A 72,089-nucleotide genomic window follows, 5' to 3' on the forward strand; every position below is an offset into this window, starting at 1 on the left:
GGCCATTTTTATAGTTGGAAACAAATGCTATTCATGGCAGACGGCAGCCTTTGATATGCCTGTTTTTATCTGACAAAATGTGAGTACCCTGGCTGTTTTTTAGAAATACATTTTGCCTGGTTTTAATACTACACCATGAGGAGTTACCTTTCTTGTATTTTATGTATGCACCTATGATCTTCCATTTGGTGAGACTACCAGACCCAGCCATCTATGATCCAATTGAAGTGGTTTTGTGGCGCTGTGGACATATTCTTGTTTGACCACCTGTAATCCAGTGGTCCGTTTTCTTTGGTAAGAGGCCCGGTGTGTTGATGTTTGGTGGAGGATAATTTCATGCTCACCTGATTGTGTTTTTGTTTACACCGTGGGTGATTCCAGCTTCTTTTCCTGAACAAGGACTTTACTTTAAACACTATGGACTATCTTTTAATTTTATGCTACTATTCCTGCATACACCCATTTTTTATGCAGCTTTGTTTGCCAGGAAAGGGGGGGCAAGTAAAAGAGAACTTGCCCCCTCTCCATACCAGGCAAAATGTCCTCAACATTGGGGGTTTTCATGGGGACAAGGACCTCTTCCTACAACATTGACACTGTGGTTGTGGGGTCTGTGAGTGGGGGGGGGGGGGGTTTATCAGAATCTGAATGTTCCTATTAAAATAAAGGGAACCTCAAGATACTTTGCCCCTATGAATGAGTATGGGCATACTAATCCACAAAAAGTCACCCAAAAATAAAGAAAGTTACCCAAACATTTTACTTAATTGCTTTTTTTTTAAATAAATGAAACCCCCCCCCCAAATAAAAGTATCCCTCATTGTAATGCCAGTGGCCAGTTTTTGAACATTGATGTCACTGATTTCCCAGCACCATTGCTTATGTGGTGAGTGATGTCAGCAGTTCCAAGCACCCACTGCTTCCTTAGGAACCACTGACTGTTGGAAGCTTTGACCCCCCCCCCCTCCCCTCCAAAAAAGACAATTAACCAAAGACAATTGGAAGCTATCATATATACTGTAGAAATATCACTTCTATATATGATGCTTTGCTCTTGGCGAACAGGTTCCTGGATAGGCCAAAGTGCAGGCATTCATCTAACAGACAAAGTTCAGTTCTGAACCTAGGTTCTGACCAAACCATTGGCTCATCCCTAGTCATGACTGACTTTTCATATGCAGTGTATTGATACATGGAGTACTTCCATAATACTTGAAGGGGACCATGATAATATGCATTCAACACAGGGTTGCATGATCTTAATTGGTATTGATCTTTTTTTTATATATATATATATATATATATATATATATATATATATATATATATATATATATATATATATATATATATATATATATATATATATATATATATATATATATATATATATATATATATATATATATATATATATATATATATATTAAAGTGTAGGGGATTATAGCTCCACAGGACCAAGTGCATAAACCATTAAACTTTCAACAAAAGGGATTTTATTTGTAAACAAATCAAAAATAAAGCTTCATTCAGCACACAGCACAAAAATAGAAAACAAAGTCCACTTATCTTCAGCATACAGCACAAAAATATTAAATAAAGTCCGCTTATATTCAGTGCAAAGAAAATTAAAGAAAGGCACACAGTTTGTGGAAGGGTCTTCACCCCAGGGTTTTAAGAGTCCTTATTGAATCTTTTAGCCGCCTCCATCAGATTCACAGCTCACCAAGACAGGTGTGATCACCTACTCCTCCTTAGTACCACCTCTAACACTACTTCCTATCTTTTATGAGCTGCTTCCTGGATGCCTTTAACCGAATGTGTGCTGAATCCCTGTGGTCAGGAGTGGAGGCTCTTTCCCACCCAAATATCACTTCAGAGCCTCCGAAATTGCGGGCGAGTCAGTCCTCTCCTGATTGACTCTACTCCTGGGAATTCCTCACTCATTCTGGGTGACCACCTCAACACTACCACACTTCCCTTAAAATGGACCATACCCCAAATATTGATATACAATTGAGGGTGCTTGTAATATCAACGTGCTAAATTATGCTCAATGGTGCACAATATAATATATAATTAAAGAAAATCACACAAAACCTATAAACATATGTAAAATACAAAAACACAATGAGTCCACATTCCAGTTCAATCACCACAGTGTACTCGATACCATTTGAGTATATAGTCCCAATATTGGTTTGATACTCCCAACACTCCTGTAATCAAACCCTTGAAAAACTGTGATATATGTTGTTTGTACGAAACGTACATCGGCGGCAGACCTGGTGACGTGTTTCTTACGCAAGTTCCGGACATCTGGTTGTTGGTGTCGTCGGGTGGAACGCACGCTACCACGGAGGTGGAAGCCGAGTCTAATTCAGATGAGCAAGCAGCCCTGGTGGCCAGTTGGCCCCTTAATGTAAGCGGCCAACTGGCCGTTTTTATATCTTTATATTTTAAAAAAATCAACAGTATTACGCGATGGAATTCTATATTTATTTTTTAACATATCGCATCTGATACTCTGGGAAAGAGGTGTGCAAGTTCTCCTATCTGATTGATGTGTATGTGGGCACTATCCCACATATGTCTTATCTGACTTTGAAAGAAGTCAGATACATCTGGTAAGCGTTTTAACCTTCTGAGCACTTTGGGTGGTTACAGAGTTTTGTATCTGGTGAAGGATTCAAATATCACTACAAACAAGATATATCACAGTTTTTCAAGGGTTTGATTACTGGAGTGTTTGAAGTATCAAACCAATATTGGGACTATATACTCAAATGGTATCGAGTACACTGTGGTGATTGAACTGGAATGTGGACTCATTGGGCCAAATCTTCAAAGGAGATACGCAGGCGGAACTGCTGTTCAGCCTGCGTATCCCTGTGGCTATCTTTGGAAACGATCCTCAGAAGGATTTTTCCAAAGATAGTCAGAAGATCCGACATCTGTAAGACACTTACACTGTCGGATCTTAGGATGCAGTACCGCATCCGCCGCTGGGGGCATTTCGAGTCGAAATGCCGGCTAGCGTATGCAAATGAGTACTTAAGCAGATCCACAAAGCTTTTAAGCTTTGTGTTTTCTGCGTAAGTTACGATTTGCACGCGTTAAATTAGGGCTGGTTTTACAATGTGTAAAGTTAGTACACCATGTAAAACCAGACCTTTTTTTCGATCGCCGCGATTTTTTTTTAAATTTGAATTTTTTTTCCCGGCGCGTATTTTTTTTTTCACCCGTCGCAACTTTATTGTCCCGTCGCAATCCACAAAGCCCGGCGTAAATTACGTTTGCGCGCTGCACGTCGGGAAAAATGACGTCACACGCATGCGCAGTACGTCCGGCGCGGGAGCGCGCCTCATTTGAATAGGAATCACCCCCTCGAGCAGACGACCACCTTGCGACGGAGGCACTTAGGTTACACGGCGTGTAATTTCTAGGTAAGTGCTTTGTGGATCGGGCACTTAGGTAGAAATTTAACACCTGTGTAACTTAAAGCGGGGGTTCACCCTATGAACGCAAAAAAAAAAAATTTTTTTTCTTCTACCATAAAATCAGGCATTGTAGCGCGAGCTACAGTATGCCTGTCCCGATTTTTTTACCCCCGTACTCACCTTGTACTCGTACATCGAAGATACCGGGGAATGGGCGTGCCTATGGAGACGGAGGATGATTGACGGCCGGCTCTGGCGCGTCACGCTTCTCCGGAAATAGCCGAAATAGGCTTGGCTCTTCACGGTGCCTGCGCATAGCCTGTGCGCAGGCGCCGTGAAGAGCCGAGACCTACTCCGGCTGTCTTCGGGGAGAGTGACGTGCCAGGGCCGGCCGTCAATCATCCTCCCTCTCCATAGGCACGCCCATTCCCCGCGGGAGCCGAAATCTTTATCGTACAGGTACACAGTGAGTACGGGGGTAAAAAAATCGGGATTTCTCGATGGAAAAATGATGTAAGTGAGGGTGAACTACCGCTTTAACTGCTGAAAGTTAAGTTAGGCAGCGTTTGAGAATTTGGCCCATTATGTTTTTGTATTTTACATATGTTTATAGTTATTGTGTGATTTTCTTTAATTATATATTATATTGTGCACCATTGAGCACAATTTAGCACGTTGATATTACAAGCGCCCTCAATTATATATCACTAATCACAACAAGTACCACTTGTTTTGCAGAGGAGCAGCTGAAGTTGTATTTATAATTATTTAGTTATTGAGTTATTAGTTATTGAGTGTTTGGCGCAGAATTTTCACTGTTATACCCCAAATATTGGTGCTATATAGTGCCCATCCAGGACCCAACCTTAGCGTCATACAAACACACACACATTTCTTACACAAACATTTTCAAATAAGTTATATATACTGTTTTATATATTTAAAAAAAAAATCTTATTCTCTATATTTATCACACTGAAAATTATGATCTTGATATTGCAATTTTTTAAATAAAAGAGCAACACATGTTGCAACATATGGCTTTGCATAATTGTCTTTTTTTCAGAAGTCTTTTTACATTTTTATATTCATGTATCAAATTATGTCAGACTATACTATATGTACTGTATACCGTATGTAGTCTCTTAAAACTTTATTATGAGAACCAAAAACGAATAGTGCACAGTAGGTTTATGTACACTAAAACCACACCTTTCATTTTTTTTTCTTCTTCTTAATTCATACACTACCCCCAAAAAATATTTGTACCAAGTGTACTAACCTGGTACTTGAGTATCTTTCTCTTCCAGAAGAATATTATGGGGGTAAAACAGAAGCCTTCTAAACATAACTCTGACATCTGTATGAGAAAGTGACATGGTGACTTTCTTACTATTAAAATAGGGAGCTCAGTAATTAATCCAATAAATATAATCCAGTTCAGTAACTATCCAATAAAGAAGCAGCCAACAACAGTCCATTTAAATTTGATTATTCAAAAGTTGGCATGCATGGAAATGCTGTTTACAATAAAGTATTTTACATTTCACTATCTCTTTATTAAAAAAGACATTTAACAAAATACGGAATACAAGAGATTCACACAGAAGTACTCACAGTACACTAACCCCTGTCTATAAGGGGTGCACGGGTGCCGTCCCCCTTAACCATGCGCCCAGCCCCCTGATCTACATGCAGGGCACCAGACTCATGAATTCCAATGGCAGGGGTGTTTTTTTTTAATCACATGATTGGAGCCAGAGGCTCTAATAGGCTTTAAAAAAAGGGTAGGCTCGGGGTGCAGTTGTGTGACAAAAGCAAATCAATATTCGCTATCGCCACACTGATCCTCCTCGTGGGCCAACAAGGAAGCGGGTCCTGAGACCAGTCAACCGACTGGCTAAAAGGACAGACGATCTTTTTGGACGCCTAGGAGGAGGATTAAACAGACACACGACGGAAGCTGCTGAAGCCAAGGAGGAGAAGGACACAGGAGCCGCTGCCCAAAAATCGCCTGGTGCCCAGGAGGAGAGGACACAGGAGCCGCGCTGCCCACCGTCAAAGCCGACTACAATATTGTCTGCTCTTAAAAATATGCTGCTTTGTATCATATGGTCTTGTTTGGTATCAATAAAATGAGAAATTATATATATATATATATATATATATATATATATATATATATATATATATATATATATATATATATATATATATATATATATATATATATATATATATATATATATATATATAAATAAATGTATATATATTTATTTATATTTTGTCACATTTGGTGCCTAAAAAATCCCATTGTATCCCATTGGACTTATGTTTTTGCAAGGTGTCTTGCTTCATGATTCGAATTACGTATTTATTTCAATAGGCTGCCCTACACCTGAAAAACAAGCCAAAAAAGCTCATGTACCTCTCTGAGTTTTGCTCATTCTGTGTTTTTATACCATTTGTTCTTGCTTGCAAGTGCATGCAAGAACGTGCATGTTTCTAGTAGTGTTGCTCACGAATATTCGTATTGCGAATATTCGGCTCGAATATGGCATATTTGAGTATTCGCGATATATTTCGAATTTCGCAATGAATATTCGCAATTCCGAATATTCACATTTTTTAAATTTTATTTTTAAAACAGATCACATCCTATCGACGTCTAAAAGCATTGCTGGTATGATTAGAGACCCTGGGCCGAGTAGCTAAGCTGAGGCGATCCTTTTATGTTGCCGAATATAAAAAAAAAAAAAAATTGCGAATTTTCGCTAATGCGAATGCGAAAATGATTGCGAATTTTCGATAACTGTGGTAGGAGAACTCTGATTTAAACTCTGTAAATTATTTTGTATTGTAAAATATCAAGAATATTCTGAGCCAATCAGAGTGCTCCTTCCGCATTTGCCGAATATTCGCAATTATTTTGTATTGTAAAATATCACGAATATTCTGAGCCAATCAGAGTGCTCCTACCGCAGTTATCGAAAATTCGCAATTATTTTCGCATTCGCAATAGCGAAAATTCGCAATCATTTCATTTCGATAAAATATCACGAATATTCGAATTTAGCGAATATTCGACTATATATTCGAGATATATCGCAAAATCGAATATGGCATATTCTGCTCAACACTAGTTTCTAGGTGCATTTGGGGAGCCACTAACAATGTATGGCACTACAAGTGTGACAAGCACTTTTTTTTTTGGATGTTTTGTGTACAGGAAAAAAATGCACAGTTTTGTACGAGTTGTTGCACTATACTAGCGGGTCCCTGTCATTGGCAGTTGTCATCGATTGCAGCATTTAGCCCCTACTTTCATTGTCTAAATCAGGGATCCTCAAACTACGGCCCTCCAGCTGTTGTAGAACTACACATCCCATGAGGTATTGTAACACATTGACATTCACAGACATGACTGGGCATGATGGGAATTGTAGTTCCTGAACAACTGGAGGGCCGTAGTTTGAAGACCCCTGGTCTAAATCATGCTGATCCTCATCAATAGCAGAACTAAATCTATGTCATGCTTTTGTAAAGTCATCAAGTAACACAAAGCATTACTGTCACCTGTCACTCTGCTGAGACCACTGGAGTGTAAGATAGTAAACCCGCCAAAACCCATCGCCTATCGAATGGCATCTAATATTATAGTTACACATACTCTCCGATTGTTACATAAAGATTAACATACTTTTAAATCTATTTAATTGATTGTAATAGAGTAAGATGGCTTCAAAGATGTGTGGCTTCTAAAGACTTTCTATTTCCTAAGACACATTTTAGTCAATGGAAAAGAACCAACAAATAATGTCACTTGGCTGTTTTATAAAGCGATAGTGAAGTCTCTGTTAAATAAGCTTTCATGAGGTCATCTTCCTGAATAGAACCTGGCAGACTTCCAGAGAAACCTGCTTTAAATGCAATGCACAAGACTGTTCTAATTTATTCTGCTACTAGGTGATAGCTTCACTTGATTCCAACTTCTAAACATGATGCAGCATACCCGTCTAATCCATTGCAAAACTCACCAGTAAAATGTACTGCCAAAGTTAATATGACATTTTGATATAAAAATGACACATGGGTTCGTTCACAGCCCACATATGCTGAAGAGACTAAATAAGTAAATATGCTATGACAGGGCGTACATTAATTTATTTCTCTTTGATTATTTTATCTTGATGCATCTGAAAGTCAAAATGTATATTTATTTTCATCAAAGTAAATCAAAGTAAATAAAAGATTAACAAAATCCAACCTGTTTAAAATGGGCTACATAACATTTATTTTTAAAGCTTCTTTTCTCTAGATAATATGATCCAAGCTATTCTTGGTCAACAATTTCTAGAGGGATCAGTTACTGCCCTCTACTGGCAGCGTTTTAAACAGTTCTGACAATACGTATAAAAGACATTAGTGTCAAACCTTTCGAAGAGGTTAAAAAAGCAGAAGAAAAATATTATGAACATTTTGCAGTTGTGCAACCCTTGACTGCAAAATCAGTATATCTATATGTTTAATTGCGTTGCATGATTGATCATTTCTGCTTTTTTAAGTATCATTTCAGCCTATAATCTTGCATATGTTTTAAAGCTACACAAGAAAAAATAGCTGAAAAAAATAAATAAAAATACACTTCTCAAACCCAACTACTTCCATGTATTCAGTTCTAAACAATGTAATCAGGGGTCAAGTCCTGGGGAAAAAAGTGTGGGAACTCACACCCAAAATCCACTCCCCCACAAAAAAAAAATGATACGCTCATATGCATAATTACTAAACCGCATGTTTTTTTTTTTCGATCCACTGTACTTTAGTAATCCTTTATGTTACTGGCCGCTTCTTGTATATGGACTCATCGGGTAGTGTGCGGGTATACTTACGCCTTTCTTAGGCCCCTTGCACACTGGGGCATTTTTCATGCGGTACAGCGCTAAAAATAGCGCTGCTATACCGCATGAAAAATCATGCCCTGTAGTGTTCAATGTGAAAGCCCGAAGGCTTTCACATTGAAGCGGTGCGCTAGCAGGAGCGCACCAAAAGTCCTGCTAGCCGCATCTTTACCGCGGTATAGGAGCGGTGTGTTCACCGCGCCTTCCCATTGAAATCAATGGGAAAGCGCGGTAATACCGCGGTATTAACCCTTTTTCGGCCGCTAGCGGGGGTTAAAACCTCACCGCTAGCGCCCGAATATCGCGTTAAATACGATGGTATAGCCGCGCTACAAATAGCGCGGCTATACCATCACCGCGGCTGCACGCCTCAGTGTGAAAGCAGCCTAAATCCCGCAATAACTCGCGGAAGACCTCCGCAATGTCTCCTGGGAACAATGACAAAAGCTCCCAGGAGACATTGCGGCATCGAGGAAGTGACGGAATACCCGCACACTACCTGATGAATCCATATACAGGAAGCGGCCAGTAACATAAAGGATTACTAAGGTTCGCCTGCCCCTGACAGTGACTCGAGCTGGGCATCGCCGCTTAGTGAAGGATTGGCTCGGGTGGCTCGGCTGCTCTAGTTCTGCAAAGGGAACTGCGTTCCTGCTGTGAAAAAAGTGCAGGAACTCCGTTCCCACGCGTTCCCGCAGGACTTGAGCCCTGAATGTAATGCAGCATTTCAGTCAAACATAAAAGTTTGCACCCAAACTAATGCCTTGTACACAAGATAGGAATTTCTGATGAAAAAAGTCTGATGGAATTTTTTCATCAGAAATTCCTATTGTGTGTGGGCCCCATAGAATTATTTTCTGTCAATGTTTGTAAATAGAACATGTTTTATTTTTTTCGGATGGAAAAAAATCCTATGAGAAATTCTGTGTTGAACTCCGACGAAGAAAAAAAACATGCATGCTCAGAATCAAGTCGACGCATGCTCGGAAGCATTATACTTCATTTTTCTCGGCTCATCGTAGTGTTTTACGTCACCGCGTTTTGGACGGTCAGAATTTAGGCTGACAGTGTGTATGCAAGACTGATAGAAGACAGCTTGAATGGAATTCTGACAGAAAATTACATCAGAATTTAGCCCATAGGAAATTCCTATTGTGTGTACAGGGCATTAGGGAAGATGCCTGTAGCTGGCTGTCCTGCTAGCTGATCACACAGTTATCTCTATATATTTTTTTTATCGTCAAAGTTAGGGCCCTTTCACACAGGGATCAGCAGGGATCGCTCTGTCGATCCCCTCTGAGCAGGCAGATAACAGGTCTGTCTCTGCACACTGTGCAGGGACCGACCTGTCAGAGCGCCACTCTCCCCTAAGGGGGATCGGATGAAGACGGACCGTAGAGTCGCCTTCATCCGATCTGCCAGACGGATGGAAAATAGGGTTTCCATCCGTCACACTTTGGCGGATCGGAGCGGGTCGGATGTCAGCGAACATGTCACCGCTGACATCCGTGGCTCCATAGAGGTGCACGGAGTGTCCGTCCAGGTCCGCCTAAAAAAAAACTGACAGGCAGACACGAATGGTCCGCTTGTGGGAAAGGGGCCTAAGGTTTGCTTACACAAATGTCTAAAATTCCCTGTTTAGATGTACAAAGTTGCGTAGTTGTGTAGTTGTGTACGCATTTAAACACAGCACTATAGAAATCAATGGGACCATTCACACTGTGGCATACAGAAAAAAAAAGAGCAGTATATTTCTCCTGATTTTACGTACGTATATGCATGTAAACATGTGCACACATAGTGTGCATGCATACAGTCATTACAAGAACTGAAAGCGTCTAAAGGCTGTATGCAGCTATGCAAGTACTTTAGGCATGTATTTTATGCAGGTTCCACGTGTACCCGCACTCATACGGATGTCAAACTAGGACCAATAATTATCCATGCAGCCACTGCATCCCAAGTGACATCAATGGGGCTGCTTGAACGATGATGCACAGAACACCTATTCATGCCTATGTGGATAAACATGGCCCTCTAGGGACATATAGGTAGATTCAGGTACAATGGATTAACTTTAGGGCGGCGTATCCTAGCCTGTTTATGGCTACACCGCTGTAAATTAGCTAGGCTAGTAGTGATTCTCAATCTACTTACCTGGTAATATACGGCGGCATAGCCTAAAGCGGGCGGGCATAAGGGCGCCTAATTCAAATTGGTTGGAGGGGGGCGTGTTGTATGGAAATGAGGCTTGACCTCAAGTTTTTTTACGTTTTTTGCTACTGCGCATGCGCCGGGCGCCTACATTTCCCAGTGCGCATTGCGGCTAAGTACACCGTACGGGCCTATTGATTTCGACGTGGACGTAAACGACGTAACTCCCGATTCGCGGACGACTTACGCAAACAACGTAAAAAATTTGAACCTCGCGGCGGGAACGGCGGCCATAATTTAACATTGTTATTCCACTTCATAGGTGGAATAACTTTAGGCCGCCTAAGGCCTTACAGAAACAACGTAATTAAACTGCGGCGGCCGCGCGTATGTTCGTGAATCGGCGTACAAGCTCATTTACATAATCTACACCGGCCGCAATGGAAGCGCCACCTAGCGGCCATCAGAAACATTGCAATCTAAGATAGGACGGCGCAAGTCGTTGTATCTTAGATATGTTTAAGTGTATCTCTGTTAGAGAATACACTTAAACATAGGTCGGTGCAGATTCAGAGTTAGGTCGGCTCATCTGTAGATAAGCCGGCCTAACTCTTTGTGAATCTACCTAATACACTTTAGTACACCCATTGTAAACAGGGCCTAATTTAGTATGTGGGCTTATAGACTGAAACATTTATTTCTTGCTAACAGCACCTTTCCTTTTCAAAGCATCTTACCATCCACTAAAGCCTAACCGAAATACATCAATGTTGATACTGTTACATTAATATAAAGGATATACACCATATTGTCAAAAGCACTGATGTTGGATGAGAAGACCTTGCTTTTTGCACTGGTCAAAATCATTTGGTGGAGGGGGGATTATGGTGCAGGGTTGTTTTTAAGGGGTTGGGCCTAGCCCCTTAGTTCCAGTGAAGGGAACTCTTAAGGCATTGCCAAAACAAGCATACAAAAACATTTTGGACAATTTCATGCTCCCAACTATGTGGGAACAGTTTAGGGATGGCCCCTTCCTGTTCCAATATCACCAGTGCACAGTGCAAGGTCCATGAAGACATGGATGTGTGAGTTTGGGGTGAAGGACCTTGACTGGCCTGCACAGAGTCCCGACCTCAACCTGATAGAACACCTTTGCAATGAATTAGAGCAGAGAATGGGAGCCAGGCCTTCTCATCCAACATCAGTGCCTGACCTCAATAATGTGCCTCTGGAAGAATGGTCAAATATTCCCATAGACACTCCTAAACCTAGTGGACAGCCTTTCCAGCTGCAATGGATGGGACTACTCAATATTGAACCCTATGCACTATGACCGGGATGTCAAAGTTAAGTGAAAATGTCCAAATTGGGCCCAATTATCCATTTTTCCTCCCCGGTGCCATTTGACTTCTTAGGCCTCGTACACACCAGCGGATCTGTCCGATGAAAACGGTCCACGGACCGTTTTCATCGGACATGTCCGCTGCTGGATTTTGGTCTGATGGCTGTACACACCATCAGACCAAAATCCCCGCAGAAAACAAACGCGGTGACGTGTCGCGACGATGAATGCGGCAAAATGAGCGCGACCCTGGAAGGTCAATGCTTCCACGCATGCGTCGAATCACTTTGACGCATGCGAGGGCTTCCGGCCGAGCGGACATGTCCGGTAAGTCGTACAGACGACCGAAAATGTCCGACGGACAGGCTTCCAGCGGACATTTGTCCGGTCTGCCGTACACACGACCGAACATGTCTGCTGAAACTGGTCCGCGGACCAGTTTCAGCAGACATGTTCGGTCGTGTGTAGGGGGCCTTAGTGTTACAAGGTCTGAATGGGGAGCAGGTATGTTAAATTTGGTGTTATCGCTCCTACTCTCTCATACTGGTCGCTGGAAGTTCATCATGACCCCTCATGGCAAAGAACTCTGAGGATCTGAAAAAAAGAATTGTTGCTCTACATAAAGATGGCCATACAGCGGTTTAACAGGACAGGTTACACTCAGAACAGACCTCGCCATGGTCGACCAAAGAAGTTGAGTGCACATGCTCAGTGTCATATCCATAGGTTGTCTTTGAGAAATAGACGTATGAGTGCTGCCAGCATTGCTGCCAAGGTTGAAGTGATGAGAGGTCAGTCTGTCAGTGCTCAGACCATACGCTGCACACTGCATCAAATTGGTCTGCATGGCTGCCGTCCCAGAAGTAAGCCTCTTCTAAAGATGATACACAAGAAAACCCACAAACATTTTGCTGAAGACAAGCAGGCTAAAAACATGGATATTTGGAACCATGTCGTGTGGTCTAAGACCAAGATAAACTTATTTGGTTCAGATGGTGTTAAGCGTGTGTGGCGGCAACCAAGTGAGGAGTACAAAGACAAGTGTGTCTTGCTTACAGTTAAGCATGGTGGTGGGAGTGTCATGGTTTGCGGCTGCATGAGTGCTGCCAGCACTGGAGAGCTACAGTTCATAGAGGGAACCATGAATGCCAACATGTATTGAAGCCAAGCATGATCCCCTCCCTTCGGAGACTGGGCCGCAGGGCAGAATTCCAACATGATAATGACCCCAAACATACCTCCAAGATGAACACTGCCTTGCTAAAGAAGCTGAGGTTAAAGCTGATGGACTGGCCAAGCATGTCTCCAGACCTAAACCCTATTGAGCGGTTAGTAAGCTGCTTTGATTGCCATTACAAAAGACCCAAGCGCTAACTCTAAAAAATAATACCGGGGGGATGCCTGCAGCTGCAGGCATAATCCCGGTAAAGACCACTGAAAGGAAGGGAAGTGGTTAAAGAGCCACCTCAGCCCTTCTGCCTGGGGGTGGTTCCGCCCCCCTGAAAAATGTCTCCCAGTGCCTTGTTTGCCCCGTAGTAGATACGCCCCTGACTGTGCATGCCCTGCAGGTAAGGTATCTTCTGACAATAAAGCCTACCTACCAGTAATTTTATTTTAGGAGACCATCTCTGTTTTAAAGCTTAAAGGGGTTGTAAGTGTTTTTTTTTTTCACCTTAATGCATTAAGGTGAAAAAAAACTGCCAATGACAGCCCCCCAGTTTTACTTACCTAAACCCATTTACCTGCTGCGCTCGCCCCCAACGTCCTCTTCTCCACTCACTCTGGCCTTTGAATGGCTAGATTGGATGGATTGATAGCAGCGCAGCCATTGGCGAGTGATACTGTCTGCGGCTAGAGAGCTCCCATGAATGTAGTGAGTTCTTGCGGGGAGGAGCCGAGACAGCCGTTGAGGTACCCCCAAAAGACCAGGAGCGGGGCCACTGTGTGCAAAACAAACTGCACAGTGGAGGTGAGTATAACATGTTTGTTATCTTTATTTATATTTTAAACGGGAACCTTTAGTGTCCCTTTAAATGCCAGGAATCCAAGCAAATATTGTCTCAATACAAGAGGCATGTGTAATCCTACTTGAATCTGGGGGTGCTTTGTGCATTTCTTCCAGATCTGTGCAGTAATCCAGTGTGACACTTGCAGGTATTTCCTGTAATAAAGACCAGTCACTGCTGCATTCTCTCCACGTGCAGGATGTCTGGTCTTGTCTCCACCCTCTCATGTAGTTTTGTGGGAGGTAGCCTTTAGTTGATAGAGCTTGTTGGGCCCCTCCCACAGCTTTGCTCTCTGCACAGGCTACTTACAGCACAGTGATGGTGTCACAACTACTTTTACAAGGTAACACCTTGGTTTGAAAGGGCATTTGGTGCAAACAAAGTGGATTCATATGCTTTATGGCTATGAAGGAATATATTTAATGTCATGTTTTTGAGCCCAGAGTTCAGCTTTAAAAGGGTGATTTCAAGTAACTACACTAGTGCAAGCGACAATTGATTGCATAGCTTCTGACAGACTACATTTGTTAAGGAAACTAAAGGGTAAATATTTTATATTTCTATCTGGAGTGCTTTTTATGTATTTGGCTTAATACGGTTTTATTACAAAAATGTAATATTGGGCAATCTTTATGGCGTGAACAGTCTCAAATGATTTTGATGCGTTTTAGAAATATAGATGAGAGGTATTTGCTCAGATTCTGACATAAATGGTTCACATATCTGTGCAGCCGAATAATACAGCGAGCCAGTATTTTTTTTGGGCGTATATGAAATTCCATAATATCAGCTCTGTGTGCCCCTGCATTACATCTGAATGGTCCAGGCTTGCTGTGGCAGGCGTCTTTGTACTTTCCACTTGTCTGAAGGAGAATCTGAACAGAAATGAACAGGAGAGTACATTGAGAGTGCATTGCAGATTACCAGTAGTGCTGAAAATGTGCACAATGGCACCATTTATTATGGCCTTTCTATAATATGCAGCTGGAGGCTGTCTGTAACTTTAGCAATCATGTCATGAGAAATTGCATTCATAGTGTTCCCTTTTACATTTTACTTATATAAATAAAAAAAAGAAATGTATTTTTTTTCTCTTTTGGAAAAAAAAAACAAAGATTGGTTGCTATTAATTTGATTTACTTGTTAACATCTATAAAATAAAAGGCATTAATGAAGATGAGGAAATTCAAAGAAAGAGCCGGCACTTTTGGATGTATCATCTGTGGTCTTTATTGTATCATAACAAGTATAAAAAGGACAGGCAAGACGCCTTTCGGCACAAGCCTTGCTCACAGCTCTCATTAATGAAGATGAGCCTTGACAAATGCAATATAACTGATTCTGTAGCCCATAGCAACCAGTTAGGTGGAGGAGTTAGAATGTATTAGCTTTAAATAGATATAAACTCAAAATAGATGATAGCATTTAGTATGCTAGAGCAGAGTTTTCTCCTAAAATACTGTTTTCAACATGCTTTTCCCTTTTTGGTATTTCTATGTTGCTGACCTCTCAGGCCCCGTACACACGTCCGAGAAACTCGACAGGCAAAAAACATCGTTTTGCTCGTCGAGTTCCTTGTGAAGCCGCCGAGGATCTCGGCGAGCCGAGTTTCCTCATTGACTAACGAGGAAATAGAGAACATGTTCTGTATTTGGCCCGACGAGATCCTCGTCGGTTTCCTCGGCCGAAAATGTACAGACGACCGGGTTTCTCGGCAGAATACGGCTCCGATCGAGTTTCTGGCTGAATTCTGCTGAGAAACTCGGTCGTGTGTACGGGGCCTCACAGTCTCATTCAACTGCTGATAAAAGCTGCCCTGATTTAACCACTTTTGTGCTGCCATATTTTCAAAAACTAAGAGGCATTTGACAGTTATTTACCTTATTTTGCATTGCCATATTTGCATTGCCATTCCACCCATTAGGCTGGACTCACACCTATACAGTTTTAGTGCTTTTTGCATTTTGCAAATTTGCACTAGTCTATTTAACATGGTTTCCTATGGAACACGTTCTGTAGTGCAAATCTGCAAAATACAAAAAGCACTAAAACTGCATAGGTGTGAATCCAGCCCAAATGCCAGCGAACTGAGCCATCCTTGGACAGAAAGTATGTACAGAGCCAATCTAAGCAGCTCTGTACAGCTAATGCAGATATTGGTCATAGTGTGACCAATCATAGCTATCTCAGATGTAAACAGTATGGGCCAGATTCAGAAACAAGATACGACGGCGTATCTCCTGATACGCCGTCGTATCTCTGAGTGCGGTCGGTCGTATCTATGCGCCTGATTCAGAAAATCAGTTACGCATAGATATCCCTAAGATCCGACTGGTGTAAGTGTCTTACACCGTTGTATCTTAGGCTGCATAATCATGCTGGCCGCTAGGTGGTGCTTCCGTATAGTTACGCAAGGAATATGCAAATTAACTAGATACGCCAATTCAGAAACGTACGTCCCGCCGGCGCATTTTTTTACGTCATGTACGTTAGGCTTTTTTCGGCGTATCGTTTACCCCTGCTATATGAGGCGTAGCTAATGTTAAGTATGGCCGTCGTTCCCGCGCTGACTTTTTAAATTTTTACGTTGTTTGCGTAAGTCATTCGCGAATGCGGCTTTACGTCATTTACGCTCGCGTCGAATCCAATACGTCCTTGCGGCGTAATTTGGAGCAATGCACACTGGGATATTTTACGGACGGCGCATGCGCTGCTCAAAAAAAAACGTCAAAAATGCGGGATCAAGTGAAATTTAAATAGAAACACGCCCCCATTTGAATTAGGTGGCCTTACGCCGCAACACATACGTTACGCCACCGTAACTAAGGGCGCAAGTTCTTTCTGAATACAGAACTTGCGCCCAAAGTTACAGCGGCGTAAGAAAGATGCGCTCATCTTTCTGAATCCGGCCCTATGTGTTTACATCCAAGAGCCCTCCTCTTCCTCTTTTAATGTAGTAAAAAGAAGGGCCACATGAACTGAACTAAAGAATGTATAACTTATTTTATTATTTTAAGGTTTTTCACCTTAATGCATTCTATGCATTAAGGTGAAAAAACTTCTGTGCTGAAGCTGCCCCCCAGCCCCCCCTTTTCCTTACTTAAGCCCATCCGCTCTCACCACTGTCTCTCTCCTCATTGGACAGATTGTTAGCAGCGGGAGCGATCCACATGCTGTATTTGACCTATTTTACCCCCCCCCCCATACCAGTGTGTTTATTTCCAAATATATTTTGGCAAAACAAAATGCTCACATTGGGGTGTACACTTTTCAAAAAGGGTAATTTTAGGGGCTTTATTACTGTTCTGGATTTTTTTATTTAACCAGACAGTTAAATTTCCAAATTTATGGCCTTTTTCTTTATTTAGAAAAAAATAAGACTACAAAAGGGGTTAAAGACCAAAAGAAAGCTCTGTTTCCAATAAAAATGGGATACCATTTATTTGGGTACATTGTTGCATGGCAAAGTAATTTCCAGTGAAAGTATCACAGCATTGAAAACGAAAAAATAGCCTGGTAATGAAGGGGTATATACAGGGTGGTGCTCACTTGGTTAAGCACTATATGCAGGACATGTCGGCTCTCCTGAATGGTAACTTTGCAGAGGCACAACTCTATTGTGGGCCAGAGATACCATAAACATTCATTCAGCACTATGTAACACACAGTACAACTCTACTGTGACCCACAGATACCAAAGACACAGCCAGGGGTGGACTGACCATTTGGGGAGACTCAGACACTGCCCGTGGGCCCAGGTCAGTAGGTGGCCCCCTGAGAGGCTCAATCACTGCACCTCTACTTGTTGCATAGTACCTGCAGAGAGGTCTCTGTACATGGTGTGCTCCTTGGCAGTCCAGTTTCCTGTCAGCCCTGGTAAGTCAGTGACATGTGATTGATCCATCATCACCACACACAAGCACACACAGGCCCCCTTTCCTAAGGACAGGACAGACACAGTGGAGAGCATTCAGAGCAAAGAGCCTGTTGTCCGGCCACAGAATAGGAACCCCCTCCTGGAGAGCCAATCATGGAAAATCCACCTCTCCTAAGTGCAAATCACGTGGATACGAGAATATTGTGCTCCCATACAGTGTACATACTGCTGTGAAAAGAACAATTGAGGCAGCAGATTTAAATGTAGAGCATACAGCAGCTCTAGATCCTGGCTGCCTGAGCCCAGGGGGGATCAGTCTGGGACCATAGCTGAGAGAGTCTCCCTCTCCCTCCCTTTCTCCCTATCTCACCCTCCACTTTCACTCCCTCTTTCATATCCCTTTCGTCCCCTTTCTCTCTTGCCCCCTCTCTCTCACCTCCCCTCTCTCACCCTTCCCTCTGACGAACACCCCCTCCTCTCACTTACACCCTTTATCTCACTCTTACACTCTCCCTCTCTCTCCCCGCCTCCCCTTTTTATCCTCTCTCTTACCCCCTCTCGCTCTTACCCCCCCAATTTCTCCCCCCCTCTTTTACCTTCTCTTTCTCACCTCCCTCTCCTCCTCACCTATCCATTCCTCCATCTCTCTCCTACTTTCCCATCTCTCTCTCCCCCTATTGCCATATCTTCTCCCACTCCTCCACCTCCCCCTTCTCTCTTTATCCCACCACCCCCGCTTAGTTTCAAATAGGAGTTTCTTTCATATTTCAGGCTTTCAGAAAAAAAAAATTCTTAGTAGATCTTCCGTGTTTTCTTTGCGTAAAAAAAAAAGTTATAGGGGTTGGCAACCCTGTCAGAAAGGAGCTGAGTGAAAGCTGAATGGTCACATAAGGCAATTATCCCCCCAAGTCATCGGGCACCTTTACTGTAACCAGCAGGTGCTACCTTCAGCCCCCGAAAACCACATCCAATTTATTTTTCTGACATTAGCATCCAAATTATGATCTTAAATACAGGCCTTGCATTCATAAAATGTCCCTGGCTGTGACATAAATATGCCTGTCATGCCTCCTCCATGCAGCTGAGCTGCAATAACCAAATGACCAGGCTCACACATGGATGGGAAGGTGTGAGGCACCTGACAGGTTCTCAGATGGCCACCACCTTTAAACCTGTCAGGTGTTCGGTGTCTTCCCAGCAATGTCAAGGGGAATCTCTGTGAGCCTAAACTGCAGACATGAATTGGGCACTGGCCCATTCTTGAACACGAAGGCCAGACAGCTTCTTCAGTTTGCTGATAGGCCCTTCTGTACAGCTGAGCTGGATTATGTGGAGAATGGCTGCCACAAACGCATGCAACGTGGGCAGTGCAATATGTAGGAGAGGCTTTGTGTGGGTGTAGCTTGAGTGTGGGAAGGAACACAGGGGGCCCCATGATCTCCTATTGCCCGGTGACCCCATAAGTTGTTAGTCCTCACTTGGACACAATGCTACTGTGGGCCTCTAATACTATACACATTCATTCAGCACCAGGTATTTTACAGTACAAGGCTCATATTCATCCTCTAAAACATTACTAAACATGCACACAGTGCAGATGCTAACAGAATAGGTGTGCGTTTTTTACTAGAAGCTGAAAAAGGGGCAAATGTAAATATGGCACAGATGTCCTGATGTGTTGAGAATCTGCCAAAGAAGGATCATGCAATTTATCTCTCTGTGTATATGGTGAAATCCAAGTGGAGGATTTTCAATCTTGTTTTACTGCTTTTGATTAGGCAGTCCACTTATTGGGGTAAGAGTCAGTGTGAACCTTTCCCTCTTGGCCACGGATACTTTTCAGCACTTTCCTTTGTGTGGACCTACACCTATTGGACTGTTTTCATGGAGATGTAATTTTCTTAACATTGGGACTTTTTGTTAACTTTTAGCGCTGCACTTTGTGATGTTATTTTGTTTTTTTGCCAGGAGATTTGTGTCAGCAGCTGTATTGCTATTAATGTCATCATTCACTAGCATGGATATTTTTGTTTTTTATTTACCTGTAAATCAGCTTTAGGGAACATAAGCACTCTCAGATCAGTGTGAAAATATTCAGACTGAAAAAAAAATATTAAAATGATTGATCCATATTAGTTAAGGGTCACTTTTAAAGTATAACAAATAGCAGAATCTATTTACCTGTCATCCCTCTTTTTTACACTGCAGAAAGCAGTTAAAAACAGCTGGCAGTCTTCTAAAGGTAGATGTACGCCTGTTATCCGTTATTTTTTTAAATATATTGTGGACAGATCAGCAATATAATATTTTCAAAATACTTGTCTTTTATTAACCACATAGCGACCCCTGCACGCAGATATACGGCCTGCGAACGGCCCACGATTGCGGTCGGCAAAGGCAGAACATGAGGATGACTTTGTAAACAAGGCATTCCCCTGTTCTGCCTAATGACGTCACTGATCGAATGTTCCCTGTGATCGGGAACAGTAATCAGTGATGTGTCACTGGTAGCTCCTCCCCTAACAGCAAAGACATGCTGGTAGGTAAATTGGATCTCGTCCAAATTGGCCCAGTATATATATGTATATCTGTGTGTATGACTGTGTGTCCCTAGTGTGTCATGATCCAACGGGGTAAAAATGACCGCACCAGCCAAGCAGATACTGGCTGGAAAAAGCGCCCAGAGGCGATTCAGTTCGCATGCATTGCGCTATACAAGTCATTCATTCAGTTAGAATCACTCCCTGGGACACACATAACCCCTTCAGCGCCACCTAGTGGTTAACCCCTTCACTGCCATTTTCACAGTAATCAGTGGATTTTTATAGCACTGATCGCTGTAAAAATGACAATGGTCGCCGCCATTACTAGTAAAAAGAAAAATAATAATTAAAATGCCATAAAACTATTCCCTGTTGTGTAGACCCTATAACTTTTGCGCAAACCAATCAATATATGCTTATTGCAATTTTTTTTCCCAAAAATATGTAGAAGAATACATATTGGCCTAAACTGAGGAAAAACGTTATTTTTAAAAAATTGGGATATTTATTATAGCAAAAAGTACAAAATATTGCTTTTTTTTTTTTTTCAAAATTGTCGCTCTATTTTTGTTTATAGCACAAAAAATAAAAAAACGCAGAGGTGATCAAATACCACCAAAAGAAAACTATGTGTGGGAAAAAATTATGTATATTTTGTTTGGGAGCCACATCGCAATTGCCAGTTAAAGCAATGCCGTGGCGAATCGCAAAAAGTGGCCTGGTCTTTGGCTAGCCAAATGGTCCAGGGCTTAAGTGGTTAAACACACTGCACCTTATTTATACAAGTGCTTGAAATGAGATTTGTACTGCCCCAAGAAAAATCAAGATTCACATTATTATTTCCAGTGTTGCATACTAGCAACTCAGTGACATTCATTTAACAGGTTAACAAATATATAGCTAAAAGTCACTGAGCTTTGGTGCAAAATCTGGCTCACTAGTCCATGCTTCTGCCAGATCCACATTGTGTGGCCTAAGGGGAGCAGCACCCTCTTCGCAATTGCTCTCTTCTAGACTTGCAGAGAAAAATCCCATTCATTTGTAGAGAGAGGCAGTCTATTTTCAGAACACATAATAGATGGCCTCTCCATAGAAATACACGTGAATATTTTTCTACACATGTGCAGAAAGGAAAAGCAAGCAGAGTATGTAGTGGCAGACAGAGCTTAAATCTGACAGGAGCATGGATAGGTGACAGATGAGTAGAAGACTTTGAAGGAGGGGTTAAGTTAAAGGATAACTGGAAGCAAGGTTATCCTTTAAGCAGCAAGGTGTGTTAATAGTTAATGTTATATGTTATATGACTGGCAAAGTAGGTCAAAAATAACAAAACAGAAAAATACAATGGGCCAAGCAGAGTTAGTAATAGAAACAGTTGATGTCAGACATCTAGATGTGAACTAATGTAAATAGGAGTATTTAGTCTAATTAAGATAATATGGAGGCCTCAGCTGCTTTATTTTTTACACAATGCCCCGATCTAGATACCCATACGGATTTTTATTAAGATTAATACCAGATTACTATGGCGGAACAAAACCCCTCGCATTAAATTGGAGATTCTACAACAATGCCCCAAAAATGCAGGCGGTCTGGCAGTTCCTAATCCAAGGTTATACCTTTTTGCATCCCAACTACAGCACTTTGCTGGATGGGAGACTGAGCAGACACTTCTTCATGCGATGATTATTTTCTTATGCATTTAAGGGTCGGTTACCACTCTATGTCCTAGATAGTGCAAGAGGGGGGTATCGCCTGCCAATATATCTACCTGTACGTTAATATGTAAAATATGGGATACAGGTAAAAAAAAAATCAGAGATGGGGGAAATTAGGAATAACAAAAATGAAAATGGTATACTTAAATCCTTTGAAGATCTAAGGGGCGAGTTCTCTGTACAATCTAATTGGTTCCATCAATTCCTCCAACTAAGACATGCTTTACGTGCCCAATTCTCTTCTGCTAGGATATTTTTTCCCCTCTATCCTAGTTCTTGATAAAATAGCAAAGGCAGGGTCAATAAAAGGTCTCACCTCTGCTACATATAGGGTATTGACAGGTAGGTTTCTACTGAACTTTCCCATCCGCTCTAGGGCTGGTTGGGAACAAGATATCAGTTCTATCCCCGAGGAGGTCTGGGATGGCTTCGGTCCTCGTCCCGGGTGTTTTTTTCTCCATCACACAGATTGACATAGATCTTTATTCTCTATAGACTCTATAGAACTCCCCATTTCTGTATGAAATTGGATTGAAATCTGAGCCAGCATTTGCTAGATGTGGTAATACAGGTACGCTAATACATCTTTTGTGGCAGTGTCCCAAACTTCAAAGCTACTGGGCAGTGGAGATTGGTACCATAAATGGGCTATTGGATACCAATATTCCGGTTGAACAACTCATATGCCTATTGGGATACTGTCATATGTCTATTTATACCTCCTCTATTGGTAACACTATAAGACGCACACTTTTTGTTGCCCGTAGACAGATTGCTCTTAAGTGGACCTCTCCCTACCCGCCGGCCATATCTGAGTGGATTTTAGATCTCAATAGGATTATTCTTTTTGAAAAACATACATACTCCCTAAGGAATTCCATGAGTAAGTTTGATGCTACCTGGTCAAGATGGCTTCAAATCATGACCTAGATATCATGTAAACGAATAGGTACTATGGGCCCAATTCACAGCCGAGATACGACGGAGTATCTCAGATACTCCGTCGTATCTCTCAGAGTATCTATGCGACTGATTCATAGAATCAGTTACGCATAGATATCCCTAAGATCCGACAGGTGTAATTGTTTTACACTGTCGGATCTTAGGATGCAGTACCGCGGCTGCCGCTGGGGGGAGTTTGCATCGTAAACCAGCGTCGGGTATGCAAATTATGAGTTACGGCAATCCACGACGGTTTTTCACGTTCGCTACGTCGCCGCTACTCTAGTTTCCCGTCGCAAAGTTAGTCGTCGTTTTGGGTGCCTTAACTTTACACAGCACACGTATGTGCTGTATAAAGTATGACCGTCGTTCCCGCGTCAAAATTTAAAAATTCACGTCGTTTGCGTAAGATGTCCGGGAATACGGCAGTACGCTACGCACGTCGCCGTTCGAAAAAATTACGTCACTTTGTGCAAAGCACGGCGGGAATTTCGAAACGGAGCATGCGCAGTAGGTCCGGCGCGGGAGCGCGCCTAATTTAAATGGCACACGCCCATTTAAATTACGGGGGCTTACGCCGGAGGCCGCCGCCGTAATTTTTCACGCAAGTGCTTGGTGAATCAGGCACTTGCGATGAAAAATTGCGGCGGTGTAACGTATCTGCGATCAGGTTCAGGTGGGGTGGGTTGGGGTCCCTTTTTTTTATTTTCTTGGGTTGTGTTTTGTTTAATGTGATTCTCTTTGTATAATTTGTCTGTATTGTCTCAATGTTGTTTGTATATAAAAATTAAAAAGGGATCCAATTTAAAAATAAATATGAGTATTAGTAGATCCATATTTCCTCGCAGAAAATAAAAAGCACAAATAGATATTAGCCATATACAGTATGTGTGAGGTCATTACCTCACAAGAGATTGACAGATGACTGTAGCATCTGCCACATGCTCATAGTGGATATCTAGGTAAAGATTGTCAAGATCCAATCTTCTACTAATACCTAAAAGGAAAATGTGGGGCAGAAAAGATCACAAAGAAAACCCTGTAGCTGCAATTACAAAACAAGGTCATACTTGGTGATGTATCCCTAATGTGTGCAGTGCATGCAGTGTGCATGGGTCCAAAAAGTAGGATGGGTCTCACTGCACACATTGGGTATTTAATTCAGGAAGGAGTATGCTCCTTGCTGCAATACCATCTATTGAGCTGCCTGTTAATTTAAGCTGTTGCTCAAAGAAGATCCGTGTATGCCAAGATCTGTGAGCGGCATCTGACTTCTCAGGAAACATGGCAACAAGAATGAGTCGAGGAGAGGGGAAGCAGTTGGTTGCAGTGTCATAGTTGGAGCCACATTGCACAATCAACTCCTTGTGACACTTTGGAGAAAACCATGCATTAAATTAAGGTGTATTCTAAGTTACTGCATCTTCTTTACCCTGGTTCTGCCCTTCATGTTTTTTTTTAAGACAGGCTGGAACATACAGTCCCCAGTCATCCTGTGAGTTTTGCTAAGTAACTTCATGGATAAGTATGTGCATATAAATCTAGGTGGAGTTGATCCTGTTCATGCTCTTATAGAATGTGCTTTATCAAAAAGGACTACACCAGTTAAAGCGCCTGTTACCCCCCCCCCCCCAAAAAAAAGGGGATCTCGTTTTCTTAAAGAATGTTATACAGCACAGTGATTGTGTTGTGTCATTTGGCCCCCTGTATCACCGGATTTACCTGGTTGATCCTGCCTGGCTATGCCCTCCCCTCTGTAAAGTGACCACAGTTTATCATGGCTGCTGAGCCCTGACACCATGGTCAGTTTACATGCCTCTGTCAGCTGCAGCCCAGCTCTCTGCTCTGTGTCCTTCTTTCCTTCTCCCCCTCCCTACTTGTCAGCTCCGTCCACTCCACGATCCTCCCCTCCTGCTGCTCTCATATCCATTGTACAGGCATGCCATCCCCTCTGTTATATAATGGTAGGTGCCCCTGTGCTTTATATATACAAAAAAAAGCTGATTATACCTTATATCAGAAAGTCTTCTGGCACTCACATGACTCCTCGGCTCTCTCCTTCACTCTTCCCCGGCTGACATCAGCAGCAATGCTCAGCCCCACCTGCCATAGTTGTTATCCAGGCAGAGGAAAGAGCAGAAAAGTCACGTGAGCGCCGGGAGATGCTCCAATATAAAGGTATAATCTGAGGGGGTTTTTTTTATACATCACAGGCACAGGGTAACATAGCGTTATATAACAGAGGGGATGGCATGCTAATACAATAGTGGTTTAACAACCACTTTAAGTTACTTTTGACTATACAATATCAGAGTTTAATTATACCCAGAAATAAGCAAGAAGCCATCTATTTTGACTGCTCTAATCTTGTAACAGATTTGGGCTGGTTTGCTTGTGATTACTATGCTTCATTAAACTGTCGTTCTCTGTAATTATATATATATATTATATATATATATATATATATATATATATATATATATATATATATATATATATATATATATATATATATATATATATATATATATATATATATATACATATATATATATATATATACACACACACACACATACATACATTAACTATATATATATATATATATATATATATATATATATATATATATATATATATATATATATATATATATATATATATATATTTTTTTTTTATTATTATTTTACCAAAAGTATTGGGAAGCCTGCCTTTACACACATGACCTTAATGGCATCCCAGTCTTAGTTCATAGGGTTAAAAATTGCGTTGGCCCACCCTGTTGCAGCTATACTAGCTTCAATTCTTCTGGGAAGGCTGTCCACAGGGTTTAGAAATGTTTCTATGGTAATGTTTGACCATTCTTTCAGAAGCACATTTGTGAGGTTAGGCACTAATGATGGACGAGAAGTCTTCTCTCCAATTCATCCCAAAGGTGTTCACTCTGGTTGAGGTCAAGACCCTGTGCAGGTCAGTCAAGTTCCTCCACCCCACACTCGCTCATCCATGTCTTTATGGACCTTGTTTGTGCAATGGTGCGCAGTCATGTTGGAACAGGAAGTGGCCTATCCCCAAACTGTTCCCACAAATTGGGTACGTGAAATTGTCCAAAATGTCTTGGTATGCTGACGCTTTAAGAGTTCCCTTCACTGGAACCAAGGGGCAAAGCCTAACCCCTGAAAAACAACCCCGCACCATAATCCCCCTCCACCAAATGATTATACTATGGAGAAACTCAAGCAAGTTAAAAAATTAAGACAACCAAGGATGTGCAATACACACCAGATCAACAAATTAACAAAGCTGAGGATCTTTTAGAGCAATGTTGAAATGGTTTTATTCTATCTATATTCTATTCCAGAACAGGAAGTTGTCCTGTCCGTTTAGTACATAGGGATCAGCTGACTGCAGCAATACATAGACACAGAGGAATCGATCAACCATGAAACTACAAACTTTAGCCACAATGGGCCAGATCCACGTACCCTGGCACATATTTCCGTCTGGCGTAGCGTATCTCTGATACACTACGCCGCAGTAACGTACAGCTTTTTTTTGTATCCTCAAAGAATTTGCGCTGTAAGTTACGACGGCGTAGTGTAACTTTGGCGGCGTAAGGGCGCGCAATTCAAATGGATGTGATGGGGGCGTGTTTTATGTAAATACGTCTTGACCCGACGTAAATGACGTTTTTTTTCAACTGTGTACCGTGGGGGTATCCCAGTGCGCATGCTCGAAATTAAACCGGAACAAGCCAATGCTTACGGCGGTGACGTCATTCTACGCAAAGCCCTATTCGCAAACGACTTACGCAAACGACGTAACATTTTCAAAATTTGACGCGGGAACGACGGCCATACTTAACATAGGATACGCCTCATATAGCAGGGGTAACTATACGCCGAAAAAAGCCTTACGGAAACGACGTAAAAACATACGTACGTACATTTGTGGATCGCCGTATCTAGCTAATTTGCATACTCGACGCGGAATTCGACGGAAACGCCACCTAGCGGCCAGCGTAAATATGCACCTTAGATCCGACGGCGTACTAAGACATACGCCTGCCGGATCGAGCCCAGATTCAGTCATATCTTGCTTTGTGGATACAAAACACAGATACGACGGGGCATTTTAAAAATTACGTGGCGTATCCATAGATACGCCGGCGTAATTCGTTTGTGGATCTGGCCCAATATGTGAGCTTGTCATTACAAGGTAAAGCAAGCAAACACAGGGAACATTAATACCTAGTTAAAATAAAAAAAATTGAAAGTGTGCAATGCCTTTAATAATCATAAACCTTATTCTGTGAGTCTAAAGCTTGCACATTATTTGATTGTATGTGGGTCTCTCAGGGCAGCTCATCAGTGCAGACCTCTCACTCTTGAGATCATTCAAACACATTTCAGAGCATATCTGTCTATTGACCCTTCTGTGCTGCCAAAAAAAATAAAAAAATAAACACAAGCAATTTTTAGTAGAAAACCATAGCATACATTTCTCCTTCAATATAAAAGAAAGGTTAACGTATTTATTTTGCTAAACAAATAAAGAAAAACCCAATCACCTATCCTGTCTAGGCTGCTAGGATGAACAGCAGGAGCACCCTATCTGTACAGAAACCCTGCCGGTGGATTTTCCTAGTTCAGTAAGACAAGTACACTTCAAATCACCTGTGTTCACAGATGAAGTTTCCTGCTGTGTTAAGCTTTTATTAACTTTCAGCTGCTCTCCTTGCTCTGGTCATTGGGACGTGCTCACAGCCGAGTCTGGACTTTCTTCCTCTTCTGTTTTTTTTCCTCCCCCCTCTAAAGGCTGTAAGGTAAAATGGCATGCAGGAACAATATTCTGTTCTGTACAATAAACGTATCTAATAGCTAATTTTGGTAAACATATTCATAAAATAGCTACTTATTTTTATACAGAAATAGTACAACATGATCCTACCCTGTTATAAAGTGCATTGCTCCCATATCTCCCTCTCAGTGAGTCTTATGTTTCAAAATAGTAAGATATATTATTATTTCTTCATCTTTCCATTTTCATTTTTTTTGATGGATGTGAAGAAATAAAAAGTGTTATCAGCACTAACACTGATATATCAAGCATACTAAATTGATTGATCATAGATAAATTCAATGTCAAATGTGGGAAGCTGACTGCCAACTATGTTTTCCTGGTTGGATAAGATAACATTGGAGGCCGTTTTTATGACTTATGGTGGTAAACGGTTTTAAGATAAAAATACAACTTCACTTATATAAAAGGTAAGGTATAAGGTAGGGTAAAGCAGAAAGGCCACCCTCAAGCCACAGAAGTATTGCATAAACTGCTGTTGATTGCATTGCTCAGCAAATTTAAGTAGCACATTCAGATGCAGTTTTTGCTGGAAGCTAATATAAAATCTCAAATTTGCTGTGGCATCATTTTGGAATAAAGTTTTGATTTTCAAAATATTTATATTTTCCACCTGTATTCTGGCTCCTATAGGCATCTTGAAAAAGGGAGTTAGGAGAATGAGTATTGATGACCTCCTCTGTGCTCATCATAAGCGCTCATCATAAAGTGCTCATCAAAAAAAAAAAAGTGATATTAAATGTCACTTCCTCCAAGATGCTGTAGAATACAGAGCAGGCCAAATCTCATTGCAACATGCTCTTGTTTTGGACTGAAGTGGACTGAAGTATTCTCATGAGAATCGGCTGTGCATTCTCCAGGAATATTAATGGAATGATGGTGATATTACACCTAGTGATGCAGAAGATAGGGGTAAATAAAAAAAAAAAATCATTACAGGAACCTTTTGCACATACATATTTTGAGCAGAATGGCAAGTTAAAGGGTCACTAAAGGAAAACATTTTTTTGCCTAAAAATTAATGTCTGCAAGGTAGACAGACAGAATAGTGTAATGATTCTGTTAAAAAACGAGTAAATACCTATTAAATACCTTCATCTATATCACCTCCGGCATTCTAGTTTTTGTTCTCTCATTTACTTCCTGGTTTGCATCGTTTGTTCATGTAATAACTACATTTCCCAGTATGAATTGCGGCAAGCCCAGTAATTTACACCTCCTTGAAGTCTAACACGTAGAGAGCGTCCTGCCACACAGATGTAGTTCCCAGGAGGTGGTGAGCACGTTACTCACCACCGCAGTAAAGCCTCCCATCACGGTGGTGAGTTACAATCAGACAAGCGGGAAGTGAACAGAACAGAGAAGAAATAGAGCAACTTCTGAGCAAAAACTAACAATGAGGAAGTGAAAAGAGGAATGTCTGCAGGTAAAGGATGCTTATTATGAAAAAAAATATTTTCCTTTACAACCCCTTTAAGTAAAAAAAATGTTTTTGCTACAGGAACCTTTTGCACTTACTTACATATACAGGGCAGCAAAATGGTTAACACCTCCATCTGGCAGCATGAGGATCGTCGGTTTGAATCCCAACCACTACGCTACCAGAGTTTGCATGTTCTCCCTGTGCCTGCATGACGTTCCTCTGGCAACTACGGTTTCCTCCCACCCTCCAAAGGTAGGTTAAACGGTTCATGTCTAACTTTTTCCCTAGTATGGCCAAGTACTTAATAATAATATTATTATTATAAATAATGAATAATAATATTAATAATAATAATACTTTGAGCAGAAGATTTTTTTTCAGGGGAACAGGCTTAAAGGGCAGACTAACGTCATGGAATAATTATTCAACCTTAGATGGGTCTGATCTATCATGCTGGCTATATAACGACGTATACAATTTATGAAATTTCCTGACTATTCGCTCAGGATTTTGGGTAAGATGACCAGTTGGTAAACGCAACTTTGGTAGCGTCGATGTGTAAGGCTGGGGCACCAGCCTCCTTGCCAGCAGCATAGTCGGTTTGTCCCCCATCGTATAAAACCTATGTTTGGACCAGCTGACGTGTTTCTCAGCTTGTGTAGTCAAACTAAGATTCAGTGCCAAGCGCGCCTCATCAATTTTAAAACTCAGATCAGTCCGGAAGTTCCCATGTTGTTCCGCCAATAAAGCCTCCAGATTGTTCTCCAATTGTTTTAAACTCTTTTTTTTTTAACAAAATCTTCCACATTGGTCATAAAAAAAGGCCAGAGAAAAACAAGATGTTACTGCCATAGACTTCAGTAGGGTTAGGTGCTGTGTTCAAATTTAGCAGGTTTTTTCCTGGGTTTACCAAACATGCAGCTAACCAAGCTTTGCCAAGTTCACTTATCACTAGTTGTTGGTACAAATGTGAAAAACAGCACCACTGTGGCATTAATATTTTTTTTCTTTTTGTATACAATATCGTATTGAAAATTAACCACTTCCATACAGGGCACTTATATACCTTCCTGCCCAGACCAATTTTCAGCTTTCAGCGCTGTTGCACTTTGAATGACAATTGCGCGGTCATGCTACACTGTACCCAAACAAAATTTTTATCATTTTTGTTCCCACAAATAGAGCTTTCTTTTGATGGTATTTGATCACCTCTGGGATTTTTATTTTCTGCTAAAAAAAATTAAAATGACCGAACATTTAGAAAAAAAAAAGTTTTTTTTTGTTTCAGTTACAAAACATTGTAAATAAGTACATTTTCTCCTTCACTGATGGGCACTGATGGTACTGCACTGACGGGCACTGAAAAGGCTCGATTAACACAGTGTCCCTGTGTGCTGCCGATCTCCGTTCCCTGCGACGTTACAATGCACGGGGGCGGAGAACGGCGCCAAATTAAAAAAAGTAAACAAACACATTACATACAGTATACTGTAATCTTATAGAATACAGTACTGTATGTAAAAAATACACACACCCCTTGTCCCTAGTGGTCTGCCCAGTGTCCTACATTTTCTTTTATATAATAAAAACTGTTCTTTCTGCCTGCAAACTGTAGATTGTCCATAGCAACCAAAACTGTCCCTTTATGTCAAAAATGGTTTTAGATCAGCTAGAAAACAGCGATAATAAATTATAATCACTTGCAGAATTGTGCGATAGCGATTTGTGGGGAAATTCGGCATAAAAAAATAAAAGTAATGACAGCGACAATTCTGCAACTGAGCAAATTTCTGTGATTTTGAGTTGATTACATTATTGAATAATTTTTATTATAATTATATTATTATTTGTTATAATTATTTAGAATTATTTATTATATTATAATTTATCATTTTGTTTTTTTAAAAAAAAATCATACCCGGGATGCCTACTAGACTCTTGTTTGGTCAGATTTAAGTGAGTTATTCCTAAGAATTGCAAACGCCAAATTTCCTTGCAAAATAATTGTACCGCTTTCAGCACCTAAAATCTGAAATAATCATACCGCCAGGGAGGTTAATAAAAAGGTGTGCATATCATTCCCCCTAGTCAATAACAGGGGTCATTTTACATGAGTTAGTATACACACAAAAAAAACACACACACACACACACACACACACACACACACACACATACACCTCTATTGCATAGAAATTAACCTTTTATCCCAGGATTTGTTTTTGAATCCAACCCAAAAATGGCTACTTGATCTGCTCTCTTCAAAAGACACCTCAAAAGAAGCATACTATTTATACCAGCCTATATTTATATAAAACCTGTATACTCATCTTTGTAAACTGACCTTTATTTATAGAATGTCCAAAAAAGTATACTATAAAGTTTATGAGGAAAACTCAACAGATTTGTTATTTAAAATCCATTGTAAATAAAAAAAAAAAAAGTATAGTATAGAAAATACTATGCATTAGGTTTCTGTGAACTGACACTGATTTGTTTTGACACAAGTTTGCTATATTAAATATGAGTCATTTGTTCAGATTAAGATGGGATCTCACTTTTTACATAATTGTATAACTCCTTAGAACTCCAGAAGTAAAATCTTCCAGCTGCAGTTATAATTAAATGAAAAATCCAATAGAAAGAGCAAGAAATCATTATAATGGCTTGGCATCTGGGAACTGAGGTGCTGAATGTTCACCACTAAAGTCTTGAGACACAGAAGAATCACTTATGTGAACAACTCAACAGCAACTGCCCAAAACGAAATTGAAAGTCTGATTGAAAAGCAGAAAATTGATTGCTTTCCAATACGTGTATGACAGATTAAGAATCCATTGATGACACTGAAAGCAATGGACATCTTATGCCTGACAATATCGACACCTCAGGGTTAATTTACTAAAGGTAAATAGGGTGTTCACTTTGCAAGGAAATGTTTCCCAGAGTATACTGAATGTGGTGAAACTTCCTTTTTCAAAAAAATACCCAGTAATGTGCAAGGGAATTCATAAAAACTGCATTTTTGCTTCCACATGATTGGATGATGGTTGTTAGGAGAGCTTCATCACATTCACTAAGCTCTGTTGAAAATTCCTTTGCAAAGTGTAACCTTCCCTTGCAAATGGAACAGTCAATTAACTTTAGTACTTTATGTGACCAGGCTCTCCTTTTCCCACATATTTTTCATTTGTGAATTTGGATGGGGTTTTCCCTAACAAAGAACATAGCTAAACATATTTTTAAAGCAAGTTTCCTTTAGTTTAAGCTTATACCCCTACCTTTAAAATCAGCTCCCAAGTATCAGTATTATAAATGTGTATTCTGCCCTATAGCAACCATTCCAAATTAAGGATAAACACCAGGTACAAGAAACTCCGGAAATAAATTCCTTTGAAACCCCAGATATTACCTTTTAAAAAGTAGCCATAATACCATCATTGTGATGCATATACCCTGTGCAGGGAACAGAGTAAACTAAAGTAGTAAACCTACAGGAGGTTCAGATAAGAGACCAGTCACCCTGCTTAAAGGAGTTGTAAATAAAAAATGTATGCTGAAATGACTGTTTACAGGGTATAGAGACATAATAGTTAACTGATTCCCTTTAAAAACTATTAAAAATAGATAAAAATCAATCATATATTGTACCTGTAGTTTCTAGTTTCATTTTTGCATGTTGTTTCCTGCCTCTCTGCTGTACAGAGCCACAGAGCAGTGATGGTTTGGAAAACAAAACTGGGGTTTTAGACACACAGGGCCAGATTCACGTAGATCGGCGTAACTTTGTGCGGGCGTAACTTATCCCATTTAAGTTACGCCTCCGCAACTTCTACAGGCAAGTGCCGTATTCTCAAAAGAAAGTTGCGGCGGCGTAGCGTAAATAGGCTGGCGTAAGCCCGCCTAATTCAAATTGTGATGAGGTGGGCGTGTGTTATGTAAAATAACCATGACCCGACGTGATTGACGTTTTTCACGAATGGCGCATGCGCCGTCCGTGGACATATCCCAGTGTGCATTGCTCCAAATACGCCGCAAGGACGTATTGGTTTTGACGTGAACGTAAATTACATCCAGCCCCATTCACGGACGAGTTACGCAAACGACTTAAAATATTCAAAATTTGACGCGGGAACGACGTCCATACTTAACATTGGTACGCCGAATGTACGCCACCATATAGCAGGGGTAACTTTATGCCGGGAAAAGCCTAACGTAAACGGCGTATCTGTACTGCGTCGGCCGGGCGTACGTTCTTGAATTTGCGTATCTAGCTGACTTACATATTTCAATGCGTAAATCAGCGTACACGCCCCTAGCGGCCAGCGTAAATATGCAGTTACGATCCGACGGCATAAGAGACTTACGCCGGTCGGATCTAATAGAAATCTATGCCTAACTGATTCTAAGGCCCCGTACACACCATAGAATCCATCCGCAGATAAATCCCAGCAAATGGGTTTCAGCGGATAGATCCTATGGTGTGTACACGCCAGCGGATCTGTTTCCGCGGATATATCTCCCCTGGGATGGATTCCAGCAGATCGAATATTCGCTGACATGCAGAACATATCCATCTGCTGGAGTCCATCCCAACGGATGGATCCGCTGGTCTGTATAGACTCACCGGATCCATCCGTCCGAAGGGATCCCCCGCATGCGTCGTAATGATTCGACGCATGCGTGGAATTCCTTATATGACAGCGTCGCGCACGTCGCCGCGTCATAATCGCGGCGACGGCGCGACACGTCATCGCCAGAGGATTTCGGCGCGGATTTCAATGCGATGGTGAGTACACTCCATCGCATTAAAATCTGCTGAAATCCTCGAGAGGATTTATCCGCGGAAACGGTCCGCTGGACCGTATCCGCGGATAAATCCTCCCGTGTGTATGGGGCCTAAGAATCAGGCGCATAGATACGACGGCACAACTCAGAGATATGACGGCGTATCTGGAGATACGCCGTCGTATCTCTTTTGTGAATCTGGGCCACAGTAATCACACCCCCTTGAAGTTAGTGACCACAGAGAGAAAACTCCCAGCACTGTGGTTATCAGGAAACAGACAACCAGGAAGTGTGGAGATCAGAGAAGAATTACAGCAACGTGAGAGCAAAAACAAACAATGAGGACATGAAAACAGCACTGCATTAAGGTAAAGAAAGCTATTAAGATGAAAAAAAAAATTCCTTTACAAACCCTTTAACCTCCCTGGCGGTATGATTCTTTCAGAAAAAACATGCTGAAAGCGGTACCATTATTTGCAAGGAAATTTGGCGTTTTATACTGTAGGCCTGTAATTTTTAGAAATAACTCACTTAAATCTGACCAAACAAGATTCTAATAGGCATCCCGGGTATGACATTTTTTTAAAAACAAAATTATAAATTATAATATAATAAATAATTATAAATAATTATAACAAATAATAATATAATTATAATAAAAATTATTCAATAATGTAATCAAATTAAAATCACTGAAATTTGCTCAGTTGCAGAATTGTTGCTGTCATTATTTTTTATGACGAATTTCCCCACAAATCGCTATCGCACAATTCTGCAAGTGATTATAATTTATTATCGCTGTTTTTTAGCTGATCTAAAACTATTTTTGACATAAAGGGACACTTTTGGTTGCTATGGACAATCTACAGTTTGCAGGGAGAAAGAAACGTTTTTATTATATAAAATGACATGCATGACACAGGACAGACCACTAGGGACAGGGGGGGTGTGTTTTTTTTTACATACAGTACTGTAATCTATAAGATTACAGTATACTGTATGTAAGGTGTTTGTTTACGTTTTTGAATTTGGCGCCGTTCTCCGTCCCCGTGCGTCGTAATGTCGCAGGGAACGGAGATCGGCGTCACACGGAGGCACTATGTGAATCGAGCGAGGTCCCGCTCGCTCACACAGCGCGGTGGCATCGCTGGATCCAGGGACAAGGTAAATAAAAAGTGCCTGTGGATCCAGCGAGGCGAGCCGAGACTGACTCGGGGTTACCGATCGTAGCAGGAAAATCTAACCCCGAGTCAGTCTCGGGAAGACCGCCAGGCAGGTTAAGGAAGAGAATGCATCAATGATTGAGCATTATCACAGGAAACTCCTGAACAGAAGCAAAGTGCAGAAGTTGTTTTGTGCTGGATTACTGCACAAGTGTGAAAGAACATACTAAAATTTAAAATAGGAATACACACACTTCTTGTATTCAGACAATGACGTTGATTTACTAAAGACAAATTGGCTGTGCACTTTGCAAGTAAAGCTGCACCTTGCAAGGAAAAAAATCCCCAGAGATTGAAGTAAATGTGATAAAATTGTACTTTGCAAAGAATACCCAAACAAGGAACGTTAAGCCCCGTACACACGATCGGAGTAAAAGAGAACATGTTCTCTATCCAAACTCCCATGGAATTCAACGGAATTACTCCGATGGGGCATAAACACGGTCTGAATTTCCAATGGAAAAAGTCAGTCAGACATTTTCCATCGGAAATTCCGATCGTTTGTACGGGGCTTTAAAAAAAACAGAAGTTTTGCTTGAATGTGATCAGATGACGAATGTCAGCAGAGCTTTACCTCTTTCACTAAGGTCTGGGAAATTTCCCTTGCAAAGTGCAACTTCCTTTGCAAATGAAAGATTGTAATCCAATCTCATTAATTGTTTTCTCTGTCTTTTTAGGGCAAGTTTTTATCTGCCTGGTGGTTAAGTGGCAATGATGACAGTTTGTATTGCAAATCTGTATACAACGTGCAAGTGTACTCATCACAATGTTATTTGTGCTGCAACAATGATTATCATAGATATAAACAAGTTTACAATGGCATCTCTTTTAAAGAGGATCGTAACTTTGAACAAAGTGAGGGATGCTGATTAAATCAAACTGGAAATGTTTATACTGTATCTGCAATTGTGATTGCAAAAATTTACATGAGCGTAAATTCTGTAGCAGTTACATTTTGATGAACTAGTCTTCCAGAAAAGAAATTCTGATAGAGTAATACTACCAGAGCCACATGAAAATATGTTTATGCAGCATTATGCGATAATGCTCTGAAATAAAAAGAGAAGAGTATACCACATTAAAATGTTAAGAATGTTTGGTTGTGATGTGAATTGGAAAGCATTTTAGCATAATAACTAGAATCTGCTTATCAGTCATCCACATTGCTTTCTGAGCTTCTGTTGGATTAAATGCAGTGATGTTGACACTTGTAATGCACTGGAAGTTGCTGTCTTAACATACTCTGTTGCTCATGCCAATGAAAAGATTTGGATGAAAAGACATGGACATTCCTTGAGGATTCATATGTCAGGATTCAGCATTAAAGGAACTAATTTAGAGAGTATACAATAACTGACCAATACTTTTACAAAAGGTCAGCAGATTTGTCTAGATATGTAATAAAAGTAAAAGATTGCAGAGAAAATATTCAGCAGTATTAGTCTCTACAGCAGAATTGCATTGCTTACTGAAGTAATACATTTTGTACACTCGGGCCAAAACATGTTTTGCATTGAATGTGACTGTTATATAATGTGATAACTTTTTCATACGGCAAGAAAAAGCGTTGTAACTTCTATGTATAATAATAACTATGAATTCTATTCTTTCGTACCAGACAAAATGTATAAAAATAAAATAAACATAGATCAGCTATTTTTCATATGTGGCAATAAATGTAAATGTAATTCTCACAGACCATTTTAATGTAGTCTGCTTCATGGGGTTAGATTTAGCAGAACAGTGATATGATAATCTAGGAGCACCGGTGATTGATAAACCATCAATGGAGAGGAATTGTGCTTATTGTTCTCTCCTTTCTATTATGAGTACAGAATGGCACCTTGCATTATGGTTTTAAAGACTCAGATCAACTTGCATAAACATGCATTTCAGAGTCAGGTCTGTGAAGGCCATATACAGAGTGAGGCCAACCGCTTTTATTTATATATATATATATATACACACACACACACACACACACACACACACACACACACACAAACTTGAAACAGTAGGCAAAAAGAGACTAACATTTACACTACACACTTATAGCATATATAAATGTGAATACAGAGTCCTGTTTGAGTTGGTAGCACAGTAAATCTTGTCTAAGGAAACATTGAGCAAATTCTAGCCCCTCATTGATAAAAAATCAACAAAAGGACAGGCGCAAAAATAGATGACCAAGGAAGCCTTAATAGTAGGGTAATACCAAACCGAGGCCGCTGCTCCCAAACCCAGAAGACCAACTGAGAGGGAACAAATAAAAACAACTATTTCAGAGAATGGTATGTAGACAATGATAATTAAATCCATATGAATCATGTGAAATGTATTGGCAAAGAAACAAATAGTGCGTGTCACTGCAAAAATATATATATAAAATTGTATGTGTATATATATATATATATATATATATTCTATCAAGATACAAATCAGCAGATCAAATGGAAATTAAATGCAATTTGTAAACAACAACTTGTGATAGCCACAGTAAACTCTGGGGAGCCAGGAGGGGTTCGATGGATGGCTGTGCCACCTCTAGTGCTGCCTGGGGGATGAGGAGGGTGCACCAGGTGTCCAGAGGTACCGGATGGAACTCTGTTGCGGTGTAAGTGCTCAGGAACGTGGGCAGATGATCCAAAAGTGTCAGAAGCGGAAGGCTGTCCACCAGCCCAAAGCTCCAGAAGGTGCGATACTGGTGCTGTTGAAGTCAACCAGAGAAGCGATGAGAGCCGCCTGCAGCTTTCCACTTCTAACATCATTGAATCATCTGCCCAAGTTCCTGAGCACTTACACTACAATGGAGTTCCATCAGGTACCTCCTGACATCTGGTGCGCCTCATCTCCCAGGCAGCACTGGAGGTGGAACCATTCATCCCTCCTAGCTCCCCAGTGTTTAGTGTGGCTATTGTGAGTTTTTGTGTTTACATGGCATCTCATTTTCATTTGATCTGCTGATTTTTATCTTGTTTTGGATACATATATATGTATTTTTGGCAGCAACACACACTATTTGTTTCTTGGTCAATACATTTCACATGATTCATATGGATTTAATCATCATTGACTACATACCATCCTCCGGAACATCGTGTGTGGGCCCCATCGGTTATTTATCCATCGGTTAAAAAATGTGAAACTTGTTTTAAAATTAACCAATGGATACCTAACCGATAGAAAAAAACGATCATTTGTAGGCACGTCCATTGGTTAAAAATCCATGCATGCTCAGAATCAAGTCGACGCATGCTTGGAAGCATTAAAAAAAAATTCAGCACGTCGTTGTGTTTTACGTCACCGCGTTCTGACACGATCGATTTTTTAACTGATGGTGTGTAGGCACGACCATCAGTCAGCTTCATCGGTTAACTGATAGAAAAATCCATCAGAACGGTCTCATTGGATTGACCGATCGTGTGTACAGGGCATAACTGGCCAGCAAGTGCAGCAAAATGAGTACATCATCCAGAGATCAACTAAGGGAACAATGCTTGATATTTGCATATTATAGCACCCTGGTTTTGGTGGTCATGGGGTTCTATGAAGATAATCTTGCAGTGCTTGCTCTATGGACCTAAATCTTTTTACTTTAGATTCAACATTTATTTTTAAATGTTGGTGGTAGAGAGTTTGTAGTTGATAGATTAGGTATGTTCTAAAATATTTCAAAATCTACTAACAGCCACATTCTAAGACTAACCTATCTAACCCTGTAAATCAAAAAAATTATATACATACCTTTTTCTAAAGCTGATCTGGTCCAGTCTCTAGTGGCAGATGCTGTGAGACAGCTGACAGCTAGGAAATGCCCTGGCAGTAACATCACCCATAGACTTACTATGAGGCTTGCATTGTCGGCTGCCTCTTCTGCACACTTTTAACCAGTTAACGCCCGCTGCACGCCTATTTACGTCCACAGAATGGCACGTACAGGCAGATGGGCGTATATATACGTCCTTGCCTTCTAGCGGGTGGGGGGTCCGATCGGGACCCCCCCGCTGCGTGCGGCGGGCGGCTTACCTTGGGGAGCGATCCGGGACGACGGCGCGGCTATTCGTTTATAGCCGCTCCGTCGCGATCGCTCCCCGGAGCTGAAGAACGGGGAGAGCCGTATGTAAACGCGGCTTCCCCGTGCTTCACTGTGGCGGCGTATCGATCGAGTGATCCCTTTTATAGGGAGACTCGATCGATGACGTCAGTCCTACAGCCACACCCCCCTACAGTTGTAAACACACACAAGGTGAACCCTAACTCCTACAGCGCCCCCTGTGGTTAACTCCCAAACTGCAACTGTCATTTTCACAATAAACAATGCAATTTAAATGCATTTTTTGCTGTGAAAATGACAATGGTCCCAAAAATGTGTCAAAATTGTCCGAAGTGTCCGCCATAATGTCGTAGTCACGAAAGAAATCGCTGATCGCCGCCAATAGTAGTAAAAAATAATTAATAAAAATGCAATAAAACTATCCCCTATTTTGTAAACGCTATACATTTTGCGCAAACCAATCGATAAACACTTATTGCGATTTTTTTTACCAAAAATAGGTAGAAGAATACGTATCGGCCTAAACTGAGCAAAAATAAATTTTTATATATGTTTTTGGGGGATATTTATTATAGCAAAAAGTAAAAAATATTGAATTTTTTTTAAAATTGTCGCTCTATTTTTGTTTATAGCGCAAAAAATAAAAACCGCAGAGGTGATCAAATACCACCAAAAGAAAGCTCTATTTGTGGGGAAAAAAAGACGCCAATTTTGTTTGGGAGCCACGTTGCACGACCGCGCAATTGTCTGTTAAAGCGACGCAGTGCCGAATCGCAAAACCTGGCCTGGGCATTTAGCTGCCTAAAGGTCCGGGGCTTAAGTGGTTAAACACAAAAGCCGCAGCTGACAGCTCAGCGTGGGACCGGACTGGAGTGGCTTTAGAGTGGCTTTAGAAAAGGTACAGTATGTGTAGCGATTTCTTCTTTACAGGGCTAGTTAGTTAGTTTTAAGCTGAACTAATACTTTAATTAGACACCACGCTACATTCCAGTCAACATGCAGGATACACTTTAGTTAAGCAATAGAAATCTATCCCCACACACGTTGCAAATGGTTTTGTATAATGCAAGGCTTTAACAAACTTATATAAAATTACACTTTTTTAATTGTAAAGTAACAAAAAAGATAATAAAGGCATATCTGCATAAACATATAAATTAATGCAAAAATACTTTTCCTTTACTTCTACTGTAGACAAGAGTGGGCATTTTTTTCCTAACACAGTGTATGACCTACTTGTAACTTTTTTAAACTTGAAAATGTATTTGAAGTTTGTTTTTTTATATTCTGCTGACATGCTAGTAAAGAGTTTATATGTACATTTCTTGCACATAATTCCCCCAAGGATTTTAGCATTCATCTTCAAAGATTGACATCTTCTACTAGCCCCAGATGTTTCTAAGGTGTGACTGTTCCTCTGAAATCTTCTACATACAATTGCAGCATTGTATAATTTGCCATTCTAATCTATCCAGCTTATACTATTGTATGTGTTGATTTGTACAAAAAAAAAATCTCCATTTCTCACAAGTCCAACATTCAGTTCAATATAAAAAAAAAAAGTTAATCCCTAAACCAGGGATAAGCAATTAGCGGACCTTCAGCGGTTGCCAAACTACAAGTCCCATCATGCCTCTGCCTCTGGGTGTCATGCTTGATGCTTTCAGAGTCTCGCTATGCCTCATGGGACTTGTAGTTTGGCAACATCTGGAGGTCCGCTAATTGCTTATCCCTGCCCTAAACCCTAAAAATGTGATCAAATACACAAAAATCATTATTGCCATTGTTATTTGTCACTGTTTGTTGCACTGTAATGTTAAAGGGTTTGTAAAGGATTTTTTTCTATCTTAATAGCTTCCTTTACCTTAATGCAGTGCTGTTTTCATGTCCTCATTGTTCGTTTTTGCTCTCAAGTTGCTGTAATTCTTCTCTGATCTCCACACTTCCTGGTTGTCTGTTTCCTGATAACCACAGTGCTGGGAGCTTTCTCTCTGTGGTCACTAATCAAGGAGGTGTGATTACTGTGTGTCTAAAACCCCACAGCACCAATCAGTTTCGTTTTCCAAACCATCACTGCCCTGTATTGGCTCTGTGGCTCTGTACAGCAGAGAAGCAGGAAACATGCAAAAACGAAACTATAAACTACAGGTACATTATATGATTGATTTTTATCTATTTTTAATCGTTTTTAAAAGGAATCAGTTAACTTTTATGTCTCTATACTCTGTAAACAGTCATTTCAGCAAAAAAATAAAATGTATTTACAACTCCTTTAAGTACACTACAACCGTATTTATTTAAAGTTATGTTGTCATGTTTGTTGATTGAATTCCAAGAAAAAAAATTACTATGTTTGTGGAAACAAAGCTTTTTCACACCAACATATTTCATGGGGAGATATTCATCAATAACACTATAACTGCTGCACAGATGGTATAAACTGTTGATTTGTTAGCCCACTCTTTCTGCACAATAAAAAAATGCTAACATGAGCAACAGAAACAGAAAATTCATTGTATTTTATATAAGATAACTAACCGGGAGAAAACAAATTAGGTTTGCTCAGATTGCCCTGATTCTATTTATTTTGAGTGGTTCATTTATTATCAATAAAATAAACAATTATGAAACATTATCTTCTTGAGAGTAATAATCACCCACTCATTCACAAAAACACAAAAATATAAAAAGGGTGAAAGCAAGATTGATCTACTGAAGGTCTAAAGAATGAACACTTTACCCTTAGATAAACCATGTCTCCTTTGAATTATCAATCATATGCATAAAAAAAAAAAAAAAAAAAAAAAAAAAAGATTTTGCATGCTGATGATGGGATGATTGGAGTGAATACAATTGCCCCTTATACACTTTAAATGTTCTACTCTAATTTATAAAAAAAAACAAAACACACAAATGGCTTAAAGTGGAGTTCCACCCATTTTTTTATGTTTGTCTGTGCATGCATCTACTGATACGCCGGCGTACTTTCAAATTTCCCACGTCGTATCTTTAGTTTGAATCCTCAAACCAAGATACGACGGCATCTGGGTAAGATCCGACAGGCGTACGGCTTCGTACGCCTTTCGGATTGCAGATGCAATACTTCGGCGTCCGCTGGGTGGAGTTCGCGTCGTTTTTCCGCATTGGATATGCAAATGAGCTTTTTCCGATGATCCACGAACGTACGCGCGGTCGTCGCATTCTCTTACGTCGTCTGTAGTCGGCTTTTTCAGGCGTATAGTTAAAGCTGCTATTTTGTGGCGTATAGATAGACTTGCCATGTTAAAGTATGGCCGTCGTTCCCGCGTCGAAATTTGAATTTTTTTTTTTGCGTATGTCGTCCGTGAATAGGGATGGACGTAAGTCACGTCTAATTAAAAAAAATGACATCGTTGCAACGTCATTTAGCGCAATGCACGGCGGGAAATTTAGGAACGACGCATGCGCATTTAATTCGGCGCGGGGATGCGCTTCATTTAAATGAAACCCACCCCCAACCCGCCCAATTTCAAATACGCCGCCAGAAATACACTACGCTGCCGTAACTTACGGCACAAATTCTTCCTGGATTCGAATTTAAGCCAGGTAAGATACGTGGCGTAGCGTATCTCTGATATGCTGCGCCTGTCCAATTGTATGTGAATCTGCCCCTTTGTGTTCAGAATGGACAATATTTATTTTGTTGCTTGTAAATACCTTTATTTTGTAGTCCTTCATTACTTCCTCCTCCTTATTAGCCTAAGCTATTAAGTCACAAGGCTATTCGCAAGGGTTTCTGGGATAGGCATCATGTCTCCCAGTAGTCCTTGCAAATAGCCCATTTGCATAGAGAAGGGGCGGCAACTTCCTCTGACTCCCGTTGCTATGGAAACCTGACTGAAACCTATTACATCGCTTGTGCAGCGCTGAGCATGTGCGAGATCTGCAAGGCTGAAATCCAGGAAGTCATACAGTCTGGCTTCATGATGCCCACACTTAAGATGGCCAATGACTAAATGCTCTAACAACCTAACAAAACGGACCTTAGTTTACAGACTAACTTTACTAGACTACATTAAGCTTGTGTATTACAGGGGTATTTATATTTAAAAAGTGAAATTGTGGGTGGAACTCCCTTTTAATTAAATAAACGTTCAACATAATGGTTCACTGCGCACAGTAAACTGGGTCAATCATTTACCTTTTTTAATTTTCTTTGCACATAAGGGGTTAAAGTGAACACAGCTTCAACATGCAGTATTTATAAAGCTTTGTGAACATTTTTCATGCAAATTATGCATCCACTTTTCTAAGTGATCTAATTTTATTCTAGATGTGACAAAAGGCCACATGGAAATAGGCAAGAGATATAAATAAGCATTATGTACAATGGATGGTTAATTTTTAAGACCTTTGAAGTAGAGGTAAAGCTTAAAGAACAAGCCTATATTTTTATGATAATGTAATTCCTTTAAGTCCTACCATCAATCTGAAGAAAACATATTACCTGTGCACAGAAAACTGCATATTTAAATAACAAAATCTTTAGATATATTTTGAGAAAATAAAAAAATACATTCCTGATAGTAATAAAAGCTTTTGGTTATTTGAGTTGTGGGTATAGAGTACCCTTTAAATAATTAATACACGGCTCAGTCATTTCCAGCCATACCTCATGCCCGAAGCTAGCATTGTTTACTCTTGATCTGTTTCATCCATCAAAAATAATAAGTCATCTATGTCAACATTTCAATTTTTTGGAAAAAGAACAAAGAAAGTGTATTAAAAAAAACTTTGCCCTAAAATAACGTACTAATTAAGTAAAATTATACTACATACAGTTGAGAAAAAATATATATATTTTTGTTCCATACAAAATAACTGAGTTTAATTGCATGGCTGTAAAGTCTGTAGGCTAATAAAAATCTGATTTAAGAAGTAAAATTTTCAATCAAGCTTTAAAGAGAACTTGTCCCCTCAAGCTAGCTCCAAGTATCTATTGTCTGTGCAGAAAATGTCCACACTAAAGAAGGCAGCAGCATGCAGAGAACGAGGAAGCATTACAAAGCAGCAACTGGAACAGAAGAATGACTTACATGACAATTTCATTTTCTCCTCTGAACATTCTGTTGAACATTTTTCTCTGCTCCCCTCAGACTTGTTGGCTTGCTACACTAAAAATATATGCGTACCCATTAGTTAAAAAGTTTTAAGGTTGTAGTGCAGGCATTTAAAAACAATGCTAATTCCATAACAATAAATCAATCTCTTAAACACTTTAATCATCAATGTATTTATACATTTTGTGACTGCTACCTCTGTCTGTGCCAAGGCCATGTATGGGGGTGAAGGTTTCAGCATTTGCTTGTTGCCAGTAACATCACTGTTGGATTTAGGACTAATGCTGTGTACACATGATCGGATTTCTGATGGGATAAAATTTGATGGATTTTTTCATTGGATATCCGATGAAGCTGACTTTCATCAGTCTTGCATACACACTATCAGACTAAATTCTGACCGTGCCAAAACGCGGTGACGTACAACACTACGAAGAGCCTAAAAAAAATGAAGTTTAATGCTTCTGAGCATGCGTCGACTTGATTCTGAGCATAAAGTGACGAGTGCTTTTGCGCTAATAAGGATCCTTAATGTGTAATAACCTCAACAAAGAATAAATACAGTGCAGCAAAACCTAATAATGTTTACATAACATCAAACAGAAATCAATAAAAAATGGGATCCTGCGCAACGTATCACACAAATGGAAACAAGGTGTCACAATGGAGACCAAACTAAATATGGTAAGTGATTAATAAATAAATACCAATAATATAAATATTAAATTGATAAGATCAGTGATGAATAAGTCCGATATAAAAGTGCAATAAGATCACTCGAAAGTGAATATAGATAAAAATAGTAGTGAAGTGAAAAAATATATGTGCAAAAAAATTAGTCCCAAAATAGATGACAAAAAGGTGCTGTCAGATGGAAACGCTGAATGAGCTGAATATCCACCCAGTAAGTGCTGGTACTTGACAGATGATAAAGCGTGTCCCCTACTGGGCTCCCAGGACTCTTACCTCCAGGCCAAAAGTAAAGGGCATCAACTGTACACCACACTGGCAGTCCTCTATGGATAGTCCCAGCAGCTCCTTCCTTTATACCGATAGACCTTCTCTTTACCTAATCCGACAGTACTCAGACCCAAATAAATAGGAGAGAACAAAAGAAAGGAGGGACTCCAATAGTAAAGTACCGTAGGCTCAGGGATATTTAATGTAGAAAAACCTGCGCTTACATTCACAAACTAAAAACTGTGCAGCAATAATAAAAACGAGCGGCGTCCACGGCGCCGGCTTACGTCACTCCAGGTGTACGTCCGTCCAATCCGGGATTGGACGGACGTACACCTGGAGTGACGTAAGCCGGCGCCGTGGACGCCGCTCGTTTTTATTATTGCTGCACAGTTTTTAGTTTGTGAATGTAAGCGCAGGTTTTTCTACATTAAATATCCCTGAGCCTACGGTACTTTACTATTGGAGTCCCTCCTTTCTTTTGTTTCTATCCTATTTATTTGGGTCTGAGTACTGTCGGTAGCAGCCCTATTCGCAAACGACTTACGCAAACGACGTAAAAAATGTAAGATTCGACACAGGAACGACGTCCATACTTAACATTGCGTACGCCTCATAGAAGCAGGAGCAACGTTACGCTGGAAAAGCCTTTTGCAAACAACGTAAAAAAATTACGCCGGGCGCACGTACGTTTGTGAATCGGCGTATCTAGGTAATTTGCATATTCTACGCCGAAAACTGCGGAAGCGCCACCTAGCGGCCAGTGTAAATATGCACCCTAAGATACGAAGGTGTAAGAGACTTACGCCAGTCGGATCTTAGGTTCATTTCGGCGTATCTTGCTTTCTGAATACAGAAAGAAGATACGCTGGCGCAGCTTTGAATTTACGCGGTGTATCTATAGATACGCCGGCGTAAATCAATGCTGAATCTAGCCCTGTATGTTTTTTTTTTTTTTTATCTACGAGGATAGCAATTATTTTGTTACATTCTTTCTAACTTAATGAATTCCTTTTTCTACTAACAGCTTCACACTTCTTCTGTAGTAAGAATCTTTGTACAGATTGATTTTGGGAACAAACATACTTTGGCAGATGAACACATCAAAATTGGCACAGGCACAAAGACATGCTTTTCGAAACCAGAGCCCAGTTTTGGAGATGAAAATTAGTGTCCATCTCTGTTAACTGATGAACATGACTTACCTGCTCCAGCAATATAATTTTTAGCTAAATAAGACTATGAACAATTTAATATAATTATACTGGGAGAACTGTTACACCTTTTACAAATGAATGCCAGGAAGTTATGAAATACACAAAATAATGCAGCTCTGTAATCTAATAAATACTTTTTTTTTGTTATTTCAGGCAATTTGCACACACTGGGGAAGGTGCAGCAGCACAAGGAGCCAACCAGGAGTGCTGCACTGCAACAAACATGCTGATAGCAGGAGAGAACACAGTGATAAATGAGCTTACACATGTGCTGCTCCTTTCTTTACTGTCACAGGGTGGTGTTGAGGAGGGGGCCTGTAAATTAAAGTGAAACTGCAGAGAAAGTTTTAACAATTAATATTTAGTTTTTAAAACTTGTGTTAGAGCTTTTAACCACTTAAATTCAAGAATATTTACCCCTCTTCATGACCAGGCCATTATTGTGATACAACATGGCATTATTTTAACTGAAAATTGCCCAGTCAGGTGACACATTTTACTCAAATAAAATGCATGTATTTTTTTCCCCACAAATAGAGCTTTCTTTTGATGATATTTGATCACAACTGCATTTTTTATTTTTGTGCTTTAAACAAAAAAAAAAAAAAATCAGAGAAATATATATATATATATATTTGTTCTGATATGAAACACACCCAATAAAAAAAAAAAATCTTTGTAGATTGAGGCCAATATGTATTCTGCTATAAGACCAAACAGAATGGCACCTGAGAGTGTACCGAAACACACTGATAAAACAACTAAAAGTCTATAAAGTCCAGGTAGCATATGTATGCAGCATTAGTGACAGCTCCCTTGAGAGTGAAGCAGTCTCTGGAAAAACAATGGGAGAATTGTAAGGCACACCAAAAACTAAGTGCAGCAGAAGATGCAACAAATGGTATATTTAATTAAAACCAGCCAAATGGCTACTCGCACTTATATAAAGATCAATAGACATATAACAGTATAATACTGTGGTCACTCAACAGGTCCCCGGTGGAAGGTGGTGTGTAGATGTTAACACGAGAGGAGAGGAACAACTGGCTGGACATCCTTCTCGTCATCTCAGAAGCAGCACGAAACGCATTTGGAGTCACATCGGAAGTGATGTCAGAACATAAAGTTTCAAAGCATCTGCTTCTTCATCAGATCTAAATGGCTTTTGATTTTGAGCCATTTTAATCTAGAGATCAATAGACATTTACATGTGACGAAGAAGCAGATGCTTTGAAACATTATCTCCATGTTCTGACGTCACTTCTGATTCGACTCCTAGTGCGTTCCATGCTGGTTCCGAGACGACGAGGACAGATTTTCGTCCGGTTGTTTCTCTCCTTTCCTCTTATGTTAACAGCTACACACCACCATCCTCCGGGGACCCGCTGAGTATTCATTTGGCTGATTTAACTAAATATACCATTCATTGCATCTTCTGCTGCACTTAGTTTTTGGCGCACCTTGCTTTTCTCCCATGTATTTTGTTAGGTTTTTGGTAAAAAAAAAAAAAAAAAAAAAGTCCCAATTACGTGAACGTGATAGCGTCTACAAACTATGGGATATAGTTCTGATTGCTGGTGCTCATTTTTCAAACATGCAGTGATCAATAAATCTATTCACTTAGTGATATACTGATGACTTTTCCAAACAAATTGTTCAAAGGTTTTACTAGTAACTTCCTGTTGTTTTAAATGTCAAACACCTAATTTATGCAAAAACGTATAGCATGGAAAATTGTTTTTTTTTTATGATGGCACCAACTATTTCTCCATTTCTATATTTAACCCCTTTACACTGACAATGCGCATATATGAGGACTCACTGAACTGGGCTTTTTTTTCGTGGAGCCACACATATGCATATCTGCCTTTGTGATGGGAGCACGCCGTACAGCACACTCCCAGCACCAAGACTCTAGTCTCAGCGAAAGCCCTGAGTCCGTATTAACGATCAGGTCACCTGATCGTTGTTATAGCCTCTGATTGGCTATCACCGTAATCAGTCACTGTGAGCCTGCCCCTGTGTTTTCTCTCCCTTTTTGAATGGATGGGAGAGATCAATTGCATCTCTCTATTCCCCTTGCAGAGAGAAAAATAAACAAAAAAAACCTGTAAAAAAATAAATAAAAAATAAAGACCAAAATACCTAGATCAAGGTTTGATCTAGGTCAGTGCCAGGGTTAGTGTTTGGATCAAGTAATGGTAAAAGGTCATGCTCTGTATATTTTGGGCTGGATGTTTTATTTGTAAAAGCATGTTTTAATTAGTATCAGTGTAAGTTATTTTCAGTGTGTTTTAGGTAGAAAAAAAAGCAATTTTTTTATTTTTTTTTTATTTTGCTATTTTGAGCCAGTTTGCCTTTAATAATATAAAAAATAAAAAAATATATATATAATATCAGGAGATATCCATTACAATTTACCACTAAATAAAAGAGTCGTTATATGTATGTTTTTTTTTAAAAAATACTTTATTTAAGAGCGAGCATGCTGATATAAAGTAAACCACCATAATACAGGTCGAAGAAACACTGAACATCCTCCTGGTACAATCAAGAGTACACACGTCACTTTAATATAGTATAGGTCTACTTGATATTAGGGAGAATCAGAAATTCACTGAGGATAAGGGAGGCTCTGCACCCCTCACAACCAATTTTCTATGGCATAACACCATTATATATTAAAGAGAAGGAGAAAACTCAGACTAACCCCACGTAGACCCCACCGTTGCGACAACCGCAGGGAATTAGTAGAGAAATATCAGTGGAGTTAGAGAAGAAAGGATTAGGGAGGGGAAGGAAGGGGGAAGAGGGGTAAAGTGACACAACAAAACAAAAAAGGGGGGGGGGGGTAATACGGGGGGATTATGCCCAGTCCCCTGTCCCCCACAGAAGGGGAGCAATCAGATTTGTCGGACCATCAGGGAGCTAAGCCATCAGTTCCCTATATTCATTGGAGTAGACAAATTCATGCCAAAAGTGAATTTTTTTTGAAAATTGCTCACTGAGGCCTTTTTCCGTAGCTACCAAGTCCTCCATTGCTTTGAGCTCCGAGACCTTTTTCAACCAGACGGCCACCAACGGGGGTTGGGACTGCTTCCAAAGCAGGGGGATGCAGCTTTTCGCAAACTGTGAGTAGGAGAGGCAGAATGGATTTCCTGTAGATCTTACTAGGGATCCCGTGGTGTGTAGGAGAAAGAACTCCAGGGTATCCGGCACCTCTCGGTCAGTGAATTTTTGCACTATGCAATGTACTTCTGACCAAAATGGCTAGAGAATACTACAAGACCAAAAGATGTGAAGGAGTGATCCAGTTTCCTCCCCACATCTCCAGCAAGACCAAGATCCGAACTCTGAGGGAACATCTTGTGAATTTTCTCCAGAGTGTGATACCACCGGGACAGTATTTTAAAGCCCGTTTCCTGATGTCCAGCACATATACGGTAGATGTTTTATGAGAGAAAAGGCTGTCGATTTGTTTCTCTGTAAATTGCACTCCTAGGTCCTGCTCCCATTTGGTAATGTAGGGAGGATGACAGTCCGGGGATTGGGTTAGCAGGATCTGGTAGGTCATATGTACGGTATTACTAACATATGTCAATGTTGCAAAATTGTGCTTAGGCACAACTTTTTATTTTTTATTTTGGATAGAGTAAGGGAGGGATATAACTCCTGTCAGATTTTTTTTCTCACCATCTGTGTCCCATTGTGGAGATTTTCCTTCACTTCCTAGTCAAACAGGAAGTGAGAGGAAAATCCTGCAAATTAGGGAAATTCCTTACTTTCAATGATAATGGTAAACAGTACAAATAGAGAGGGCGAATCTCCTTAACCGGCAAACAGACAGCAATAAAATAAACCTGATAGGCATTCTAAACCCTTTCCACAACAAAAAAATAAATAAAAAGTTTTCCTTTAAGTTATAATTTAACATTTGTTTTAGCCCTAGGCCCGAAAGGGGTTAATAAGTAATGTTATTCTAAGTATTTGTTTTTTTACACTATAGAGTGTTTGACCTTGTGGAGCTCCTTCTTATCCTGGGCCTGCAGTTTAAAATCAGTTTTCATCAGCCAAGGACTTCATATTTTAAAAAAAATGTATTTTAGTTTACATACAGTAATTATGTAGTCGATTGGATGCAAATCTGTAAAACCGCTATATTTACATCAATATTATCCTAAAGTGAACTTGCATTCAGGCTAGACTCATGTATTTAGATATCCTAAGCAAGCAGTAAAATCTATTTAAAACAAGCCCATGTTCACCTCTGTAGCTATAAGCATCATGGAGAAATTTATTTTCAAAGTACACAAAAACACAGCCTTTTTACCCTCTAATGTAATTGCACAACAGGTATTAGGTTCTAACAGTTAGAAACCAACCAAAACCCACTACAGTCTTTTTTAGATATTTGAGGATCTTTAGGAATGTATTACTTCATATTACTAACAGCTAGAGAGGTGACAGGGATATTTTTTAACACTTGCTTTGCTTGTTAGGAATATGTAAATACTTTATTGTCCATAGTTTGGGAACAGGTGCACTTTAATTCTATATTTGTTTTAAAGAATGCAAGTCCAGTATGCAGGCCCCCTGGTTGAGACTTTTAGCAAACACTAAAACCTTATGAACAAAGTGATTGCATAAACTGATGTTTGGTTGTTTTTACTGAATTTGACACAAAACTTACAAAGAGAAACATGTAGAAAAAACAAATCCTTATGGAGATTAGACCAAGAAAATACCATGCACTTATTTATAAGTTATGCCCTGTACACACGATCAGTTCACCTGATGAAAACGGACCAATGGACCGTTTTCATCAGATGAACCGATCGTGTGTGGGCCCCATCACTTTTTTCCCCATCGGTGAAAAAAAAATAGAACCTGTTTTACATTTTTCGTATGGTTAAAAAACCGATAGAAAAAAACGATCGTCTGTGGGGAAATCCATTGGTCAAAAATCCAAGCATGCTCAGAATCAAGTCGACGCATGCTCGGAAGCATTGAACTTTATTTTTCTCTGCACGTCGTTGTGTTTTACGTCACCGCGTTGGACACGTTCGGATTTTTAACCAATGGTGTGTAGGCAAGACTGATGAAAGTCAGCTTCATCGGATATCTGATGAAAAAATCCATTGGTTCGTTTTCATCAGACGAACCGATCGTGTGTACAGGGCATTAGTGCTTTGGTGTATGTTTAATCCATTTATGTTTTATTTAAATTTAATTAGCAAAGGTATGGCAGTTTTATAATAAAAGGTTAAAGTAATATTTGTAGTCTAACAATGTTTTGGAAAATGTCTCTTATAGCAAAAAACAGATATGCTATACTCTGCATTAGGACATGGTAATATTACTTTGACCTTTCCATAGACAGCACTTTTGGGAATATATCATTTTGATTCAGTTTCATGCTAATTTTGATGCTGAATTATGTTCTAGGATTTGGTTCTGTTTTTGTTAGATAGGAAATTAAAAATGTATCACTACTTTTACTTCATTAAAGTGGATGTAAACCCACTTGCATCCTTTCTAAACTACTGTCATAGTGCTGATCTATAAGGATATACATGCCTCCTGCATGTATCCTTACCTGTCAAATGTTTCCCCTCTGTCTGTTATAAGAACTGAAAAACTGCAGATTCTGGGGTGGATCTGTTGTCTGGAGCTCGGTGGGAGGAGTCGTGATGTCAGTAGACTCCCCACCCTCCTCTACACTCCCCTTGTCAACATACATTTTTTCCTATGTATTCCTTACACTGAATTCTGCTTTGATCACTAACATCCAGTCAAAATCCAGAAAAGTAACTACATGACTTCAGAAAAGGAGTGGGGGTGGGAATTAAAAAAATAATTCCTGTCTCCAGGCTAGTGCATGAGATATGTAAATAACCTGTCACTCACAGCAAGGGGGCAGAACGGACTAAGGTTTTTCTCTGTAAGTCTGTTTTATTTCACTGAACAATAAACGAGGATTGCTCAGAGCTGGATTAACTCTGCGTTGCAAGACTGGGCACAGATGATAGGAAATCTTATACTGTACACTGTAACATCAAAAAAATTAAATAAATATTTTGGGTTTACATCCACTTTAAACATGGATCATTGCACTTCATTTATATTTGTTTTATATTATGTGATATGAAGTGTTACCTCCGCTTGGTATCTGGTCCTTGGTCACGTCTCTAAAAAACCCAGCAGTGTTATATTGTATAGGCAGCACAGTGTGTATGAGATTAGAATTTATATTGCAGTAGTAGGTTTTTGGGTTCAATTCCAAATAGAGACATCAGCAGCATGGTGGAAGTATGCTGTCCCTGTTTTGAGTGGATTTCCTCCAGATTTACCTGACAAGCTGACACTTTTTTTGTATATGTACATTACTTTGTAGGTTCCTCTGGGACCAGGGGTTGATGTGGGTATTTCTTTTGTAAACTATAAATTCCGGCCTGCTATATCTACGAAATTAACAGATAATAAAAATGATTTTTCCCTTTATGCCTTTAACCACTTGTGGACCACCGCACGACAATATATGTAGACAAAATGGCATGGCTGGGCACAAGGGCATACAGGTACGTGCCCTTTAAGAACCCAGCCGTGGATCGCAAGCGTGCCACGGGCGACGCACTCGCGACCCGGTCCAAAGCTCTGTGACCGCGTCCCGTGGGACCCATGAACCCGATCGCGGCCGGTGTCCCGCGATCTGGTAACAGAGCTGAAGAACGGGGAGAGGTGCGTGTAAACAAACCTTCCCCATTCTTTCCAATGGCTTGTCAGTGATCGTCTGTTCCCTGTCATAGAGAATGACGATCATTGTAGTCACACGCCCAACCACGCCCCCCTACAGTGACTACACGCACTAGGGCACATTGAACCCCTACAGCGCCCCTAGTGGTTAACCCCTTCACTGCCATTGTCATTTTCACAGTAAAAAGTGCATTTTTATAGCACTGATCACTGTAAAAATTACAATGGTCCCAAAAATGTGTCAAAAGTGTTCGATGTGTCCGCCATAATGTCGCAGTCATGATAAAAATTGCTGATCACCGCCATTAGTAGTAAAAAAATGTTTTTTTTTATAAAAATGCCATAAAACTATCCCCTATTTTGTATAACTTTTGCGCAAACCAATCAATAAACACTTATTGCAATTTGTTTTTACCAAAAATATGTAGAAGAATACATATCGGCCTAAACTGAGGAAAAAAATGTTTTTTTTATAGATTTTTGGGGGATATTTATTATAGCAAAAAATAGATTTTTTTTCAAAATTGTCACTCTATTTTTGTTTATAGCGCAAAAAAAAACGCAGAGATGATCAAATACCACCAAAATAAATGTTTATATGTGGGAAAAAAAGGATGTCAATTTTGTTTGGGAGCCATGTCGCACGACCGCGCAATTGTCAGTAAAAAGCGACGCAGTGCCGAATCGCAAAAAGGGGCCTGGTCCTTTAGCTGCATAATGGTCCGGGGCTTAAGTGGTTAAGTAACATTACCATATAGTTCTTTCCCTTTAACCCATATGCATGTTTGACAAACAGGTAAAATATCCCATTACAATACCCTATATAAAAACAGGCAGTCTGTTGAGGTAGATGTTGTGGATATGCAATAAGTACATATAGCTATAACTGTAAAACTCTGCTACAGACCATTTCTACAAATCTTTACAAATACAGAAAAAAAAGGTTATTCAGCTCCATGTTCTTTCATAAAAACTTAGAATTTGGAATGAAAAGTGTGATAATACATGAAGAATATTATATGCATCACATGATCATCTATGATGTTCTTACAATGATATGCTAATATTGGTCTATAACAGGGATGTCCAACTCGCAGCCTACCGGCCACATGCACCCCTGGAGAGTTAGGCATGCCCATCTGGAGGGATGCCATGCAAGCATGGATGCAATGACGGCTGATGCAGACAAGCCCAGTCCATGCACGTATGTAGAGACTTTGGAGATGTTGTGCAAACATAGCAGCTGCAGCAGCCTACATTGGCAAGCCAAGTAAATGCATGCCTGAAAGGATGCCCGGGCTCCCCTGTTTACAATAGCACTGGAAGTAGGGAATGCAGGGGTGCCAATGCTGTATGACTGGATCCAGGAGGGTGCTGGGGGGGGGCTGCACCCCTCCAGATTTCAACTGCTCACCCCCTCCACAACCCCCCTCCCACATAGCACATACATAGGCTACATTCACACTGGAGAATAGGGCCAGTGCAAATTGTAGCAGAAGTTCCTCCTGCAGCTTTCAACGTGTAGGTACGGCTGCCAGCCCCGTTCACTATAATGACAGTTTGCTGGCGACCACACCAATTTTTGACTCTCTAAACAGCCAGCGATTACCTGTGTTAATCACTGCTGGACGCACTTTGTCTGCACTCAGCAGTGATCACCACAGGTAATTGCTGACTGTGTAGGGAGCCACGAATAGGTAAAGCCACTGATGACTTGTCATTACAGTATAGTGGATGGGCACAGCAGGCACACCTACCAACTGAGAGCCACAGGAGGAACTGCTAATCAGCTATACTTATTGTTAGTGTATTTTATATGTGGCCCAAGACAATTTCCTTTCTTCCAATGTGGCCCAGGAAGGTCAGAAAAGTTGGACACACCTAGTCTATAGTAAAACAAACTCTAAATCATGCATTAAAGAACGTCTCTATAGTTTTGGTGTTTTATAAAGGGCAAATGTATTGAAATATTAGAACTAAACCTGTTTCTGCATTCCCTATAACAAGCTGACCCCAGAATTTAAAGTGGGTGTCTGCAGATTCCTTCACTTCAGTTCCACAACCTCTGGAGGACCCACATTATAACCAGAACTTACAATTGTACCGTATCACTCTATGATCCAACTTGTGCCCTCATCTCATTAAAGCTCACATCACTAGTTGCATATTAAAATTACCCCAGGCCCCTAGTGCAATGTGAGAATAAATGAACATGTGTGCAAACATTTGGAGGTGCCTGGTCCCCAATGTGGGGGCCAGCTTGCTTTATGGGAAGATGACATAAGTATGCTTTATCACCTGAAAGAAAGTGAAAACCTCTAGCATTACTTTATTGAAACATCCATTTTCAAACTTCTGTGTTTGAAAATATCTTCCTAAAATAATGCACAAGCTGCTAGTCATACTGTTTCTTCTAGAAACAGCAGGGATAATTCATTTAATTTCCATCTGTTTCAAAGTGATGAGTTGACTGTACCCCGTATCTCTCGGAACATGGCCAAATAGTCTGTCCAGCTAATTGGCAATGTTCCAGTTACAACACTTTAGATAAATAATTTTTGTATTTTAAAGGAACATTTTTTCCATATTCCAAATAAAGTGTATCCACTTTCTCCAACAAACCAAAGACTAGTCTACTCTCCAATATATTTAGGTGATTTTAAAGAATATTTCCAATTAAAACAAAAATCATTGTTTTAGGTGGAATCACCCAGTTTTGATATCCTGCTAGGTTTTTAGTAGACATGCACACTCAAATATTTCATTTCGGAATTTTGTTTTTGTCCGAAAAAAAAAAGGGTTTAGTTACTCCCGAAATTCTTTTTTTTTATTTTGTTAAAAAAAATGCATACGTTCGAAAATCCGAATTAAGGTTGAATCTGTTAATTGAAGGCTTATGGTGTCTGTCGAATGTTTTAAGAAGATTTGACGAAGCAGCTAAACTGTACGACGCCACAATCGTACATTTATGGTTGAATGCTCCATCCAAGCTATAGTAGAAATATAATGTTGTATGATAGTAATAATTGTATTTATTAATTATTATTACTAGTCAACCAACATTAGAATTCTTCTATAGCCTATGGCATTTGACCATAAGGCTTCTTTCACACGGAGCGGACCGTTTTTGTGTCCGCTCTGTGTGTGTCCGTCAGCTCAGCGGGGATCATCCGTAATCCCGCTGAGCTGTCGGCGGACAGGGCGGTCCCTGCACACTGTGCAGAGACCGCCCTGTCTTTCCTCCGCTCTCCCCTATGGGGAATCGGATGAAGACGGACCGTCTGTCTGTCTTCATCCGATCCGTTCCGCCGGACGGAAGAAAACTAGGGTTTTCTTCTGTCGGCAAAAGCTGATCTTTGCGGACGCGGATGGTTGCAGACGTTAGCGGATGCTCCATCCGCTAACGGACGCGATCCCATAGGGATGCATTACAAGTCCGTAAACGGACTTGTAATAAACGGACGAACTAACTAACGGACGGTCCGCTAATGTGAAAGGGGCCTAAATGTCCGCTCACGATGACTACTTAGTCGAATCTTCATGTCAAATCTCTTCTCTTTATGTTGAATAATCTTGGCCTAATAGAGTTAGTTTAGGCACATTCAACCACAGGTTTGATAAACACAGATCGCTATTGACACCGTCAGGTCAAATATTCTATCTATATCAAACTGTTGTCGCAACAAAGCGAAAATAAAGCATTTTTTTTATGTCGGATCTTTCGGATTCTGCGCGTTCATTTCAACACGAAAATCCCTGAAATTCGGACGGAAATGCATTTGGAGGAAAACGAATGCACATGTCTAGTTTTTAGTGCTGCATGATGCCATGGTGAGGGGCCCCTCCATAGTAGTGATAAGTGACAAACAGGTAAAATATCCCATTACAATACCCTATATAAAAATAGACAGTCTGTTGAGGTAGATGTTGTGGATATGCAATAAGTACATATAGCTATAACTGTAAAACTCTGCTACAGACCATTTCTACAAATCTTTACAAATACAGAAAAAAAAGGTTATTCAGCTCCATGTTCTTTCATGAAAACTTAGAATTTGGAATGAAAAGTGTGATAATACATGAAGAACAATATATGCATCACATGATCATCTATGATGTTCTTACAATGATATGCTAATATTGGTCTATAACAGGGATGTCCAACCCGCAGCCTACCGGCCACATGCAGCCCTGGAGAGTTACAGTAGGCATGCCCATCTGGAGGGATGTCATGCAAGCATGGATGCCATGACGGCTGATGCAGACAAGCCCAGTCCATGCACGTATGTAGAGCATTTTTTTATGTCGATCTTTCGGATTCTGCGCGTTCATTTCAACACGAAAATCCCTGAAATTCGGACGGAAATGCATTTGGAGGAAAACAAATGCACATGTCTAGTTTTTAGTGCTGCATGATGCCATGGTGAGGGGCCCCTCCATAGTAGTGATAAGCTGGGAGCTTAGCTGAACACTGGTCTACTATTGTCACTACCATGTAAGCTTTCAATACTGTATATATTTATGAAAATGTATTATCAGGCACCCAGACATATCCTAAAAACTCTCTTAAGCTGGTGGACAGTAGCACATCATTTAGTCAAGGTGTGACATCTGAAGGAATGTCTCGCAGTCTCACAACACTTAGCCATTAAAGAGGTACACAATTTTACAAAAGTGAGTATAACCCTCCTCACAATTTTGAAAATATTTTATTATATCTTTTCATGTGACAACACTGAAGAAATTACACTTTGCTACAAAGTAGTGAGTATACAACAGTGAAAATTGGCTGTGCTCTCAAAAATAACACAACACACAGCCATTAATGTCTAAACCGCTGGCAACAAAAGTGAGTACACCCCTAAGTGAAAATGTCCAAATTGGGGCCAAAGTGTCAATATTTTGTGTGGCCACCATTATTTTCCAGGACTGCCTTAACCTTTTAGGGCATGCAGTTAATCAGAGCTTCAGGCCCCATACACACCATAGAATCTATCCGCAGATAAATCCGTGCAAACGGGTTTCAGCGGATAGATTCTATGGTGTGTACACTCCGTGGGATATTTATCCGCAGATAAATCTCCCCTGGGATGGATTTCCAGCAGATGGATATTTGCTGACATGCTCAACAAATCCATCTGCTGGAATCCATTCCAACGGATGGATCCGCTCGTCTGTACAGACTTACCGGATCCATCCGTCTAAAGGGATTCCCCGCACGCGTCGTAATGACTTGACGCATGCGTGGAATTCCTTATATGACAGCGTCGCGCCCGTCGCCGCGTCATAATAGCGGCGACGGCGCGACACGTCATCGGCAGAGGATTTCAGCGCGGATTTCAATGCGATGGTGTGTACACGCCATCGCATAGAAATCCTCTGAAATCTTTGAGAGGATTTATCCGCGGATACGGTCCGCTGGACCGTATCTGCGGATAAATCCTCTCGTGTGTATGGGGCCTCACAGGTTGACACTGTAGTCCTCTTCCACTCCTCCATGACAACATCACGGATCTGGTGGATGTTAGAGACCTTGTGCTCATCCAACTTCCGTTTGAGGATGCCCCACAGATGCTCAATAAGGTTTAGGTCTGGAGACATGCTTGGCCAGTCCATCACCTTTACCCTCAGCTTCTTTAGCAAGTCAGTGGTCGTCTTGGAGGTGTGTTTGGGGTCATTATGTTGGAATACTGCCCTGCGGCCCAGTCTCCGAAGGGGGGGATCTTGCTTGCCTTCAGTATGTCACAGTACATGTTGGCATTCATGGTTCCCTCAATGAACTGTAGCTCCCAGTGCCGGCAGCACTCATGCAGCCTCAGACCATGACACTCCCACCACCATGCTTGACTGTACTACTTGTCTGTCTACTCCTTACCTGATTGCTGCCACACACGTTTGACACCATCTGAGCCAAATATGTCCTGTGGTCTGATGAGACAGGATAAACCTGGCTCCAGTAATCCATGTCCTTAGCCTGCTTGTCTTCAGCAAACTGAGGGCTTTCTACTGCATCATCTTTTAAAGAGGCTTCCTTCTGGGACAACAGTCATGCAGACCAGTTTGATGCAGTGTGTGGCGTATGACATACTGACCCCCACCCCTTCAAATTCTGCAGCAATGCTGGCAGCACTCATACGTCTATTTCCCAACCTCTGAATATGACGCTGAGCACGTGCACTCAACTACTTTGGTCGACCATGGCGAGGCCTGTTTTGAGTGGAACCTGTCTGGTTAAACCGCTGTTAAACCGCTGTAGGGTCTTGGCCATAGTGCTGTAGCTCAGTTTCAGTGTCTTGGCAATCTTCTTATAGCCTAGGCCATTTTTATGTAGAGCAACAATTCTTTTTTTCAGATCCTCAGAGCGTTCTTTGCCAAGAGGTGCCATGTTGAACTTCCAGTGACCAGTATGAGAGAGTGAGAGCGATAACACCAAATTTAACACACCTGCTCCCCATTCTCACCTGAGACCTTGCAACACTAATGAGTACATGACATCGGGGAGGGAAAATGGTTAATTGGGCCCAATTTGGACATTTTTACTTAGGGGTTTACTCACTTTTGTTGCCAGCGGTTTAGACATTAATGGCTGTATGTTGTTATTTTGAGGGGAAAGCAAATGTACACGGTTATACAAGCTGTACACTCACTACTTTACATTGCAGAAGCGTGTCATTTCGTCAGTGTTGTCACATGAAAAGATATAATAAAATATTTTAAAAAAATGTGATGGGTGTACTCAGTTTTGTGCGATATTATATTTGAATCACAAGACTAAATGGATTTACAAATTGTCTGGAAGGTGATGTATTTTCAGCTTTGCATGTATATGCTTGAATTCAGTTTGGCAATTCCTAATTTTGCGGTATAAATTTGTTAAGTGCAGTAATGCACAGCAACCAATTGAACTTGTTTTGGCCTGAGCTGACTTTAACAGAATACATTTTGATTGGTTATTAAACCTAAGACTTGAATGTTAGTGTTTATGGTATTTATGGATACATTGGGGGTTATTAATTAAAGGCAAATCCACTTTGCACTTCAAGTGCAAAGTGCACTTGGAAGTGCAGTCAGTGTAAATCCAAGGGGTATATCTGAAATGAGGGGAAGCTCTGCTGATTTTATCATCCAATCATGTGCAAGCTAAAATGCTGTTTTTTATTTTCCTTGCATGTCCCCCTCAGATCTAAAGCCACTGCACTTCCAAGTGTACTTTCAGTGCAATTTGTACTTGTAGTGCAAAGTGGATTTGCCTTTCGTAAATAACACCTATTGTCTTTAAGCTCCAAACATAAAGATAGTATGGAGAAATATTCTTGTATCAGCTGCATGTTGACCTTGCAATTCGAGGAATACTTGCAAGCATTTTTCAGATTTCCCAGGCACTCTCCCAAATTATTGATGCTTCTGATTACACTTCAGAAATCCTAAGTACAGTAATTAATGATTGAGCAGTTTGCTGGACATAAGGCTCTTTTCATACTTTCTGTCTCCTCTGCAATTATAATGTCATTTTGTTTAGCATCAGGAGCACTTTGACACACATACTATTTAACTGGTTGACTTTAAACAGATAAAGGACGTGTATACCCCAAATGAATGACATTTAGTTTGCAAAAGCGCAATAAACCACTGACATTCTGTCTTTTTTTCATCCTTTGTTTAATCTCTCTATTGGCCTTTTAAAGCCACTTCATGTTTACATGGACTCAAATGATGGCCATCTTGCATTTCTCTGAATGATTTTCCTTATAGTGATAACAGTGCACAATGTCTGTGTAATAAGCGTTAAAAACTGCTAATTAAAATCTCCATCGTAGGACAGGGTGACAATGCAGGTGAGCAAATTGACAAATTGACAAAGGTGTCATTCCTGCACAAGTGCCTCCATGACAGTATCACCAGGTATTGTTTTAAAAAAAACTGCGGATCGTAGGTGCAATACTTCGGCGCCCGCTGGGTGGAGTTCGCGTAGTTTTCCGCGTCGGGTATGCTAATTAGATTTTTCCGGCGATCCACGAAGGTACGCGCGGCCATCACATTCTCTTACGTCGTCGCTAGTCGGATTTTCCCGGCGTATTGTTAAAGCTGCTATTTTGTGGTGTATAGATAGACTTGCCATGTTAAAGTATGGCCGTCGTTCCCGCGTCAAATTTTGAATTTTTTTTGCGTAAGTCGTCCGTGAATAGGAAAGGACGTAACTAATTTCTACGTTCAAAAAATTACGTCGGTGCTACGTCATTTCGCGCAAAGCACGGCGGGAAATTTCGAAACGGAGCATGCTTCATTTAAATGAATCACGCCCCCTACCCGCCCAATTTGAAATACGCGCCGAGAAATACACTACGCCGCCGTAACTTACGGCGCGATATCTTCCTGGATTCGAAATTCCGCCAGGTAAGATACTGCGGCGTAGCGTATCTCTGATACGTTGCACCAGGGTAAAGGTCTGTGAATCTGGCCCATGGAGTTCTATAACATTGCTCCTATGTGAAACCATTTTTTTTTACCAACTCTTGGAACTCTGTGCTCTTGTCAAATATAGATAGGGCAATACAGTGGCTTCAAATATACCATCCTTACAGTGCTGGAGTTCTGTTGACACTAACTGCCTGTAGTTTACATATTCCCTCCATGTTTGTGGGTTTCCGTCTGATGCTCTAGTTTCCTGCCATAATTTAAAAACACATATAGTATACTTAAAAAAACTGTGCTATTAAAAAGAATAAATAAAAAAATTGGATAAAACAATCCAGGTAAAGCAGCAGCTTGATGTGAGATATACACAAAAATGTAAATGGATAGGAGAAAGCCGCGCTAATTAGAGTCCAAAAATATACATTGGGTTAATTAATTGAAGAACATGAACTTGTTCTAATAGTTTCAAATGGCGAGAATAATTAATCTAATTGTAGACACCACAGTGATTAATTCACAAAAGTGTACTGCCACCATATAGAAAACTTGTTTACCAGATAGCAAGCAAACCAGGCATGTGGCTATAGCCCAGCCAAGGCCTTTGCTTGTACAGATGATCTTAGGGAACCCTGGATGGATGGTCGCACTGATTCACACACCGATAGCACCATAAGATCAGTAATCGTAATATTCAGTTCTCGGTGCCTCTCCAGCTTGGCTCAGCAGAGGTTCATTGTCCCAGCTGTCAAGGCTAGCCCCATATAGTATACTGTACATGAATAATTTTAGACATTAGATTGGATGCAGAAACTTAAAATCACTTCTTAAAAATGCCATTTACACACTACACTTAATAAGTCACGATAAAATGGAAAAAAAAAATATAAAGGCAACCCTGTGCACACCAGGTCCTCAATTTTCATTTCAACTTAATTTTGCAGGGCCCTTTAAAACACGTAAAGGGGTTGTTCAGGATAGAAAAATGGAAATGGCCACTGGTAATTTGTTTTTGTGGGCACTAGCCCTGTGTTTGCATCATAATTTTTGCTTTACTACTTGAAATGGTTTCCTCCTTGTCCATTAAGGGCACAGTAACAGTGTCTAAGCAAAGATCATCCCATCAAAACAGGTGATGAATTTATACCTACCTCTCCAGTGCTAACCCACTGTTCTTTTCTCCATCACAGCCACCAGCAAAATTGCCAATAGTTGGGGAGCTGCGATGTCAGTTATTTGACCCCAATAAATATGTCACTCCTCCTGCATTCTAAGCAGGTTGTATTTACAAACCCTAACAATTCTGTCATTAGAAACTGTAAAGCACCAAACAAAATGAACAATTTGGAGATTTTTGCAATAATGTGCAAGTATCCACTGCATGTTATGGAAGACTTGTCAAGCAAAGTGATCCCCTCCATTGCTGACACCCCCATCTTCAGCTGAAGCTCCCATTTTTCCAAGTTTCCATCTTGATTGGCCAGGCCTGATTGAAGTAACCCCATGTATGCACATGTGAGTCACTTTGCCCTGGCACAGAATCATGCTGAGACTGTAGACTAAGTGTACATGCAAGGCTCAGGCTACACAAAAATAATATGGCAGGCAGGCAGGTAGAAGCATCTATGAATACCTTTAAGCATTTTTCACAAAACCAGTTTTACTTCCACTTTAAGTAGGTGGTATTTTAAACACTAAAAATATACCTCACTAAGGTGGTTATTTAAATCATAAATATTTTATTGTAAACACTTTATTGATTGACACCTTTATCATTTGCATAATTCAATTAATTATAAGACGCAATCCATGCATATGGATGATACATAACCATTTAAATGTGCTTGTAGAAAGACAAGAGGATATTTATGTTGCCAAATGAAACAGAGAGGAATCACCATTTAAATGGTGTCTTACAGACAGATTGGAAAGTCTGCACCTAACAAGTGTCAAGCCATCTTCCTGAGCAGTCTGATATAAATTGCCTGCCATGAATAATGTGAAGATGAAACCTATTATTTGAAAATAGTGTGTAAAGCGTTCAAATCTTTGAACAGTACTTTAAATAGTTGATTATCACCTAATTGCAGAAAAAGAAAAAATATGTTTGCAACCATATTTTGTCTCACATTATATTATGATCAGCTAGTGTCATAAAGGTATGACAGATAAATGGCATCTAAATATAAAACTTGTTACAGCACAAGTCAAAGGGAGCAAGCGAGTTAGGAACAATGTGATTTGTTAAATAAATGATAATGAGCATTTATGAATGGAATAATTTTATCTAGTCTGGTTTATTGAATTTTTTGAATCTCTTAGAAAAGGCATTTCAAATAATGCACATCCTTACTCTGGATTGGCTTTCTGATGGTCACAACAGTGGACCATGCCTGCATAATGTGTGTTAGCATAACTGACTGCACTCTCCATCTGGTCCAAATCTGTTGACAACAGAAAAACAACCAGGGAACAGTTGTCACCCTATTATAGAAAGTGTCTGAACAAGCAGCTTTAAGGCAAGTTCATACCTCCCAACAGTCCCAGATTCAGCGGGATTGTACCAGAAACTAAACAGTCCCGGCTTTCTGCAGATCCAAGCTGTGTCCTGCAGCCAGAACACTGCAGCTTTCATCTCCCTGTGCTCTCTCTGTAGAGTTAGTGCAGCTCAGCAATGCCCTTTTGCTGGTTCTTGTGCATCTCTCACCATAGACAAGTTCTATGACTAAGCACTAGTTTCAGTGCGAAACGCGTCAGAGGTCGGGTTTTATTTTATGTTGCTGTGACTTGTAGTGCTGTCCTTTTTTTAATAAAGGCTACAACTTGTTCAGAGTGCGGCTGTCCAGAAACAATTTTTGTTCCTGCTTTGCTAAGTGCATTGCCTGCACCTGAGTTGTCTGCAACGGAGGATATTCATCTGGGTTCCCATCTGGAGCAGCTATTCCCTTTTCCATAGACAAGTTCTTACAAGCTCTTGCCACTCCACTCTTCTCCCCATGCTATGTTCTTGAGCTCAGTTTTCTGTCTGTGCAGGCACTGTGTCCATGCTGGTTCCCTGAGTGCAGAGCATGGCAATGGATACACATCTCAACCTCTCTTCTAGTAGTCAGTATGAAATGCTATGGGAGCAATGGAAGAGGTAATTGCTGCAGCTGTACCCCTCTCACCTGAATAGGCTGATCTTGTCATAGATCCACTGCTCTGATTGTAGGGACATTTGTAAAAACTCCAGTCTGTTCCAGACAATAAACTTTCAGTCTGAGTCTACCTTAAAGCGGGAGTTCACCCATACATTTTTTTTTACCCTTGGATTGATGCTAGTTTTGTCTAGGGGAATCGGCTAGTTGTTTTAAAATCCGAGCAGTACTTACCGTTCTAGAGAGCGATCTTCTCGGCCGCTTCCGGGTATGGGTCTTCGGGACTGGGCGTTCCTTCTTGATTGACAGTCTTCCGACAGGCTTCCGAAAGGCTTCCGACGGTCGCATCCATCGCGTCACGAGTAGCCGAAAGAAGCCGAACGTCGGTGCGGCTCTATACTGCGCCTGCGCACCGACGTTCGGCTACTTTCGGAAAATCGTGACGCAATGGATGCGACCGTCGGAAGCCTTTCGGAAGACTGTCAATCAAAATAGGAACGCCCAGTCCCGCAGCCCATACCCGGAAGCGGTGGAGAAGATCGCTCTCTAAAAAGGTAAGTACAGCTTTGATTTTAAATAAACTAGCCGATTCCCCTAGACTAAATGAGCATCAATCTAAGGTTAAAAATAGCAATTTCCGAGTGAACCTCCACTTTAAAGAAACCTCTGTCCCTCCTCAGTCTTCAGATCAGCCTCCTCAGATACAGTGCTTTGTAGATGATTGGTATAAAGCACCAATGATCCCCCAATTAAGCCAAAGTCCCAGTATGTTTACATCAGTTATGTAGCTGTACCTCAAAACTACTCTGGTATCAGTCCCAGACTCAAGTAGTAAAATCCACATGGGAAGTGATGGGGAAAAGGGAGGTACTTTGATACCCACAAGATATACGACACATGTAGCGATAAAATCAAATATTTTTTGAAACATCATTAAAAGTAACCCCAAGAACAACAGTCCAGGGCAGCGATTGCAAACCTTGGCATCCCAGATGTTTTGGAACTACATTTCCAATGAGGTTAAGGACTCTGCAGTATAGTTGAGCATCATGGAAAATGTCGTTTCAAAACATCTGGGGTGCCAAGGTTTTCCATTACTAGTCTAGGGGAAAATTCAAGAACCATCAAAGCTCTATAAAAATATAACATATTTAATCAATAAATGGCATTAAGCCATAAGAAATGGTGTAGTGATCCTGATTGTATAGGTCCAGTGCTCCAATGTATTTCAACTCATTAAGTCTTCCTCAGGGGATGGCAGTAGTTAGCATATCAGAAGGATCTATGATTATAATTTACAGACATCGTATATTATGTTGGAGGTCCACAAAGAAAGAGGCAAAAATGCCAAGCACCAGAAACCAGATGTGTCCAAAGCACAAGGGATATGAAAGAAATCAACCTGGGTAGCTGGTATATTCCTGGGATTTTTTATGTGTCTATCTCCCATGAGCAGGACTCAGACCTCACAAGGGAAAGCATATCCCTCTGCCAAGCAGAGAGACAATCTTATGGTCCCCCCTAGACATCAATCTAAAGCCTCATATACATGTTTGGATTTTCTGCAGACAAAGCGTAAAACAGTTTTTCCCGAAGGGCGTTGGCCAAGAATTTGTATTGCATACAATTAACAAAGAATTGTTGGCCAACAAACACAAAACTACATAGTCTTTCAGCTCGTTAGCGCCAACCTTTGGGCAACTTCTGCTAATGTTGTGTTATGGTGAGCATTGCTTCTGAGAATGCGGGTTTGTACTTTGGATTTTTGTCCGAAAGGACTTGTGTACACACAATCGGATAATCCGACAACACACATTTGTTGTTGGAAAATTTTAAAGCATGCTATCCAACATTTGTTGGCAGAAAATACAACAATTGTCTGATGGAGCATACAAACGGTTGGATTTTCCAGCCTTTCATCACACGATTCCCGTCAGAAAATCCGATCGGGTGTAAGTCTGTCAGTACCAACAAGTGTGAGTCTATTTAGCAGTGTTCCAGGATCGCCTCTGTGCGCCAACAGCAGTACTGCGATCTTGGAACACTGCTGAAATCATAGTTTGGAAATGATAGTTTGTGTTACAAATGCCGTAATGTCACTGCACTTGTAGTCTATAGTTTAGTTTAATTCCTCTAGCCTCTTAACACAAGGGGCTAGATTCAGGTAGGGGCGCGCATAGTTACGGCGGCGTATCGTATTTACGCTACGCCGCTGCAACTTATAGGAGCAAGTGCAGTATTCACAAAGCACTTGCTCCATAAGTTGCGGTGGCGTAGCGTAAATGGGGCCGGCGTAAGCACGCGTAATTCAAATGTGGAAGGGGGGGCGTGTTTTATGTTAATCTATGATGACCTGACGTGATTGACGTTTTGTACGAACGGCGCATGCGGTCCTTGTACATATCCCAGTGTGCGTATTGGTTTCGACGTGAACGTAAATTACGTCCAGCCCTATTCACGAACAACTTACGCAAACAACGTAAAAAATTCAAATTTCGAAGCGGGAACGACGTCCATACTTAACATTGGCTGCGCCTCCTAATAGCAGGAGTAACCTTACGCCGAAAAAGCCTAATGTAAACGACGTAAAAAAATTGCGACGGGCGTACGTACGTACGTTTGTGAATCGGCGTATCTAGGTCATTTGCATATTCTACGCCGAAAACAACGGAAACGCCCCTAGCGGCCAGCGTAAAAATGCACACAATTATACGCCGCCGCATTCAAGTTACGTCGGCGGAGGAAGCCTATTTTTTCGACGTATCTGCCTTGGAGAATCGGCGTAAAGATACGCCGGCGCAGATTTGAAATTACGACGGCGTATCTGGAGATACGCCGCCGTAACTGCTACCTGAATCTAGCCCAAGGTCTTTAACTATGTTGTGGTAAACAGTGCTAGAAATTGCAATGCTTTACAGGTTTTGGTGCAAAAATGTAATAAATGCACATTTTTTATTCATCGTTAGTGCATTCGTTTTTTAAAGGTGGCCTATGCCTTTAGATTTGATATAATTATCTAGCAACTCGTATTTCAAAGCATAAATATAAAAAAAAAACTGCAGATGTTTTATTAGTAGCAGTGCAAAACAGAATGTCAACTTAAAGGGTTTGTAAAGGAAACATTGTTTTTATCTTAATAGATTCCTTTACCTTAATGCAGTGCTGTTTTCATGTTCTCATTGTTCGTTTTTGATCTCAAGTTGCTGTAATTCTTCTCTGATCTCCACACTTCCTGGTTGTCTGTTTCCTGATAACCATAGTACTGGGAGCTTTCTCTCTGTGGTCACTAATCAAGGAGGTGTGATTACTGTGTGTCTAAAACCCCACAGCACCAATCAGTTTCGTTTTACAAACCATCACTGCCCTGTATTGGCTCTGTGTCTCTGTACATCACAGAAGCAGGAAACAGCATGCAAAAACGAAACTAAAAAACTGTAGGTACATTATATGATTGATTTTTATCTATTTTTAATCATTTTTAAAAGGAATCAGTTAACTATTATGTCTCTATACCCTGTGAACAGTCATTTCAGCAAAAAAAAAAATGTTTCCTTTACAACTCTTTTAAGAGTCTCTTGCTGAAAAGATGTTTCCACTGCACAGTCCCTCTCTCACTCTCCTCTCTATTTAGATCTGATGTTTCTCCCTGTAAGTGCAATAAAGTGTTCTGTAGTGGACTGAGACACCCTAGACAGTTTTCTATTGAATACAATAATGTTTACTGAAGCCCGCAGTTCAGTACAAAGTCCAGGTACAAAAGCATGGTGATTAAAGTGGACCGAGACTAAGGCAACCTTATCTTTCAAACAGTATGAGACAAATCCATTGGGAAAGGTATAGCAATTACAGTACATATTTTGGAGCTGCTCTTTTGCCTAGTCCAACTTTTCCATCCATCCACAGCGATGTGCGACTACAAGGCAGCCAGCATATTACTGGAGACGCAAGCTATCATTGATAAGTTATTCCTCTCTCACGCCCCCATAATGCAGCGTTTAGTGGTAGGCGCTTTTGGTGGAAGAAAAAAAAACACTGTCAGTGTGTCCAGGAGCAGAAGAGTTTTGGCACTTAACATGTCAAGTGTTTAGCGCTCGAGTGTAAATTTCAATCATCAGAATAAACTAATATTATGGCCAATTAAATGAACGCCCAATCGCTTGATACCTGTAAACATACCTAAACGCTTGTAAAAGTGTTGGAAACCTTTACAAGCATCAGGCATTTTTTCTGCCAAAGCACTGCTGCCAGGAGGAAAGGCTTGTAGGAGAGTTTGCAACACGTCCTGCAGAGGCCTTATGCCGCATACACACGATCGGTCAAACCAATGAGAACGGTCTGATGGACCGTTTTCATTGGACCAAACCGATCTGTGTGGGCCCCATCGGTTATTTTTCCATAGGTTAAAAAAAATCTTGTTTTGAATTTAACTGATGGATACCTAACCGATAGAACAAAACCGATCGTTTGTAAGCACGTCCATCGGTTAAAAATCCATGCATGCTCAGAATCAAAATCAAAAAAGAGCCTCCGCGCTACTGTAGACTCCTAAACAGTAATAACCCAAAACAGATACGGTGCTGCAAAACCTAATAGTGTTTACAATACACAAATCAGAAATCATATATATAGGGGTTCTGCGCGAACCAACACAGTAATAAAAAGGTAAATAATCTAGACATATAAATATATATATAGTGAATGTGAACAAAGAAGGTGGGATAGTGAGTGCTCACACTTTCCAAAATCAAATATGTGTAAGTGTAACCTCAAAAAGAATAAAATAATCAAATATATTAATTCAATTAATTAAGTGGTTAAATAATTTGAGCAAACAGTCCAAAAAAGTGAGGTGATCAAAAAATATATAAAAATAGAGCGTATGGAATAAAAAATGAGGTGAAAAAATTGAATGAGAAAAGTGAATAAAGAGTGTCCCAAAAATGGTGTGCCAAGCTGTCAAATGGTGGCCGCAGTGTAGCTGGATATCCACTAAACGGGTTGTTGACAGATGTATAATTCACTCCCTCACCAGGCTCCCAGAACTCTTACCTCAAACCATAAATAAATGTGCATCCAATAGATATTGAATCACCATAGAGATCTTCTCTCTTGTTAGTATCAGCTGGAACGTCTCCTTGGCCACTTCCTAATACAGCTCCAGTACAGGGAAAAGAAAGGAACACAAGGGCTCCAATAGTGTAATATTGTAAGACTCAGGGGGAATTTATTAAGGAAAAAACCTGTGCTTACATCAAAACATAAAAACGAGTGCAGTGAATAAACATACGAGCGGCGTCTTCAGCGCCGGCTTACGTCACTCCAGGTGTACGCTCTGACCAATCCCTACGCGTTACGACACGGGATCACGTGTCTTCACCAGATGAAGACACGTGATCCCGTGTCGTAACGCGTAGGGATTGGTCAGAGCGTACACCTGGAGTGACGTAAGCCGGCGCTGAAGACGCCGCTCGTATGTTTATTCACTGCACTCGTTTTTATGTTTTGATGTAAGCACAGGTTTTTTCCTTAATAAATTCCCCCTGAGTCTTACAATATTACACTATTGGAGCCCTTGTGTTCCTTTCTTTTCCCTGTACTGGAGCTGTATTAGGAAGTGGCCAAGGAGACGTTCCAGCTGATACTAACAAGAGAGAAGATCTCTATGGTGATTCAATATCTATTGGATGCACATTTATTTATGGTTTGAGGTAAGAGTTCTGGGAGCCTGGTGAGGGAGTGAATTATACATCTGTCAACAACCCGTTTAGTGGATATCCAGCTACACTGCGGCCACCATTTGACAGCTTGGCACACCATTTTTGGGACACTCTTTATTCACTTTTCTCATTCAATTTTTTCACCTCATTTTTTATTCCATACGCTCTATTTTTATATATTTTTTGATCACCTCACTTTTTTGGACTGTTTGCTCAAATTATTTAACCACTTAATTAATTGAATTAATATATTTGATTATTTTATTCTTTTTGAGGTTACACTTACACATATTTGATTTTGGAAAGTGTGAGCACTCACTATCCCACCTTCTTTGTTCACATTCACTATATATATATTTATATGTCTAGATTATTTACCTTTTTATTACTGTGTTGGTTCGCGCAGAACCCCTATATATATGCTCAGAATCAAGTCAACGCATGCTTGGAAGCATTGAACTTCGTTTTTATCAGCACGTCGTTGTGTTTTACGTCACCGCGTTCTGACACAATTGGTTTTTAGGCATGACTGACCATCAGTCAGCTTTATCGGATAACCAATGAAAACGGTCCATCAGACCGTTCTCATCGGTTTGACCGATCGTGTGTACGTGCATTACAGTAATCAAAAGCAACCAAATGGATTTCAGTTTATTTAATTAGATCGGCTGAGAGATTAACTATGATTGGTTGCTGAGGGTAACATTGTATTGCATATGGCATAGGTTAAATAGTAAGGGGTGTATTAAAAAAAAATTAAAAAAACTTCCTCGCTATTAGTCCTATGAAACTGCTTGCACATTCATTTTGTGCAAATAAGGCCAATTGAATGTTATTAGGCTATTTTCTCCAGAGGTCAAATGTTATTAATTCACTGGGAAAATACCACATTATGGCCACTAATTAGAGCAGGCAATCATAGTAAATAAGTATTTATTTGCTATTATTATCAGCTCTATCTAGTGCCTATAATATGGCATGTTCCTGAATCACATATTTTGTACGAATGAACAACATTTGACTCATGGGATAAATAAAGCTCTGTGAATGTCTTAAATAAACTCTAATGCCTCGTACACATGACCGTTTTTTCCAATGGGAAAACTGCTATGAGGGCTTTTCGTCGGGAATCCCGGCTGTATATATGCTCCATCGCAGTTTTTCCGACGGGAAAACTGCCGGACAAAAAAAGATCAGGAAATCTGTCCGTCTGTATGGTTTTCCGATGGGCAGAAAAACACGCATGCTCAGAGTTAAGTATGAGACGGGAGCACTTTTTCTGGTAAAACTAGCGTTCGTAATGGAGATATCACATTCGTCACGCTGCAAATTATTGCATCGTTTAATGCAGCACATTCTTTTCTTCTTTATAATGTTACAATAATGAACTAGTTTTGCTGCTGATATTTCTAGTGATCTCATGAATATGTATTTGTTTTTTAAAAGCTAGATCTCCATAATAAGGTTTTAAAAAAAATGTTATTGTTTTTTGTTTGTTTTTTTAAGTGTGAATCGTCTCTCACC

The sequence above is a fragment of the Rana temporaria genome, chromosome 4 (assembly GCF_905171775.1).
Source record: "Rana temporaria chromosome 4, aRanTem1.1, whole genome shotgun sequence".
Taxonomy (NCBI): domain Eukaryota; kingdom Metazoa; phylum Chordata; class Amphibia; order Anura; family Ranidae; genus Rana; species Rana temporaria.